This window comes from Bos grunniens, chromosome 5, assembly GCF_055505025.1.
Source record: "Bos grunniens cultivar Pamir isolate PY7600 chromosome 5, Bosgru_T2T1.0, whole genome shotgun sequence".
NCBI classification, from domain to species: domain Eukaryota; kingdom Metazoa; phylum Chordata; class Mammalia; order Artiodactyla; family Bovidae; genus Bos; species Bos grunniens.
Window position 1 is genome coordinate 58,446,468 of NC_141169.1, and position 70,145 is coordinate 58,516,612.

At 47.0% G+C, this 70,145-nt stretch overlaps 3 protein-coding genes across 10 annotated transcripts; 2 read left to right on the forward strand and 1 right to left on the reverse strand.

Annotated features, from left to right (window-relative positions):
* The first annotated feature begins 939 nt into the window (after positions 1 to 939).
* Positions 940 to 24,004, forward strand: ITGA7 (integrin subunit alpha 7). 8 transcript variants are annotated; one of them, XM_086400767.1, is made up of 27 exons: positions 940 to 1,343; positions 5,847 to 5,974; positions 6,075 to 6,154; positions 7,216 to 7,471; positions 7,974 to 8,105; positions 8,330 to 8,449; positions 9,282 to 9,489; positions 9,590 to 9,783; positions 10,157 to 10,245; positions 10,367 to 10,494; positions 10,627 to 10,722; positions 10,863 to 10,924; positions 11,051 to 11,220; positions 11,627 to 11,776; positions 12,591 to 12,706; positions 13,789 to 13,981; positions 14,848 to 14,928; positions 15,035 to 15,114; positions 15,254 to 15,328; positions 15,488 to 15,590; positions 17,793 to 17,969; positions 18,160 to 18,291; positions 20,664 to 20,777; positions 20,981 to 21,079; positions 21,178 to 21,303; positions 22,283 to 22,395; positions 23,291 to 24,004. In XM_086400767.1, exons 1-27 carry the CDS (start codon positions 1,138 to 1,140, stop codon positions 23,349 to 23,351), a joined length of 3,489 nt encoding a protein of 1,162 aa, XP_086256893.1. In that variant the 5' UTR covers positions 940 to 1,137; the 3' UTR covers positions 23,352 to 24,004. The 8 variants fall into 8 exon arrangements, 6 of the variants coding, with proteins under 6 accessions (XP_086256893.1, XP_086256892.1, XP_086256896.1 ...); XM_086400766.1 differs by lacking the exon at positions 22,283 to 22,395; XM_086400770.1 differs by lacking the exon at positions 8,330 to 8,449.
* TMT1B (thiol methyltransferase 1B) lies at positions 23,289 to 26,958 on the reverse strand. Its single transcript, XM_086400772.1, has 2 exons — positions 26,048 to 26,958; positions 23,289 to 24,731 (listed from the first exon to the last, which is right to left on the reverse strand). Exons 1-2 carry the CDS (start codon positions 26,543 to 26,545, stop codon positions 24,495 to 24,497), a joined length of 735 nt encoding a protein of 244 aa, XP_086256898.1. The 5' UTR covers positions 26,546 to 26,958; the 3' UTR covers positions 23,289 to 24,494.
* A 33,946-nt stretch (positions 26,959 to 60,904) lies between these two features.
* LOC147372091 (olfactory receptor 10P22-like) lies at positions 60,905 to 61,834 on the forward strand. Its single transcript, XM_086403956.1, has one exon. The coding sequence runs from the start codon at positions 61,070 to 61,072 to the stop codon at positions 61,832 to 61,834; it is 765 nt and encodes a 254-aa protein (XP_086260082.1). The 5' UTR covers positions 60,905 to 61,069.
* The last annotated feature ends 8,311 nt before the right edge of the window (positions 61,835 to 70,145 follow it).

The following is a 70,145-nucleotide window of genomic DNA, read 5'->3' on the forward strand; positions in this document are numbered from 1 at the left end:
CTGGGAAGCCCCACCTCGATTCTGTGAGGACCAGTCCAGGACGCTGCTCCCTCCAGTCCCTTCCTCTGTGGAGGGTAGGAAATTTACGGTTCTGGGAAGGATCTGGAAGGTGGAGACATCGTTCCCATCCCTTTGCCTCTTGGGTGCAATCTCTCTCATCTTGGCCTTCTCTGACAGTCGATCCTTCCCCAGCTCACTTTCCTCTTCTGCTGCCACCCTATTTCCCCTCTGTTTTTTCCATTCTTTCCTTGTTGATCAAACTCTTACCCTTCTTTCTCCAGCTCTATTTTCTTTCTACCCGCCTCCTTTGCTCCCCTCCCCCAGGCCTGCTGAGTTTTTCTTTCTTCTTGCCTGTCTTTTCCTTATTTCCCCGAACGCTGACGATGTATGTGTCTAGCAGAGCCTTTGCCACTGCTGGGCTCGGAGGGATGGGATGGGATGGGATGGGATGGGATGGGATGTGGTGGGAATTGGTTTGATTCAGAGAGCAGGAGAGGTGTTCTGTGTCCTTGGGTAAAGAAGGGAGCATTAAGGCACCACACCGGACTCATCTGCATCTCTTTCTCTGTCTCTCTCTTTCCAGACTGTCTTTTAGCCTCATCCACTTCTCATTCCTGGCTCACCCACCTCGCCCCTTCTCTTTTCGACCCCTTTCTATCTGTAATTCTCCTACCCCATTACCAGGCGCCGCCTCCATCACTCGCTGGTTAGGGCAGGAGTTAGGGGGAAAGGGGAGAGCACTGGCAGGGGCGGCGCCGGCGCTGGGGTGGGGCTGGGGGTACGTGGGGAGCAAGGCCTGCTCCTACCCGGAGCCGCCCTCCTGGGCATCCCTCCGCTACTCCCGGCGGCCTCCACCTGCCGCGGGCCGGGGGGCGGGGCGAGGGCGGGGCCGGGGCGGCGCCCTTGGGAGCGGAGGCGGGAGCCGCTGGGGGACTAGGGGCTGCGGCCGCTGCAGTCGTCCTGGCCGGTGCTGGGGCGGCGGGAGAGAGGTAAAGGGGCAGCGAGGTGGAAGACTGGGAGGACCCCCTGAAGGACCAGCGAGACTCGGAGACCAGAGATCCTCCTCGGGAGATCTGAGATTCGGGGCGCCAGCGTATTTCCTTGCCTTCGCCGGGAGCGCGAGCAGGGGGTTGCCCCATGGCGGGAACTCCGGGCCGCGATCCTTGGGGGACCCCTGGGATTTGTTACCTTTTTGGCTCCCTGCTCGCCGGACTGCTCTTCCCAGGGGCTGCCGCCTTCAATCTGGACGTGATGGGCGCCCTCCGCAAGGAGGGCGAGCCGGGGAGCCTCTTTGGCTTTTCGGTGGCTCTGCACCGGCAGTTGCAGCCCCGACCCCAGAGCTGGTGAGTCACCGCACCCGCCCAGAATCCCAGCGCCCGAGCCACAGATGCCCATCCCGCTGTTCCGCCCCATCTCTCAATCTTCCAACCTTATCAAGACTCAGGCTGCCCCCAGATATCCCACGCCCCAGCCTGAAGCCTTGTCTGCCTTGAATCTGAGACCCAGGCGATCTCGCTTTGGGGATGAGTTGGAGAGCAAGAGTCTTGTCTTGGCTGGGAGCTATCCCTTTCGCTTTTCACCCCAACTTGCTCATTGTTCCAGTCCCAGGGCCTGTGGCTCCCCTCCTTCTTTAGGAGGCTGAACTCCCTCAGAGAGGGAGCAATTTGCCTCTGCTTAGGACAGGTGAAGAAGGAGAGGACAGAGAGACTGAGGGTACCATGGGAGGGATAGAGGATAGATTCCAGAAATAACTTCCTGCGAGGGCATTGCCATGGGGGGTTATGAGAACAGCAGGGCTCTGGGAGGCCAGGAGAGACCTGAGCTTCTGTGGCTCAAGACTACAGGGAGGCTGGGAGGGAACCTGGGAGGGTTTGGCACTCTGCACTAGGGAGTTTGGAGATAGAGGGTGGCAGAAATCAGAGCCCCCCAGAATTGTAGCAGCAGCAGCAGTGAGAGATCTAGAGGGGATGCTGGCCAGGCTGTTCCCCTTCCTCCTCCTCAGGAAATTTCCAGCTCCAAGAATCTCATCAGTAGGGGGAGACAGGGAGGGGTGAGGGGCAGAGGACAATTCTGGTTATTTTCTAATCAGTTCAGGACCCGTGGGAGAAAGACAGACTCGTGTGTGGGGACTGTGACTGTCACGATTCCTGTACTATTGGCCCCATCTCTGTGTGCGATTTTAAAAAGACAGGCAGGAAAGAGAAAGCGTCCCACCCCTTCCTGCCAGGGGACTTTTCTCTCCTTGGCTAGTGCCTAAGCCACAGTCAGTGTCCATTACTGGGATCAGTGCTGTCCACTGGGACCATCTCCTCCCCTCTGCTATTGGCCTAGGGGCAGAGGGAAGGGACAAGAGCTCATTTCTCTTCCCTGGCTCGGGGACTAGAGGCTAGCTCTGATCTTCTTTTTCCATTATCTCTGTCATCAGGGAGCAGGGTCAGAGATCCCCTACACTTTGGGAGCAATGGAAAGCTATTGACTTCATCTCTTCTTCAGTCTACTATCCTCTTCCTCCCTCATTTCTGTCTCTCTTCCTCCCCCCCTCTCCCCATCTGCCAGAGTTCCAGGACTGGAGGCCTTTTTAGGACATGCTGAAGTCTCTGAGCTATTTCCAGACAAATTCTAGGTTATTTTTAATGGCTTGGTCTCTTGTCATTTCCCCCTTGTCTCTGAAGGTGGCCCCTGATTCTGTCTCCCAGAGCCAAGCTGGGGGCATTCCCAGAAGGGCCTGCTCACCCCCTCACCCTGCTCTTGCTCCAGCAGGGGGTGCTTTGCTGTCTGGTGGCACGTGAAGGGTGGGATACCCTGGCTAAGTCCCTGGCTTTGGGGTTGCAGGTTGTTGTCCCCACCACTCTCTGATCAAAAAAACCTCACCAGTTTGGATGTCTTTCCGTGTGGCCCAGGGATGAGACTTTGAAGTTCAACCTTCTGAGGTTTCAGCCTCATCTGTTTCCATCAACTGTAATACCATCAACGGTACTACCAAACAGACTGTGTGTGTGTGTGCTCAGTCGCTCAGTTATGTCCGACTCTTTGCGGCCCCATGGACTGTAGCTCACCAGCTTCACTGTCCATGAGATTTCCCAAGCAAGGATACTGGAGTGGGTTGCCATTTCCTCCTCCAGGGGATCTTCCCGACTCAGGCATCGAACCCATGTCTCTTGCACCTCCTGCGTTGGCAGACGGATTCTTTATCACCAATGCCATCTGGGAAGCCACCAGATAGAGTAATTGTGGATATTGAGAGGTTTGTTAACATATGTAAAATTCTGAGCATAGCACAAGGCCCAGTGTGGGTGGTATGAAAGTGTTGGTACCTTTTTTCTTATATGGTGATCCACAGAGCTGGAGCATAGCTTTAGTGCCTTACAGTGAGCCTGGATCCAAAGGCTTGGCCGGAGCACCCCCAGGGCTGAGCCAACCTTCCAGGCCAAGCACCCTCCCCAGAGGGCCACCCAGATTGAGAGAGTCAGAGAGGGCTGGACTTGGGTCAGAGCCTGGAGTGAGTGGGAAATTAAGAGGTGCAGAGGTAGTGGGCTACTCCTTCACTTCCACTTAGCCAGCCTCCCAGATAGTCCCTTGCTCCTAGCTGCCTTTCTCTCTACAGTGGCTGCAACTGTGGCTACTGTTTGTTCAGAGGTCTGGGGTGGCTGGGGATCGTGGGATGAAGCCAAGAAAGAGTGTGTGGCTGGGGCAGAGGTGGAGGGAATGTAGAGGCTGTGTGTGGGAAATTTTGTTCCAGGCAGGATGGTCTGGTCTGTTCTCCATCAAGAGAGGGGCTGGGCATAGCTATGCACTCAGCTTCTTTCCTCCGTATGGACCCCTCCCCCTCTTTCAACTCCCTACTTGTGACCTCCAGGCGAGATGTGAGCATTGAACATGGACTGTTAGCCTCTCTTGGTACTTAGTTCTGCGCTGACCAACTGAGACACTGTGTGTCTCTGTGCATCTGCATGACATGTGGGTCCAGCAAACACATCTTGACGCCTCCTATGGGGCAAATGCAGATGAATGAAGCCGCCTGGGTCCTCCAAAGGCTCACCATCTCTGTGTTTACAGGTGGGGGCACCACAGACTTGTCTGGAGGTTAGCCAGGCCACCTAGTTTCTTTTTCTGCTCGGAGTATCTTCCTCTCCCCATCTCCCTCTTCCTTTTCTGAAGGTGGTCAGTCATAGTCATCAGGTGGAAAAGGTAGGGATATTGGAATTAAGCAGATGTGGGTTTGAATTCCTTTGTGCTACCAATGTCTCTGAGTGAGTTTCCTCATCTGAAAGACAGCAAAGAACCCTTACATAGGACTGTCATGAAGATTAAATGAGATAATGCAGGTAACATGCCTAGCCTGGTACCTGGCACCTAGTAGAGTCATAAATCTTAGTTCCTCACATCCCTGGCATCTAGCCTAGGACCTGAGTCATAGTAGGTGATGAATAAATATTACTTCCTTGTCTCACCAGTGCCTGACACAGGGCTTGGCAGATAATGTGTGTGCTGTGCTAAGTCACTTTGTTCGTGTCTGACTCTTGCGACCCCATGGACTGTAGCCCATTAGGCTCCTCTGTACATGGGATTCTCCAGGCAAGAATACTGGAGTGGGTTGCCATGCCCTCCTCTTTCAGATGATAGAGTCTCAATAAATAGTTGTTAACATACGCCCGGTGTATGCCGTCTCCCCTTCTACTCCCCATCCTCCTCTCGTGACATTGGCTCTGACGCAGGATGACAGCTGCTTGGAGACGAGGAGGAGTTGTGGGAAGGGAGAGTGGCTCTGTGCCCATCAGAACTGGCACAGCGCCCCACAGATGCCTGTCTGCCATATCGCCCCATGCCCCAGTGGGGGAAATGGAGAAAATAAGTTGGGGAGAGAGGCCTCAAGGTTCGTCTTGCTGACACTTTTGAGTCTCCTTCTGTGAAGAGAGGATCCTTGTAGCCAGCCGGGTGCCCATCACCTTGCCTCGTCCTCTCCTTCACTCCTGGCCTGAGGGTCTGCCCCCCAGGGGACCCAGGCAGCCTCCATTCCCAGCACAGTCCTCCCTGGGGAAGAAGCCTTGGCTGTGATCATGGAAAATTGTCCTGCCAAGAACGTTGTAGCTGGGAAAGAGTCTGAGGGGGAGGTAGGAGAGAAGGCTGGGCAGGGGCAGGGTGGGGAGGAATGGGGAAAATCGTGGACATGGGGAGCCGCAGGAAGGATGAAAGGGGATTCAGGATGTAGGGGGCGAACGGGGCTGGGACTGGAGACAGAATGAGAAACTGGCCTCCACCTCTATGCCAGTTCAAGTGACTGACAGAATCTTGGGCTGGCAGGGTTGCTGAGTGGTGGGTTTTGATGGATCCCCTATAGGGAGTGAGGGAGTGGGACCCACATCTAGTCTCTCTCTTGGCCCCGGAAGCTGATCTCCGGGCCACCTCATGGTGCTGTTACTTTTGCTCCCAGCATTCTTGGCATTTCTGGGAAGGTTTCAACTGAACTGGGGTTGGGGAGGAGGGCAGAGCTCGGAGATGGGGCCAGGGAGTGGGGGTGGGGGGGTAGGAAGGCTTGGTCAGGAACAGGTGCTGGGAACAGGCGGTTCTTTCAAATCCGCAGCATGGGCCAGGCTGCTCGGGTTGCCAATGTGTGTGTGTGTATCTACTATTATGCGGTCCCTCACCCAGATAGTATGCGCATACGTAATGTGATGATTGCGTGGCCAAGTGTATGAATTTGCCCATAACTGGACGTGGGAAAGCTGACTTTTGGCCCTTTGCCTTGGTCCTTCAACACTTTGCCTGGTACTGCGGGGCTGGGCCTGGGTGGCTCTGGGAGGTGGAGGGCGCTGGCCACTAGTTCCTGCCCCTCCTCCATCATGCAGGCTGCTGGTGGGCGCTCCTCAGGCTCTGGCCCTGCCAGGGCAGCAGGCAAATCGCACTGGAGGTCTCTTCGCTTGCCCCCTGAGCCTGGAAGAGACTGACTGCTACAGAGTGGACATCGACCAGGGAGGTGAGGGCTCTGTGGGGCTGGGATGGGGGGACATGTGAGGAGGGGAGGGGAGGACTTGGCCTCCTCTTTCCTCCCCTAATTCCCAGTGTCCTGCCACCAGCTGATGTGCAGAAGGAGAGTAAGGAGAACCAGTGGTTGGGAGTCAGTGTTCGGAGCCAGGGGCCTGGGGGCAAGATTGTTGTGAGTACCATATCTTTTTTTTTTGACTTTTGATATTTACCATTTTTATAGAAAAAGACATGAAATTTTGTTTTTAAAAAGAGGGAAAAACAGTTTGACTCTGTAACAGTAATATCATGGTGATGGGTACCACTTCTTGTGATGCTTTGCAAGAGTGTTGAGGGTGTATTTGTGTGTATGTATGGTGTGTGCATACACACAGATGTGCTTACAGAACTCAGGTTGGCAGTATGATATGATTGTCTGCTTCCAAGAACTTCTGAGAGATGTAAACAGGTGTGAGGCATGGTTCCGTCCTTACAAATTTAAAAATATCTAACAGTTCATCCACCCATCCATGTGTTAAACTTACTGAGAACCTTTTAAGTATCGGGCATTGAACTGAGAGAAGACATGTAAACACAGGGAAAAGCCTGGTCCATGCCTCAGAGAGCCTCCTGCATAGTTACAGAGATTCTCATCACTGACATGCACAAACACGATAATACAGGTCCCTTTGGGGCAGAATATGGTTAAGGCTAGGTGAGTGACATGGTCCCCAGTCTATACCATTTCAAGGGAGGGGCGGAGAGTGAAGACTACTGCAGGTGGGGGTGATTTGAGTCTGGATTTCCAGAATAAGCAATACTTTGGAGAGTGGAGAGGGAGGGAATTGTTTTCAGACGAGGCGGTGGCTCTCAGGTTCAGGAACAGGACCAAGCTGGGCATGCTGTGGACAGTCCCATCTGGCGGGATCAAGGAGGCATGAGTTCTGTGACCGAGTCATGCTGTGGGCGCCAGGGGAGAATGTGGAGCAAGGACTTCTTGCTGCCAGGGCAAAGAAGTGGGTGCAGAGAAGACAGGGATGGGGGTAATGTATTCTATATACCTGCCTAATGCTAGGCTGGGAGGTGGCGCCCAAGTGACGCTGGCAGAGGTGTGTGTGTGTGTGTGCACGTGCATGCATGCGTGTGTATATGCACTCGAAGCAGCATCTGCCAAATTCCTGCACATGGGCAGCGTGGCTCAAGCAGGGTCCTGGCCCTCACGGTGGAGTGACCAAATCTGCTTTCCTCCCACAGACCTGTGCACACCGATACGAGGCGCGGCAGCGTGTAGACCAGATCCTGGAGACGAGGGATGTGATCGGCCGCTGCTTTGTTCTCAGCCAGGACCTGGCCATCCGAGATGAGCTGGATGGTGGGGAGTGGAAGTTCTGTGAGGGACGCCCCCAGGGCCACGAACAGTTCGGCTTCTGCCAGCAGGGCACGGCGGCTGCCTTCTCCCCTGACAGCCACTATCTCCTCTTTGGGGCCCCAGGAACCTATAACTGGAAGGGTGAGTCACTCCCCGGAGAGGGGAGAAGGGAACCAAAATGTCCCAGTACCTCAGAGAGGGGGTTGGGGGCAGCATGTGGCCAAGCATGCCTGCGTGTTCACCACCACGGAGCCCCGGGGCCCCGCCACGCCTCCCACCGCGTCTCGCCGGCACGCACACGACTGGGGCCATCCATCTCCTGTCCTCCGCATGGCCGAGAGTTCTGCAACATGCTGGCATGAGCCCCCACATGCCCAACCGGGGCCTGCATGCTCCAACACACCAGCCCACACCTCATCACTCCCATTCCCATCTCCGCACGCTGCCGCTGGCCGGGCTGACACGTGGTGAGTGTGATGCCACGCCCAGGGGTAGAGAGAGACCCCAGGCAGCTTGGACTGGGAAGAGGGTGGAGATGGGGCTGGAGAGGAGAGGAGGGGCTTCCCTGGGTGCCTAATGAGCACCTAGGCCTGTGGGTGGTCTTCACGCCCCATCCTGGGCACTAATGGGTCTGTCCTTGCAGGCACGGCCAGGGTGGAGCTCTGTGTGCAGGGCTCAGCGGACCTGGCACACCTGGACGACGGGCCCTACGAGGCGGGGGGTGAGAAGGAGCAGGACCCCCGCCTCATCCCGGTCCCTGCCAACAGCTACTTTGGTAGGGACCCCTCCCCGGCCCGGAGCCACTCTAACCCTCTGCTCCTCTCTCTTGTCCCCCCCTCCACACTCCCATCCTTCTGTCTCTGTCTCTCTGTCTCTCTTGTCCTCTTTCTCCCTCTCCCTCTTCTGCCTTCTTGCTGTTCTGTCTGCCTCTGTCTCCGCACTCTGTGGCCCGTCCTCTGGATGTCCCTGCCCTGGTGTCTCCCCGCCCCGCCCCCGCAGGGTTGCTCTTTGTGACCAACATTGATAGCTCAGACCCTGACCAGCTGGTGTATAAAACTTTGGACCCTGCTGACCGGCTCCCAGGACTGGCCGGCGACTTGGCCCTGAATAGCTACTTAGGTTTGTAAGCTCCCCTCCATGTACCCCTGGGCCCTGGGGGCTTGGCCTGGCCTCCCTGCCTCTCCTGCCCTGCCCCCCAGCACCTACCCAGAGAAACACCCATTGGGACCAAATTGCAGAGAAGAGCTGAGCCCGGTGGCCAGGCCCAAGGTGAAGAGGCCCCGGGGGTGATAGCCTAGAGGGCTGTAAACAGGGGTCTCCATGGAGGAAGATCCAGGTGGGCTGAGGCTGTAGTGGGAAGGAAGGAGGCTGGAGCTCTGAGGGGTGGATGGCGGGCATGTGTGGAGAAAGGTCAAGCTGTATTGGTAAGTTCCTCTTCTTGTCTCATCTGCATTGTTCTGCCGAAGGGGAGGAAACCAGGCCTGGGGGATGTTTGCTGACTCCAGCTCTTCCCCATTTCCCCCTTGTTTCCTCCCCTCCTGTCCATGTGGAGACTTCCTCTCCCTGCCAGGAGTGGCGTGCATTGGAGGGATGGGGGGCTCCTGGGCATGCCGAGGGGAGAGCAGTTTCAGGGAATCATATGGGGGGCTGCCCTGGCCCAGCTCCTGCTGCTGCCCAGCCGCCTGGGCCTCCCAGCCATTGCCTTCCTCCTTCCTTCCCAGTCCCCAAGGCTACCCCATCCACGGCTCGTGCCCAGCTCCAGTCTCTGGATGGGGAGGACCACCGGGTGTCTGGAGGGGCAGAGGAGTGGTCCAGCTGTGATAGAGATACCCCGGGGGGCACCTCCACCTTTAGGCTCTCACCTGTGTGGTGGGGCGGGGTGGGGGAACTTAGACCCACTCTGGCTGGGAGTCTGGTGGGGAGAACTCACCGGTGAGTCTCCCCTATCCAGGTTTCTCCATCGACTCGGGGAAGGGACTGGTGCGAGCTGAGGAGCTGAGCTTTGTGGCAGGGGCCCCCCGTGCCAACCACAAGGGTGCCGTGGTCATTCTACGCAAAGACAGTGCCAGTCGCCTGGTGCCTGAAGTGACGCTGTCCGGGGAGCGCCTGACCTCCGGCTTTGGCTACTCGCTGGCCGTGGCTGATCTCAACAATGATGGGTCAGAGTGAGGGAGGCGAGGGCAGCCGGGGGAGGCTGGGGCTGGGAGGGGCCTCTGGCCTCTCCTCTTGACTCCTTCTCCTGCCTCCCTGTCTCCATAGCTGGACAGACCTGGTAGTGGGTGCCCCCTACTTCTTCGAGCGTCAAGAAGAACTGGGGGGTGCCGTGTATGTGTACATGAACGAGGGGGGTCACTGGGCCGGGGTCGCCCCTCTCCGGCTCTGCGGCTCCCTTGACTCCATGTTTGGGATCAGCCTGGCAGTCCTGGGGGATCTCAATCAAGATGGCTTCCCAGGTGTGACTGGGAATGGGAAAGGCTGGGGGACGAGGAGAGAGGGGGTGGGGAGGTAGGTGGGGAAAGGCCTCTAAGGTCAAGGGCAAGGTTCCCTGAGGGCTCAGGGAGAGGAGCAACCTGGGCTCCTGTGTGAGCTTTACTATTTACCAGCTTTGTGGCCCTGGGCAAGTACACCCTTTCTGAGCTAGTGATACCTGTCGAAAGTAGTTGAGAGATTAACGATGACACATGCAAGGTGTCCAGGACTTAGTAGCCTCTCAATAAAATAGAAAACAGGGTTTGGAGCTGAGTGACTGAAGGACAGCTGGGGCCTGGACCTCGCGCCTCCTCACCCCCACCCTCAGGTCTGATTGCTTTTCTCCCATGCCTGCAGACCTTGCTGTGGGGGCTCCCTTCGATGGGGACGGGAAGGTCTTTATCTACCATGGGAGCAGTCTGGGGGTTGTCACCAAGCCTTCTCAGGTGAGGGGAGGGGTTGGGGTGAGGGAATGGGTGTGGGTGGATCCAGGGGGCCTGGCAGCAGAGGGTGGAGGAGGCAGAGGCTGGGGATGATGGGTCGGGGGCTGACGTAATGGTCCCACAGGTGCTGGAAGGTGAGGCCGTGGGCATAAAGAGCTTTGGCTACTCCCTGTCGGGCGGCCTGGACGTGGATGGGAACCACTACCCGGACCTGCTGGTGGGTTCCCTGGACGACACTGCTGTGCTTTTCAGGTGAGTCCTCCATCCCCATTGCCCTCACCCTCCCGAGGCCAGAGCCCCTCTGCAGAGCGAGATCTTCGGCCTTCCTCCTTTCCTAGCCTGACGTTCTCATGTCTCCTGTGCTCTGGACTCCCTGTTCTCCAGGGCCAGGCCCGTCCTCCATGTCTCCCACGAGGTCTCTATTCTTCCACGAGCCATCGACCTAGAACAGCCCAACTGTGCCAATGGCCACTTGGTCTGGTGAGACGGGATCCGATGGGAGGGTGGAGGGGAGCCTCCAGGGTCTAGTTCTCCCCTGTCTGCCCAGTTTGGGGCTGGGGCAGGAGTGGGCAGGGTAGGGGAGAGGCCTTGGCCTATCAACCTTACATTTGCTCCCACAGCATGGACCTAAGGGTCTGTTTCAGCTATATTGCATCGCCCAGCAGCTATAGCCCTACTGTGGGTGAGTAAGGCTCCTCCACGCCCACCGCATTGGGTTTCAGGGTGGGTCACTCCAGGGTGCAGAGAAGGGCCCATTGGAGCCGCCCCCACCCCAGCTCACTGGCTCCTCCTCTCCCACCTGCCACAGCCCTGGATTACATGTTAGATGGGGACACAGACCGGAGGCTCCGGGGCCAGGTGCCCCGTGTGACCTTCCTGAGCCGTGGCCCCGATGACCCCAAGCACCAGTCCTCAGGCACCGTGTGGCTGAAACACCAGCATGACCGAGTCTGCGGAGACACCATGCTCCAGCTTCAGGTGGATGCTGACCCCTTGGCCTCTGAGGGTCATTGTCATCGCATCATCTTTTTCTGGATTCCTCTCAGCTTCTTCCCTAACTCACTCACACCTCAGTGTAAAATCTCAACTTTTGGGAGGGTTCCCTTGTGGGCTGACCTCTCCCTTACCTGCTGCCGTCTTGCGTCTCCTGTCAAGTTCTCTTCTCCCTGGAGGTGGTGATGGCAAGTCCATCTTTTTGTGTGATCCTCAAAGCCCTGAGTCCTGGCTCTTCTCCCTTCTCTAGCTTAGTTCTCCACCTCTCTCCTTCATCTCCCAGAGCCTCTTTCCAGGCTTCAGGATCTGTCCTAGGTCTGGCTGGGGCTTTGGGTGGGGCTGGGGCCTGGGGGATGGTTCTTGCATCCACTTCTGTCTTTTCCCTCCCCAGGAGAATGTCAAAGACAAGCTTCGGGCCATCGTCGTGACCCTGTCCTATGGTCTCCAGACCCCTCGGCTCCGACGACAGGCTCCTGGTCAGGGGCTGCCCCCAGTGGCCCCCATCCTCAATGCCCACCAGCCCAGCACCCAGAGGACAGAGGTGAGCATGTGCTCTGATTGAGCCCAGGAAAAGATGGGAGTAATAGACATCATGGCCCCTTGCCAGTGACACTCATTCATAGCCTGCAGAATTCTTTCCCTTGTTACCCTAGTTGTTCCTCATATCTCAAGATGCTGTGACAGGTGGACCCCAGATGTAAAATGGCCTAGATGATCATGTGTTCCTAGTCAGGGGGGTCAGGCAGTCTTTCAGATGTCCATGGAGCTGGGGGTCTGCCATGTTCAAATGTGGCCTCTAAGGTCCTTAGGTCATCTCTAACCTGGTCTGCTGGAGGAGGACAGGGGAGCTCCGTGCATGGTTCTTATGGCCAGTCCAAAAGTGATGCTCTTCCCTTCTCTTTATGTTCTAAGTCTGGGACTTGGTTACACATAAGAAAGGCTGAGGAAATGTGTCCTTGCTGTGGACTAGCCTTCTGGCCTCTGCCACGGCCTGGTAGTCACTTTACTGTGATTCACATCATTTTACTGATGAGGACACAGCTCAGAGTGGTTAAGAGACCAGCTCAATATCACACTGACTGACTCCCAGTCTTCCTTTTTTTAAATGTATTTTTAAATTTTTATTTTTATTTTATATACTGAAGTGCTAACCACTCGGTGCTTTTTTTCTTTAAATTTTACTATTTATTTTTGGCTGTGCTGGGTTGTCATTGCTGCACACAGACTGTTTCTAGCAAGCAGCAGATCTGCAAGTTGAGTCCAGGTTGTTTACTCCTCTGGTCCCCTACCCCGCCACATGCCTTGGCGACACATTCATTCCCTGAGAAGGACCCCCTCTTCAAATCTCCGCTCAGATCCACTTCCTGAAGCAAGGCTGTGGTGAAGACAAGATCTGCCAGAGCAATCTGCAGCTGGTCCAAGCCCGGTTCTGCGCCCGCGTCAGTGACACGGAGTTTCAGCCTCTGCCCATGTGAGGGGGAGTGAGGGAGCAGGTGGGGTGGGAAGGCAAAAGTTCAAAGTATGAGAGGAAGTCCCCTGGGGAGGGCTTGGAGGGGCCTGAACCTGCAGAGGGGAGGGTGGAAGGTGGGGAGGGCCTGCAGACAGCTCGGAAGTTTGCAGGATGAGGAGGGTGACGGGCCCATAGCAGCTCACCTGGCAGGGAAGAATAATCCTTCATCATATTTTTGAAATTATATAGTTCACATACACTTCACTGTTCAGTCTTCACAACCCATGAGGTAGGAATTACTATCAGTTCCACTTGGAAGCCTAGAGAGGTTTAGTTACCTGCCCAAGGTCAGCAAGCGGTAGACCAGGGACCAGAAGGGTGGTTCCCTGATTCCCAGTCTTTCTTTTTTTTTAATGTATTTTTAAATTTTAATTTTTATTTTATATACTGAAGTGCTAACCACTCAGTGCTTTTTTTCTTTAAATTTTACTATTTATTTTTGGCTGTGCTGGGTTGTCATTGCTGCACACAGACTGTTTCTAGTTGGGGTGAGCCCGGGGCTGCTCTCTAGTTGTGGTGTGCAGGTTTCTCATCATGGTGGCTTCTCTTGTTGCAGATCATGAGCTCTAGGGCATGCAGGCTTCAGTAGTTGAGGCTTCCGGGCTCTAGAGCACAGGCTCAATAGTTGTGGCCCACTGCTTAGGTGCTTTGCAGCATGTGGGATCTTCCCAGATCAGGGATTGAACCCATGTCTCCTGCATTGGTGGGTGGATTCCTTACCACTGAGCCACCAGGGAAGCCCCCTAAATTTTTATTTATTTGGCTCTGCTGGATCTCAGTTGCAGCAAGTGGGATCTAGTTCTCTGACCAGGGATTAAACTCAGGCCCCCTGCATTAGGAGCTTGGAGTCTTAGCCACTGGACCACGAGGGAAGTCCCTGACTCCAGTCTTGACTCTTTCTTGAGTGTGTGGAGATTAGGGAGGCCCAGGTGGAGGGAGAGGTTCAGAGGGTGGAGGCGAATCCCATGCATTGGGGGAGGGGGCAGGAGGGAGAGGCTGGGCAGGTGTTCAGGTCTTAGAGCAACTGGGATCTGATCCTGCAGGGATGCAGATGGGACGACAGCCTTGTTTGCTCTGAGTGGGCAGCCAGTCATCGGCCTGGAGCTGAAGGTCACCAATCTACCCTCGGATCCAGCCCAGCCCCAGGCTGATGGGGATGATGCTCATGAAGCCCAGCTCCTGGTCACCCTCCCTGCTGCTCTGCACTACTCCGGAGTCCGGGGCCTGGACCCTGTGGTGAGGACCTGGGGCAGGGTGGCAGTGATAGCTTACAGTGAACGATTGTGTCGGATTCGTGATTTCTGAAGAAGATTTAGCTTCGGGACCAGGGATCAGGCTTGATCACTCAGAGCTTTTGTGTGGCAAAAGTTTTATTACAGTGAGAAAGGACAGAGAAATCTTCTGACATAGACATCAGAAGGGGCATGGGATAGATTGGCCCCCTCCCTAGTCTAATCAAGGCTTTTACCAGACCCATTCCCACAACATACGTCTTAAATTAATAAGATTAGTCAGAAGGTTCTTGTTAAAAAGGAGAAAAATGTCCTCGGACAACATATATTGTTGTTATATAATCACTGGTACAGAGCTTAAGGAAAAACAGACCCTTGAGCAAGATGCATTGTTTTGTTGTGTAATCATTAGCTCTGGGCTTCCCTGGTGGCTCAGAGGGTAAAGCATCTGCCTGTAATGCGGGAGACCTTGGTTCGATCCCTGGGTCAGGAAGATCCCCTGGAGAAGGAAAAGGTGACCCACTCTGGTACTCTTGCCTGGAAAATCCCATGGATGGAGAAGCCTGGTAGGCTACCGTCCTTAGGGTCGCAAAGAGTCAGACACGACTGAGCGACTTCACTTTCACTTTCATGAAAGTTAGTCTTAAAGATTGTTGTCATAACAACTCAGAGTTTAAGTCTTATGTGACTAAGACAAAGCAATTTAGAAAAAAAGTTTGTCTCTTTCTCCTCCTTGAGGGCCCGGATCCCTTTCTCCTCCTCCAGGGCCCCAAACTCCTTATCAACCTACCTAAGGATTTACTTTCTCAGAAGTGCGGTCTTGGGGGCTTCGGTAACCCAGGCTGACTTCTCCTTTTCTCTCCATTCCAGGAGAAGCCGCTGTGCCTGTCTGATGAGAATGCCTCCCATGTCGAGTGTGAGCTGGGGAACCCCATGAAGAGAGGCGCCCAGGTTGCCACAGCTGCCCTTATCCCTGTCCAAGTGGCTCTCTAACCCGTGGCCCCCCTTCAAGCCCCTCACCCTTCCAGACTCTCATCTTGCTCCACTCTTGGTCTAGGTCACCTTCTACCTCATCCTTAGCACCTCGGGGATCACCATTGAAACCACAGAGCTGGAGGTGGAGCTGCTGTTGGCCACGTAAGGCTGGGGGTCCAGGGTGGGTGACGACGGGGACTGTTGGCTAGCAGTCCACCTAGTAGGGGCTCTGCTGTCTGCTTGTGACCCCTTGGGGTGGTGCCTGGGCTCGCTGCCCACACCTGCCCCTACCACTCACCAGCATCAGCGAGCAGGAGCTGCATCCAGTCTTGGCCCGTGCCCGTGTCTTCATTGAGCTGCCGCTGTCCATCACGGGGTAAGCCCTGCCTGGGTGCGCACCTCCACTGCCACTTCCAGACCCAGGCCTGGGCTCTGCCTCACTGGCCTGACCTTCCTGACCCTCTATCAAACCCCAGCCTTCCTCAGCCCCTGTTTTGACCCCTCCTCAGCCCCTGTTTTGACCCCTCCTCGCCAGGGTGGCCATTCCCCAGCAGCTCTTCTTCTCCGGTGTGGTACGGGGCGAGAGTGCAATGCGGTCTGAGCGGGATGTGGGCAGCAAGGTCAAGTACGAGGTCACGGTGAGTGTCCCGGTGAGGTCTCTCCCTTCTTGGCACAGAAAAGATGCTGAGACTTGTTCCAGGGGCTGTGGCTCTTCTCCCGTCTGGTGCCTGGTGGTCCAGCGAGCCTGAGGCCTCCCCTAGCTCCTGGGCCTTGGCTGCGGGCAGGTATTTGTGTTGCAGCCTCAGGTGACCATTTACTGCTCGTTCCTGACTGAATGTCTCATCTCACTGTGAGAGCACAGGGCCATCTGCTGGAGGATGGAGACGTTGGGGGAGGGCTAGTGCCTCTTCTCAGAACCCTCCCCTGCTTGCCTGGGGCCTCCCCACACCTCCTAGGGACATCTCCAGGTTTTCCCAGATTTGGGGTGGGCAGGGAATGGTGTGTGATCTAGGATCCTGAGTCTTTGTGGAAGTTATGCTTCCTGAGCCTTCCATGCAGCCTTGTCCCCTCCATCTCATGGATTTAGAACCCACCCTTTGATTCTGTTGATGTCAAAAAGTACCAGCTCCCAGTGGATCCTCCATGATTCTCTCCTTGCCTGTCCATTAGAATTCAAAGTTCTGTGTATTAGGATTATGTCATTCTGTCCTTCGAACTGTTCTGTTTACCTGTCTTGAATTTTGCAAAATATTAGATTAGAATAAAAATTTGCATTTACTTACATAAGTACATTCAGAATCTTTAGATCTAGAGTTTTGCTCCCTTGTAAGGACAAAGAGATTCTGCTACTTTCTAAGGAAATTTTAGGAGCTTAAAATATTTAAAGCAGGAGTTCTAAACAATTCTAGATTGAATTTACCATGTCTATGAATCCACTAAATCATGTATAAAACATTTTGGGTTTGTGGGTATGGAAATTTTTTGGGGAAAGTATATAAAAACTGGGTTTCCTTAGTGGCTCAGCTGGTAAAGAATCCTCCTGCAATGAGGGAAACCTGGGTTCAATCCCTGGGTTGGGAAGATCCCCTGGAGAAGGGAAAGGCTACCCACTCCAGGATTCTGGCCTAGAGTATTCCATGGACTCTATAGTCCATGGAGTCACAAAGAGTCGGACATGACTGAGCAACTTGCACTTTCACATAAAAACCGTGATCCAGGGTTTTCTAGGAGACTTCACGTTTAAGCGCTTCAAGAGCATTTCAAGTCTCTACTGATCTATGAACTCATGTTATTAAAGAATCACACTATATGAGAGTGTCCTCATTGATTTATTCACGATTTTTTCTATATATTGTCTATAATGCAGCTATTTTCAAGCATCTTTAGAGTATTCTACATTTTATATCATTTTCTAGTAAACATGTATATGTGTTCAGTTGCTCAGTTATGTCCGACTCTTTGTGACCCCATGGACTGTAGCCCTCCAGGCTCCTCTGTCCATGGGGATTCTCCAGGCAAGAATATAGGAGTGGGTTGCCTTGCCCTCCTCCAGGGGATCTTCCCAACCCAGGGATTGAACCCAGGTCTCCTGCATTGCAGGTGGATTCTTTACCATCTGAGCCACCAAGGAAGCCCAAACATGTATATATCTAACATAAATAAAAGTTTTATAGAACAGTCCTTCCTTACTGCATGTGATATAACCAGGTGTTTTTTAAATTTTATTCTATTAATTTTTTTTCAAATGCTGATTGCAACCCGTAAAATTGATTCCGCTAGCTAAATAGTAAACTGCCAGTGGGTTGCAGTTCACAGTAGGAAACAGAGATCAAGTAAAGTTACACCATGCTCTGGATGCCCTTGCCCCCCAGGTTACCAACCTTCAGGGAAAGGTTGAATAGTCACGTCTGTATCGCTTTCAGCCTTCACAATCACAAAGAAGTGAAGTCAATGTAGCAGTAAACAAAGAATATTCTTCCTCACTTGGTAATCCAATTGGCTTATAGTGGGATTTTAGTCTTAGATATTCTTAGAGGTGTGTGAAAATTGTAAGGCTATGTCATTACAAAATGATACAAAATGTATCTCATTTTCTACAGTATCAAGGGACTTCCCTGTAGCTCAGATGGTAAAGAATCTGCCTGCAATGCAGGAGACCAGAGTTTGATCCCTGGGTCAGGAAGATCCTCTGGAGAAGGAAATAGCAATCCACTCCAGTATTCTTGCCTGGAGAATCCCTTGGACTGAGGAGCCTGGCAGGCTGCAGTCCATGGGGTCGCAAAGAGTCTGACATGACTGAGCAACTAACACTACTACTTCACACTCTCTTGTGCCCACAGGTTTCCAACCAAGGCCAGTCGCTCAACACCCTGGGCTCAGCCTTCCTCAACATCATGTGGCCCCATGAGATTGCCAATGGGAAGTGGTTGCTGTACCCCATGAGGGTGGAGCTGGAAGGCGGGCAGGGGCCTGGGCAGAGGGGGCTCTGTTCCCCCAGGCCCAACATCCTCCAGCTGGTGAGGCTCAGGCGAGGTGGGTGGGGCCGCTGAAGCAGAGTGGGGGTGTGGAGGTGGGGGGCGTGGGGTTCAGACTTTGAAAGGGCTGCCGTGGGGCTGGGGGCCTGTGGAGGAAGCTGCTGGGGAAGAGGTGCCATCTCTCCTTGCTGCGTTTGGAGGGACCCTCACTGGGCTCCCTCCCCCGCCTCAGGATGTGGACAGCAGGGACAGGAGGAGGCGGGAGCTGGGGCCTCCGGAGTCGCAGGAACCTCAAGAGCAGCCGGAGCCCAGCACGTCCTGGTGGCCAGTGTCCTCTGCTGAGAAGAAGAAAAACATCACCCTGGTGAGGACAGGGCAAACGCAGTACAGCCAGGATGGTGGGCGAGGGGAGGTGGTATGACAGAGGGTGGGGGCAAAGGGGAGGGCGTGGAGCTTCAGGGTGGAGGTGGCCTGTGGCGAGGTGTGATGGTCAGGCACCTGGGGCAAGTTGATTGGACACGTCTCACCTAGGGGGCAGCCGCCGCCCCAGCTTCCCCAACACCCGTTCACTAGAGACCAGGGCACTTAGCTACAGCTGTTTCCCTGTGCAGATGATTCTCCCTGCCTAAATGGAAGGTCACATTTTAGAGGGGGTGGGATGGTTTTAGCCACCTCTAAGGTCTCTTTGTAGTTCTTTTGAATTCTTTTAGGACAAAAAGTCAGTTTGCATAAGGAAATTTGACATGGTTTTCACCATGTTAAAAACACCATGTCAAAAAGGTTTTTAAAAGTTCTAATAATTAACTTGATAGTATATTTATGTGATTCATTAAGTTTTTTCTTTTCAAGCAGTTTGGCCTCCCCTTTTTGTACTTGTTTCACGTAGTTATGTTCCCGAATGGACTCACTGAGCAGGTTAGCGCAGGCTCTGTGCTGTCCGTTCTAGGATGGCGCTGGCAGTGAGAGTTGGGGGTGGGGGCGGGGGACAGATCAGGGCGGTGCTTGGCTTGGTGGCAAAAAGGTGACTCCTACATACGGAAGGATGGGCAATAGAGGCAAAAACAGGCAAAAGAGACCTTTGCAGGGGGAGGGCAGCATTTGGGCAACTCTGGTGGTATCTGTCTGGGTGAAAGTTCCCCTGCCACAGTCCATCCTTCCTGGGGGCCCTTAGCTTCCCTGGCCCCCTTGAAAGCATGGCAGGAAGCTTCACAAGGATAGTATGATTGTGCTTAGTCGTTCAGTCATGTCCGATTCTTTGTGATCACATGGACGATAGTCCGCCAGACTCCTCTGTCCAAGGGATTCTCCAGGCAAGAATACTGGAGTGGGTTGCCATTCTCTTCTCCAAAGGATCTTCCAGACCCAGTGATCGAACTCGAGTCTCCTGCATTGCAAGTGGATTCTTTATTTCCTGAGCCACCAAAGAAGCCCCCAGGGGGTAGTATGAGCTCGTGTAATTGCTGTTTCCTTGTTACATGGATAGTCTTGCTTTCTCCAGGTACCTGATTTCTACTGAAAGGCTACCTTTTATCTTTTTTCTGGTGCCCTGTGGCATGTGAGATCTTAGTTTCCCAACCAGGGATCGAACTCACGTCCCCTGCATGGGAAGCATGGAGTCTTAACCACTGGACCACCAGGGAAGTCCCAAGGCCACCCTTCTTGATAAATACTTTGAAATGGGGGACTTCCCTGGCAGTCCAGGGGTTCTTTGCCTTCCAATGAAGGAGGTGCGGGTTCAATCACTGGTCTAAGATCCCACATGCCTCTTGGCCAAAAAACCAAAATATAAAGCAGAAACAATATTGTAACAAATTCAGCGAAGACTTCAAAAGTGGTCCACATCAAAAAAAAAAATCTTAAAAACATTTTGAAATGGATTCTTTTACTTAAAATGACTTTTAGACAAATTGACAAAGGATTCTTGAATTATTCTACAGTGGCAAAATACGGGATGACGCAGAGAATTCAAACACTCTCAGAGCCATTCTTCTGTATGGGAAGTGTGATGAATAGAACATTAGTTTTTAGGCAGATGGTTCATTAGGTGAGATTGGACCAAATAGATTTAGGTCAGACCTGGAAGGAGCAGTGTCTCAGTCCCCTGTCCCCTTAGCAGCTCCTGGGGCAGCCACATCTTCCTTCAGTGAGTTTGGGCTTTGCGGAGGAGTGCAACTTTGCCCACTCTGGACCTGGGTTCAAGTATCTGCTCCACCAGCTTTGCTAGCTGTGTGACCTGAGACTGGTCACTGGATTCTTTAAACTTTAATTTCCTAGTTTGAAAAATGGGGATGATAATAATCTGCGCATTGCAGGACAGTTGTGAATTTAAATGAGATAAGTACCTTGCAGATAGTAGGTGCTCAATAAATGAGATCATCATTAGGTAACATATGCATCTACTGGGGAAGCTACTCTGCCTGCCTGCTGCTGTCAAGAGGTCTCCTCCCTGCTCCCCATGCATTTTCAAAGCCAAATAGCCCAGATTTGGGGTAGGCTGCTATTCTAGACCACAGGGTTAGTTTGGGAAGACTTCTTGGAGGAGGAGAGTTTAAAGTCAGGAAAGGAAAACAGGAGAGATGCTGAAGAGCTGGGGTAAAGGGGGGCTCCTAGAGGGATGGAGGGGAGGCTCTGAGCAGACTGTGTCTGGGTGACCACATCTGTGAGGGTTGCTGGGCCCTGGGCAGCTTGGTGGGGCGGGGCCAAGCAGCTCAGAGCCCTGCCTGTTCTGGTCCTCAGGACTGCGCCCGGGGCACGGCCAACTGCGTGGTGTTCAGCTGCCCTCTCTACAGCTTTGACCGCGCAGCTGTGCTGCACGTCTGGGGCCGCCTCTGGAACAGCACCTTCCTGGAGGTGAGCACAGCTGAGCTTCTCTTCCCCAGTAGCCCCTCTGGGACCCACTTGTCCTTCTCCTTCCTTCTGGTCCAAAGGCAGCATGCTCTCAACCCAAGGCAGGCAGAAACACTCTCTGTGTTGGGCGCCATTCCATTTACAGCTTCAGGAGCTGGGGGGAGGTGGAGGCATTAGGAGGAGGTTCTCCTTCCCTGCTCCCTTAGGAGTACTCAGCTGTGAAGTCTCTGGAAGTGATTGTTCGAGCCAACATCACTGTGAAATCCTCCATCAAGAACTTGCTGCTCAGAGATGCTTCCACGGTGGTGAGCTGCCTGGCGCAAGGCTCATGGGGCGGTGCGGCCAGGGGAACTTGTCTCTCCAGTTGCTCCAGCCCTTGCGCCCTTCGCCCCTCCCTCCCCAGATCCCGGTGATGGTGTACCTGGACCCCGCGGCTGTGGCAGCAGAAGGAGTCCCCTGGTGGGTCATCCTGTTGGCTGTACTAGCCGGGCTGCTGGTATTGGCGCTGCTGGTGCTGCTCATGTGGAAGGTGAGGCTTGGGGAGGGTGGTGCCACTGGTGGCGGGGCTCTCCTGTCAGGCTGTGGTGTGGCTCTTGTACCCACTGTCCCATTTATTCAGCAAATCTGTGTTGAGCACTTACCCACGTGTGCCAACATCTCTATCAGGCCCTGGATGTTTCGGGGATAAGTCAGATGTGGATCTTGTTCTCAGGGCTTTTGTAGTCTAGCCAGGGAGGGGAGCCTTGTTGTCCAGGACGAGGTAGCGGACTGAGTCAAGAAAGCACAGTGGGAATTCAGGGGAGGGAAAGCTTGAGAGCAGGTGGCCCTGGAAGGGCCTTAGAAGGTGGGGTAGTAGGATCTGGATGTGGGGAATGGAATGTGGGTCTGGGCCTTTCAAAAGGACCATGGGAGGGGAAAGTCATGAAGGCAGGGAAGTGTGGTCTGATTTAACTAGAGCATGGTGGCTAAGGCTGGGAAGAAAGCCAGGCTCAAGAAAGCCAACCAATGTGGAGAACTGCCTCCAGGGAACTGTCTCCAGGACTGAACTCTGAGCCGCCACATACCAGGCTTTACATGGAACCATTCTTGATCAGAGTGTAGCCAGAATCATGTGTGCATCCGGGGCTCCACATAAGAGCACACACATGTATATGTTAGTACTGAGAATCACGTCCATTATCAGCGGCCATCCCCTGAACCACATGCCACATCTGAGCCATGTGGAACCACAAATGCCCTGGGGGCCCTCCGGAGAGCTGCCTCCCTCCCCAGGACCAGTCACAGACCAGGCACAGCCTCTGGCAAATGTGTATCATCAGGCCTCTGGGTATCCAGACTGTTGGGAACCTTGCCATTCTTCAGGGAGATTGAGGCCCTTGAGAAACTGGATCCAAGATCTCTCCTTCTCACTCCCATGGAAGGGGGACAAAGCAGAGATAGGGGCCACCATCCTTCCTTAGCCTTCCCATCCTCCACCTCCTCTGCTCCCCTCCTCCCTTATATCCCAGTGTGGCTTCTTCCGTCGGAGCAGCCAGAGCTCATCTTTTCCCACCAACTATCACCGGGCCCGGCTGGCTGTGCAGCCCTCAGCTGTGGAAGCTGGGGGTCCAGGGACTGTGGGGTAATTGTTGGGTGTGAGCATGTGTGTGTCCAGATTTGTATGTGTCAGGGAGTACGTATGTGAGTGTAAGTCGAGTTCCCAGCATTCAGGAATATGCAAAGCGAAGAAAGGAGATTGCATGAGGGTGGTGTGAGTTCCAGGAACTGGGGTGGGAGGTAACTGTTAGGGTGAGGTTATAAGGGTGAGCATAACCCAGCCTGAGGCATGTGAAAGGGTTGGGTGGGCTCCTGGAGTGTGAGCATGTGGGGAGTGCTGGGAGGTGCCCTGCATGCCTTTTTTGGGCATGAGAGTGCAGAGACACAAGTGCAAGGAGATGCCATGCAGTCCAGCATGTTGGAGTCCTAGGAAGTCTTGAGTGTGAGTGTGCAAGGGGCACACTTCCATCTTGGTATGTAAGGGCCAGCATGCTCATGACTTAGGGAGGGGCCATAGAGGAGAGGGCCCACCCTAAGGGAGATGCTGCCCAGTAGGCAGGCATTGTGTGTATGAGGCTTGAGAAGAATCATTCTGGAATTCGCAGGAGTCTAGGAAGCCATATTTTCCCTTAGATCTTGTTTGTGTTCTCAGGGATGCTGTTGCATCTCTTAAAAAGCTTAGGGGTGTTGAAATCTTTGGGACAGCGGTCCTGAAGTTCTACCTTCAACCCCTCTTTCAGGCGCCAAGGGAGACGTCCTCGGTCCTGCAGCTCAGGCCCTTCCTGGTCTTTCTCTTGCTGTGCATGAGGACCGGGGGAACCCAGCCATGATGGTTGGCACCTGTGTGGGCTGCTTCTGGCACAGGCTGCTGTTGGTTCTTTCTGTCCCAGGGATGGTGGGACAGCAACTGGGCTGTGCCGGGCCTGTGCTCCAGGGCTGTGCCCCACAGGCTCCTCATGTCTGGCCTGCTGTTCTTCCAGATGGGATTCTTCAAGCGAGCGCGGTACCCCGAAGCCACCGTACCCCAGTACCATGCGGTGAAGATCCCGCGGGAAGACCGGCAGCAGTTCAAGGAGGAGAAGACGGGTACCATCCTGAGGAACAACTGGGGCAGCCCCCGGAGGGAGGGCCCAGACGCCCACCCTATCTTGGCTGGGGATGGGCACCCAGAGCTGGGCTCTGATGGGCACACAGTGCCAGGCACAGCCTAGCCTTCTCCACCTGGCCTGGCCCATAGGCCCCTTGCACCCCTTCCCCAGATATGGCTCCTGGGGATGACGAGGGTAGAATGGGTTACTGGTGTCCCATCCAGATTTGGCAGGATCTCTTTCCTCTGGGGCACAGATCTCTGTCCCCCATGAGGACCACCCCCCTGCCAAACTTCCCCTTATGATGCTGTGAGATGAAAGGGTGTAAATCAGGGATGGGTCGTGGGGGAGGGTGAGAAGGGCAGCGGTGTCCTGATTCAAAAGTGGGGAGAAGGGACCCTAGCCCCTCCCTTTCCCACTCAGTCTGTATAATGGGACCCCAAGGACCTGTCTCCCGAAAGTGCCTTAAGCCCAGAGGGTGGGGAGGAGGTTACATTGCTGACTCAGGGGCTCTTCCCTCCCTAGCTTCCCCTCTCCTCTGACCTTAGTTTGCTGCATCAATATAGTGGATTTTGTCTATTTATTAAAAAATATTTGAGGACACAACCTCTGTCTTTTATGCTGAGTCTTGCTTCCTCATGCCCAGGGTCTCCAGAGAGGCCTGTTCTGTCTGCATCCCCACAGCTCAGGTGGTGGTGGGAGGGGGCGAAGGGGCCTGGCAGGGACTTTGGTGACTTTTGTGATCACATCCAGGGGGCACTTGGGTGTGGTCTTAGAAGCAGGGGAGGGGGAACATGGGAAAGGGATGGGGAGGTGTCCTAGGGGTGGGTGGGAAAAAATTGGGAGACCCAGTGCATGACTTTGCAGTTGAGGAGATGACAGAGTATAACTCTCTTCTTCCTGTGGTAAGGATGGGAATAGAGCTTTTTCACTGAAGAAGGGTTGAAGTTAGATGTCCCCCCAGCAGACATGGGGAAAGGAGAGATGGGGGTGGCGAGGGATGGTTTCTGTCTTCCTGGATCCCTCTTAGGAGAAGGGAGACTTGGGTAGGTGGGATCGTCTGACTGACCGACTAGAGGCAGGATTTGGGGAAGGCTTATTTCACCGCCTTTCCCATGATGTGGGGCCCTACAGGTAACCACTTGATGGGAGGGGGGTGTTGTTCCACTTGGAGTTCAGAGAACTGGGCATTCTCCAGATCTCTCCAGGTCTCTCTGGTGAGGTGGCAGCCATCCCCAATGTGCTTCCAGGTGGGCTCTAAAACTTGCTGCCACAAGAAGGCCCAGCTTCCACGCGGCTCCGCCATATGCTCCCAGAAAAAGAACACTCCTCCCTGTGAGAGAAGAGAGCGCGTCACCTACCTGCTCCACTCTGCAACCTTCCTCTGACCTCATGCCATCCCGCTGACCAAGCCCGATCAGAGCCTCCTGGTGGAGTGGGAGGTGCCAGTCTGCGAGTTTAGGGAGCAGAGAGCATCCTGCTCTTTACTTTCTCTGCATCCCCTGACTCCTACCAGTCTACTCGAAGCCAATGTGAAAAGCCTCCGGTGACCCAGGGGGTTGCCTGGTGAGAGATCTTTAAATGATGACCAGAAGGACAGCTTAGCTGTGGGCAGACAGATGGGGAGGTGGAGAACCAGGGGCACAGACCTCACTGGATGATACAAAGATGCTCCCCCAGAGCCCTCCCAGAGACCCAGATGCCTGCATTCCGGACATCTCAGCCAGCATCCCAGGGACACCTTGTACTTGGGCTCCTTATTAAGCAAGAGCTTCTCCAGCTCTTTCCTTCTCACTATACCCTCCCTCGGTGATCTCACCCCTATGCTTGGAATTTACCAGCTACAAGCTGATGACTTCCAAATCTAAATCTCCAGGCTACATCTTTTGCTGACCTATAGATCTAGACATCCAGCTGCCTCTGTGTCTCTTGCCTGGCTGTCTCCATAGCACCTCAGACCTCATAAGTCCAGAACAGGTTTCTCCTTTCTTGCAGATGGCACCTCCCTCTACCCTCCTTCACTCCCCCCACTAGTCGTTTATGCCAGAAACCTGGAAACCATCCTAAACTCCTTCCTCTCCAAGTCCAGCTCCCAATCTTACGGATTCTGTGTGTTAGTTGCTCAGTCGTGTCCGACTTTTTGTGGCCTCATGGACTGAAGCCTGCCAGGCTCCTCTGTCTATGGAATTCTCCAGGCAAGAATACCTGGGTGGGTAGCCATTCCCTTCTCCAGGGGATCTTCCTGACCCAGAGATCGACCTCAGATCTTCTGGTAGGCCGGTAGATTCTTTACCATCTGAGCCACCATGGAAGTCCTGTTATGGATTCCATGTCTCCTAACATCTTTACCTAGAACACGCTTTTGTTCCCCACACTCTCTTCACCCCCTGCTTAATCCCTCAGGTCTCAATTTAAACACCATGTCCCTAGATGTCCTTCACTGATCTTCCCCCACTTTGTTCGGTGGCTCTGCTGTGTGCTTCCTATCGTGCTCCATCCAGGCCCTGATCATATCTCCTGATCAAAAGCAGTTGGGGATGGGTGACTCATGCTCTAGTACATGCGATACACCATCCTGGGTGCCCTGGACACTGGGGTGGCTGATGCTACATTGCTGCTCCATGCCCAGATCCTTCCCTTTCTGCTCACCGGCCTCAGAACTCTCCGAACTTCCTGCAGGACTCTCTTTGGACTCTCCACTGAGCACAGTACCAAGGTGCTGACCACTGCGTCCATGGAGCCATCGGCCAGCTGTCTCATGTCCTCTCCGAAAGCCACCACAAACCGTTCATACTCGAGATGCCTGTTCTCGGCCATGCTCTTTGTCAGGAACTTCTCGAAGTGAGGATTGGGGTCCAGGCAGGTAATCTTACAGCCAGCTGGGTAGAAGCAGAAGTTGGCACCGGTGCCGCAGCCCAACTCCAGCAGGGCCACCTTCCCTGAGGTACCTGCCAGCCCGTTTATCTGGCTGAAGAGTTCCCGTTTCTTGCTCTCCATCACTCGGTTGTTCTTGACCGTCAGCACAGCCATTAGGTAGGGGAAATAGGTCTTGCACAGGGGCTCCCAGAAACCCAGTAGAGCCATGAGGTGCAGGGGGAGGGTCAGGAGAAACACCAGCAGCTGCAGGAGTCGGACCAGGGCGTCCATGGCAGCCTGGCCCCGAGTGGAGCTTCCCTGGGGAGACTGGCCGGTCTCTGCTTAGCTGCCACTGACCTGTGCTTGTCTCCTTTCACCTTGCAAGAGGACTTTGCTCCATTTCCTAATTGGCAGTTTCCTCTCTGCTGGGGTTGAGTGGATGTTTGAATTCCTCCAGAGAGCAGCAATCTCAAAGTCCCACAGGCTCTTTAACAAATTTTATTACATAGGGGCATATTAGAGTGGGGGAAGTGGGGGCGAAGAAACAGGTGGTGCTGGTGTGTCCTGAGTTCTGGGACGCTCTGCTGGGTTGAAGAGGTTGGTGTGTGTGGTCATCTCAGAGGACTGCAGGGAGGGGGAAGGGAGTTCCATCTCAGATCACAGCTTCGGGGGGCCAAACGCCAAGGCAGAGCTGACTCATAGGCACGTCCTGGCCTCAGGTTCTGCTCAGTTTATGTAAGCTGGGGATTCTGGTTGAGTGCCCCTGGAACACCCCCAGGGCTTTGTAAACTGTAACAGGCCTCTGCCCCAGATAGAAGCACAGAAACGAAAGTGTCTTAACTTTGGGAGGGGGGCGCGTCGGGGTCACAAAACTTCTCTGCTGGGCACTGGCCCAGGGGCTGCCCCAGCTCCACCAACTGCAGCCCTGTGTAAAGGACAGTTTCCTGAAATAGTTCAGCCCTGCTTGACTCAGGAGTTGTCCCCAGACCTTTCCCCTAAGCGCCCCCACTGGACCGGGCAGTGGGTTTGACCAGCAGGGCAGAGGCAATGGACTTTGACAGAGCACCTGCCCCAACCAGGGACCTTGTTTAAACTCATCCTCCCCATCACTGGCCCTGGAAAAGGCTGTTTGTGAGATTTTAGATGATTGTCATTTCTCTCTTGTATAGTCCCCATGCACAGTGGCCAAAGGAAGTTTTCATTTAGAGAAAGAAAATCAACAACTTTTGATAATCAGCAAAACTGATCTGTGGTATTCTCTTTTATGGAAAATAGTTGAGTGGTATTACATTTTATGGATTTACCACAAATTATTTATCCATTCAGTTGTTGATGAACATTTGGGTTGTGTCCAGTTTTTGTCTATTATGAACAGAACTGCTATGAACATTTTATACATGTCTTTGTGTGGATATATGCTTGCATTTCCCATGTGTAAATACCTGCATGTGGAATGGCTATGTATTCATTTATTTAAAATGTGTAATTATTCTTGGACATGAACTTGGGCAAACTCTGGGAGATGGTGAGGGACAGGGAAGCCTGGCGTGCTGTAATCCATGGGGTCATAGAGAGTTGGACTGAAGAGTTGGTAACTGAACAACAGCAGCAACAAATATTCTTTTGTTTCGGCAATGTCATTTAATTTTTTTTTTGGTTGTGGTAAAATACACATAACATAAAACTTACCATCTTCACCATTTTAAGTGTACAGTTCAATGGTGTTAAATCTATTAACACTGTTGTGTAGGCATCACCACATTCCTCCCCATAACCCTTTTTTTCTTGTAAAACTGAAACTCTGCACCCATTAAACAGTAACTTTCCATTCTCTCCTTGCCCTAGCCCCTGGCAAGCACCACTGTACTTTCTGCCTTTGTGATTTTGTGTGACTGCTCTAAGCACCTCACATAAGTGAAGTCATACAGTGTTTATATTCCCGTGACTGGCTTATTGCACTGAGCATAATGTTCTCAAGATTGTCTAGGTTGTAGCATATAGAAGAATTTTTTCCTTTTTAAGGCTGGATAATCTCTCTCTCTTTTTTATGGCTGCATACAACATGTGGGATCTTAGTTCTCTGACCAAAGATCGAACTTGTGCCTCCTGCAGTGGAAGTTCAGAGGCTTAACCCCTGGACTGCCATGGGAGTCTCTTATTTGGCAGTAGTTTATGGTTTCATTGTACATCTTTCACCTCCTTGATTAATTCTGAAATATTTTGTTCTTTTCTATTGTAAATGGATTTTTTCCATATTGTTTATGTTCATGTATAGAGATGCAACTGATTTTTGTGTATTGACTTTGTAACCTTCCAGTTCGCTGAATTTATTTATTAGTTTTAAAAGCTTTTGGGTGTGTGTGTGTGTGTAATCTTTAGGGTTTTTGACATAAAAGATCATATCATATGCAAACAAAGGTAATTTTACTTCTTTCTTTTCAATTTCATTGTTTTAAAATTTATTTTTCTTGCCTAATTGCTCTGACTAGAACTTATAGTGCTGTGTAGAATAGAAGTGGTGAAAACAGTTATCCTTTTGTTGTTCCTTACTTTCAAGGAGATTTCAGTCTTTTGCTATGTGTATCATGTTTGCAGTGGCCATTTTACTAGGATGTGTTAACAATATTTTAGAGGAACCGACATATCTTGTTCAAGAGTGTGTTGCGCGTGCTCTATTCACATCTTCTTTGGTCCTCTCAGCAGTATTTCAGATATGTCAAACGTTTCTTAAGTTTATTTTATTTCTAGTTATTTTAGTTTTTGGTCAATATAAGGCATCTGTTTTTCATTTGTATCTTCTAACTGGTTTCCATTTGCACACATCAGTTCAGTTCAGTTCAGTTGCTCAGTCGTGTCCGACTCTTCGTGCACATATATATATATATATATAATTTTTGATTTCTGTTTATTTATTTTGTACCTAGTCATCTTACTAAATACTCTCATTGTTTATTTTATTTACTTATTTTTAAAAAGTCTTTATTGAATTTGTTACAATATTGCTTCTGTTTTATACTTTGGGTTTTTGGCCACGAGGTCTGTGGGATCTTAGCTCTCTGACCAGGGATTAAACCCACACTCCTTGCATTGGAAGGTGAAGTCTTAACCACTGGACTGTCAGGGAAATCCCTTTCATTATTCATAATAATTGTTTCTATTTAATTATTTGGACTTTCTGGGTCTAAAATGATCTGTGTAAATGATGATGATTTTACTTCTTCCTTTCCAATTTTTATATCTTTTATTTACTTGCTTTAACTATGCCTTCAGAACAATGTTAAATAGTAGTCAGTCAGTCAGTTCAGTCGCTCAAAAGTATGGATACTAAATTCCTGACCTTGTTCTTTTTTTCCCCTTCTATTTGTAGTTTTTTAAAAAAAGATTTAATTGGAGGATAATTGCTTTACAATGTTGTTTTGGTTTCTGCCATACCTTTTTGTTGTTCTTGGAATTAATAGGAATAGTTCTAATACTTTCCCATAGGTTATACGTATTTTTCTCTCAGGCTTTCACCCACCCTTTTATACTTTGCTCTATATTTCTGGGATTAAAAGTCTGCAGGCTACATTTACCTGGCTTCCTTGCTTGTGAGTTCTGCCAATAGTAAGCATTCGAGGAGATCAGACTGTGGGAAGAAGAGGGCACCTCCTGTTTCCAGCTGGACAGTGTGGCTGTTGTTGGCAGTGGCAGTTCTGGAGCCGCAGTGGGGATGGGTGATTCAAGGCTCCATGAGCCTGAGCCAAAAGCTGTACTTTTTTCAGCAACTCTAGCTCTGCCGTCTTTGGCAAGTGGAGAACACGTCGTGACAGTGTGGACAGCAGAACAGCAACAGGAACTGGTGGGATCCAGCGCAGGGGTGTTTGCAGCTTATGATCTCTGGGTACCATCCTTCCTTCTTCTTCTTCAACCTTCCTAACATCTCCATTTAAACCAGTTCTGTACATTACATTGCTTCTGTTTGAAATTGCTAGAGTGAAACTGCCTGACTGGACCTTGACTAATGCATCCATACAGAATCATGTGGACTTTGAGGTTGAGATAAAAGTACTTAATAGTGTTAAGTAAGTATTGAGATGAATATTTCATACCGAGTCCTCTGTCCTCAATCCTATTGTAACTTTTCTTCTATCCTTGCTCCCAGTTGATGAATTTACCTCATACTTTATGGGAGAAATGATCAGATGTAAACTTTATTTTCTATCACAAGACCTACAGATTTTCTGCATCTTCTCCCATCCTTCCTCCTTTATTACAATGGAGGCTGTGTTGTTCTGTCTAGGGTTAATCTCTCTGTTTAGGTCTCTATTATATTCCAACCTTTTTTTATTACTTACATAACAACTTTATTGAGATAATTCACAATTCACATACCATAAAATTTGCCCATTTCAGTTATGCAGTTCAGTGGTTTTAGTATGTTTAGAATTGAGCAAGCATCACAGCAGTCAATTTTAGAACATTTTCATCACCCCTAAAAGAAACTCTAGGCTTTCTAGCGCTCACTCTGTTTTTGCCAACTTTCCCATTACCACCAAACTGCCTTCTGTTTCTATGGATTTACCTCTTCTGGACATTTCATGTAAATGGAATCATTCTATTTGTAGCCTTTTGTGATGGGCTTCTTTCACATTGTATAATGTTTTCAATGTTCACTTATGTTGAAGCATGTATCAATGCTTCACCCTGTTTATGTCCAGACAACATTCCATTGTATGAGGTACTATAATTTGTTTACGCATTCATAGGTGATGTTCATTTGGGTTGTTTAGACTTTTTCTGTGTTATGAGCAATGCTACTATGAATTCTAATCTTAGTTTTATCTCTATCTCTATCACTTTAGGACTCTGTGATCCCATTCATTGTAGCATACCAGGCTCTTCTGTCCATGGAATTTTCCAGACAAGAGTACTAGAGTGGGTTGTCATTTCCTTCTCCAGGGGATCTTCCCTACCCAGGGATCGAACCCAGGTCTCCTGCATTGCAGGCAGATGCTTTACCATCTGAGCCACCAGGGAAGCCCATATCACTATGAATTCTAATGTTAGTTTTATCTCCTCTTTCTCCTAAATCATTTATCTCTATCTCTTCATGGATGTTTCAACATACCAACGTGCTCTAATATATGCCAGGTTAATAAAAACTCAGCTCTCTTGACTCCACACCACCTTTTAGCTACCACCTTGTTTTATAGATCGACTTCACAGTCATAATTCTTGAGTCACTGCTGCTACTGCTGCTGCTAAGTCACTTCAGTTGTGTCGGACTCTGTGCGACCCCATAGATGGCAGCCCACCAGGCTCCCTGGGATTCTCCAGGCAAGAATACTGGAGTGGGTTGCCATTTCCTTCTCCGAATCAAGTGAAAAGTGAAAGTGAAGTCGCTCAGTCGTATCTGACTCTTAGCGACCCCATGGACTGCGGCCTACCAGGCTCCTCCATCCATGGGATTTTCCAGGCAAGAGTACTGGTGTGGGGTGCCATTGCCTTTGAGTCACTGCTAACGTTATCTAAATTTTCTCACCTTTAATTCTTGCTTCCACGCCCTCTCACCCATTGCTCCAATAAAAACTGTTCTTATCATGGCTGTCGATGACCTTCACATTGCAAGATCCAGTGGCTATTCCCTGTTCTTATATTGTTTGACCCCTTAACTGCTTAAGTTGTCAACTACATCCTCCTTGAAATATTATCTTCTGTAGGCTGTCCCAACAACAGTCTTATTCTTCATTTTTTTTGGGCTGCATTTATGTTGACCAAATCTTGGCTCTCTGTGCACCAAAGCCAAACAGAAATACAGAGACAGAGTTATGGAGGAGAAGAAAAGAGTGGCTTTATTAGTTTTCCAGGTAAAGGGGGAAGACGATAGGATAACACCTCAAGAACTGTGCCGCCTGTCCCTGGTGAGTAGGGAAAGGTTATATAGTCAGGCAGGAGTATGTGATAAGCACCAAGGTAGTAACAGTCTTGTATTCTTTCTTCTGTAAAGTGTCAAAAAGGTGGGGTTGCTGACAAGATTAGGGTGTGTGCAGGGTCTTAGGTTAGCAATACAGGAGATAGCAAGAGAGGCAGTTCGATCCCTGGGTCAGGAAGATCCTCTGGAGTAGGAAATGGCAACTCAGTCCAGTATCCTGGCCTGAAAAATTCCATGGACAGGAAGGCCTGACAGATTACAGTCTATGGGGTCACAGAGAGTTGGACATGACTGAGCATGTATGCACTAGGGTCTTAGGTGGTCCAGTCTCCTAATCTTGATGAACCTCTCTGGTCCTTTAATCTTGCCTCAGGTGATTTCATTGCTGTTCCTCCTATGATTAGTGACTGTTCTGCTGTTGGGAACTGAGAAAAGGTCATGGAGGCTGAAGTCTTGCTTATAAGAAATGGGAGACAAAAAAGCCTCCATGCCCAGGAGTCCCACAGGGCTCTGCTCGGCATCACTTGGTTTTCATTTTGGTGCATGGGTGCTCTAGTTGTGGTGGTCAGGCTTAGTTGCCAGGTGGTATGTGGAATTTGAATTCCCCTATCAAGAACTGGACATGGAACAACAGAATGGTTCCAAGTAGGAAAAGGAGTACGTCAAGGCTGTATATTGTCACCCTGCTTATTTAACTTATATGCAGAGTACATCATGAGAAATGCTGGTCTGGAAGAAGCACAAGCTGGAATTAAGATTTCCAGGAGAAATATCAATAACCTCAGATATGCTGATGACACCACCCTTATGGCAGAAAGTGAAGAGGAACTCAAAAGCCTCTTGATGAAAGTGAAAGAGGAGAGTGAAAAAGTTTGCTTAAAGCTCAACATTCAGAAAACTAAGATCATGGCATCTGGTCCCATCACTCCATGGGAAATAAATGGGGAAACAGTGGCTGACTTTATTTTTCTGGGCTCCAAAATCACTGCAGATGGTGATTGCAGCCATGAAAGTAAAAGACACTTACTCCTTGGAAGGAAAGTTATGACCAACCTAGACAGCATGTTCAAAAGCAGAGACATTACTTTGCCAACAAAGGTTCATCTAGTCAAGGCTATGGTTTTTACAGTGGTCATGTACGGATGTGAGAGTTGGACTGTGAAGAAAGCTGAATGCTGAAGAATTGATGCTTTTGAACTGTGGTATTGGAGAAGACTCTTGAGAGTCCCTTGGACTGCAAGGAAATTCAACCAGTCCATTCTAAAGGAGATCAGTTCTGATTGTTCTTTGGAAGGAATGATGCTAAAGCTGAAACTCCAATACTCTGGCTACCTCATGTGAAGAGTTGACTCATTAGAAAAGACTCTGATGCTGGGAGGGATTGGGGGCAGGAGGAGAAGGGGATGACAGAGCTGGATGGCATCACCGACTCGATGGACATGAGTCTGGGTGAACTCCAGGAGTTGGTGATGGACAGGGAGCCCTGGTGTGCTGCAATTCATGGGGTCGCAAAGAGTCCGACACCACTTAGTGACTGAACTGAACTGAACTGATCAGGGACTGGGGCTTCTCTTGTGGCTCAGCTGGTAAATAACCTGCCTGCAATGCAGGAGACCTGGGTTCAGTCCCTGGGTTGAGAAGATCCTTTGAAGAAGAGAAAGGCTACCCACTCCAGAATTCTGGCCTGGAGAATTCCATGGACTGTATAGTCCATGGGGTCACAAAGAGTTGGACATGACTGTGTGACTTTCACTTTCACCAGGGATTGAACAGGTGTACCCTGCATTGGAAGATGGATTCTTAACCACTGGTTCACTAGGGAACGCCCCAATCTTCTTGCTTCTATATCACCCCCTAGGTGTTACTTCTTAGACTCCCCCTCGCCCCTTTTAAGGTCTTTGTCATTTGCTCAGTCTTCTAAATTTTGTTTCCTTGGGTTTGATTTTGGGTCTCCCTTTGTCTATATTCTCTCATTAAGTAATACCATTCATTTTCATGACTTTAAATACCATGTCTATGCTAATTATTCACATATTTATCTCTGGGGCAGTTTTTCCCTCTGAGTTTCATTTGACTTGCATATTCAGTTGTTTACATCTTCCTCAGCATGTTTCTTGGATGTGTCCAAGAACACACAAACTTGATGTGTCCAAAATGGGACTTGTGACACCCCTCAAACCTCTTGTTTAACTCTCTGCCCATTCTCTTCACCAGCTCAATAATGGCACAATCAATTGCTCAATTGCTCAAGCAAAAACCTAGGACTTAATTTATTCTCCTTCTTTTTCCCTTCAATCTCCCCGTCCCCCTCACTTCTTTCTTCTTCTTTTTGTATCTTATCATTTTCTCTCTTTTTTTAAACTTTGTATAATGGAAAAATTTGAACACAAATTAATAAAATAGTATAATGCACCCATGTATACATCATCCAGTCCCAACAACTTTCAAACCATGGCCAGTCTTGCTTCATCTACATGCTCATCCACTTTCCCTTCCCACCCCCACCGAATACTGTTTTGAGGCAAACTTGTCATTGTCAACTTAAAAAAAATGCACAAACTGAGAGTTGCAAATTTTGCTTGGGGCAAAATGAGGACTACAACCTGGGAGACAGCACTTCAGGTATCTCTGAGAAATTGCTCCAAAGAGGTAGAGGAGGAAAGTCAATATATATAATTGCGGTGAAGGGGGAGTTCAGTGCAATCCAGCACTTATTTTACAGAAGGTGTTCTGCTAGTCACAGGGAGCTGATGTCACCTTAAAGGGATTTAACACTTTTCTAGGTATGAGAGGGCTTCCCTGATAGCTCAGTTGGTAAAGAATCCACCTGTAATGCGGAAACCCTGGTTCGATTCCTGGATCAGGAAGATTTGCTGGAGAAGGGACAGGCTACCCATTCCAGTATTCTTGGGCTTCCCTTGTGGCTCAGCTGGTAAAGAATCTGCCTGCAAAGCTGGAGGAGACCTGGGTTCAATTCGTGGGCTGGGAAGATTCCCTGGAGAAGGGAAAGGCTACCTGGAAAATTCAGGCCAGAATACTCTCCATGGGGTCGCAAAGTCCATGGGGTTGCAAGCAGTTGGACACAACTGAGATTTCACTTCACTCAGTTGATGAGAAGATGCAAGGATTGGAATCCTGAAATCAGTTCCTGAAAATGACTAGTTATCTAAAGATCTGTTCCACCAGTTTCCTTGGAGCACAGTGTCTCATTCTCCACCCTGAACTCCCTTTAGGGTGTGTTGAAGGTCAACAGCTGCAGCAGGATGAGATTCAATCTCTTTAGAGACAGATGCCCTTGGCAAGCACCAATTTGTAGCTGACATCATTTTGAAACAAGAGGGAAGGGGACAGGGCACAACCTTTAAAAGAATGACATAGCCATAAGACATGACAAAAACTGGTTAGAACCAACTAGGTCTAAAATGGTAGAAGATTCCACTTCTAATAGAACTTGAGCCTCATTATACCTTCATTGTAGTACATTAGCTAAATGACACACCCATCAGTGCCATGACAGTTCTGAGACCCTCCATCAGTTACTTCATTTCGGTTACTCAGTCATGTTTGACTCTTTGTGACCCCATGGACTGCAGCATACCAGGCTTCCTTGTCCATCACCAACTCCTGGAGTTTACTCAAACTCATGTCCATTAAGTCGGTGATGCCATCCAACCATCTCATACTCTGTTGTCCCCTTCTCCTTCTGCTTTCAATCTTTCCCAGCACCAGGGTCTTTTCAAATGAGTCAGCTCTTCACATAAGATGGCCAAATTATTGGAGTTTTAGCTTCAGCATCAGTCCTTCCAATGAATATTCAGGCCTGATTTTCTTTAGGATGGACTGGTTGGATCTCCTTGCAGTCCAAGGGACTCTTTAGTTCTTCTTTGCTTTCTGCCATAAGAGTGATGCCATCTGCATATCTGAGGTTATTGATATTTCTCCCAGCAATCTTGATTCCAGTTTGTGCTTCATCCAGCCCAGCGTTTCTCATGATGTACTCTGCATATAAGTTAAATAAGCAGGGTGACAATATACAGCCTTGACGTACTCCTTTTCCTATTTGGAACCAGTCTGTTGTTCCATGTCCAGTTTTAACTGTTGCTTCCTGACCTGCATACAGGTTTCTCAAGAGGCAGGTCAGGTGGTCTGGTATTTCCATCTCTTTCAGAATTTTCCATAGTTTATTGAGATCCACACAGTCAAAGGCTTTGGCATAGTCAATAAACCAGAAAGAGATGTTTTTCTGGAACTCTCTTGCTTTTTGGATGATCCAGCGGATGTTGGCAATTTGATCTCTGGTTCCTCTGCCTTTTCTAAAACCAGCTTGAACATCTGGAAGTTTACAGTTCACGTACTGTTGAAGCCTGGCTTGGAGAATCTTCAGCATTACTTTACTAGTGTGTGAAATGAGCGCAATTGTGTGGTAGTTTGAGCATTTTTTGGCATTGCCTTTCTTTGGGAGAGACCCTCCATAAAAGGTCCAAAAGTGGGCAGTGGTGCAATTCCTAGAAATTCACACCCTCTTCTGAAATAATTTTCAATAATTCTCCCACTCATTAGTCTATGAAATTATCCAGTCCATAAAAACTAACCATGCCATATTTCAAGGCTGCTTTTGTAACAGGAATGGACTTGCCTGGTGGCTCAGATGGTAAATCATCTGCCTACAATGCAGGAGACCTGGGTTCAATCCTTGGGTTGGGAAGATCTCCTGGAGAAGGAAATGGCAACCCACTCTAATACTCTTGCCTGGAAAATCCTATGGATGGAGGAACCTGGTAGGCTATAGTCCATGGGGTTGCAAAGAGTCGGACACTACTGAGCAACTTCACTTTCACTTCACTTTCTTGTAACAGGAGGGAAGCGGGCAGGGCACAACTTTTAAAAGAATGACATAGCCCAAGGACATGACATAAACCAACTAGAATCAAATGGGACCAAAATGGCAGACAAGACAAGAACTTGATCCTCAATCAGCAAGCTAAATGACACACCCAGAAGTGCCATGACAGTTCCAAGGCATTCTCAAAAGACCAAGGAGTGGGTGGTGGCCCAATTACAGAAAATCTCAACCCCTTTCCCCAAATAGATGGAATAATCCTCCCACTCATTGGGCTGGCTTAAAATTCAACATTCAGAAAACTAAGATCATGGTATCTGGTCCCATTACTTCATGGCAAATGGGGAAACAATGGAAACAGTGAGAGATTTTATTTTCTCGGGCTCCAAAATCACTGCAGATGGTGACTGAAGCCCTGAAATTAAAAGACACTTGCTTCTTAGAAGAAAAGCTATGACAAATCTAGACAGAATATTAAAAAGCGGAGACATTACTTTGCTGACAATGGTACATCTAGTCAAAGCCATGATTTTTCCAGTAGTCATGTATGGATGTGAGAGTTGAACTATAAAGAAAGCTGAGTGCCGAAGAATTGATAGTTTTGAACTGTGGTGTTGGAGAAGACTCTTGAGAGTCCCTTGGATTGCAAGGAGATCAAGCCAGTCAATCTTAAAGGAAATCATTCCTGAATATTTATTAGAAGTGTTGCAGGAAGGGGGACCCCTTCCAGGGCCCAAAACTGGGCTCTTGTCTAACACTTGGAAGTGAATTGTCTGAGGAGACACATGTGCTGACAAAGCAAGAGATTTTATTGGGAAAGGGCACCCGGGTGGAGAGCAGTAGGGTAAGGGAACCCAGGAGAACAGCTCTGCCGCATGGCTCACAGTTTCAGGTTTTATGGTGATGGGATTAGTTTCTGGGTGGTCTTTGGCCAATCACTCTAATTCACAGTCTTTCCTGGTGGCGCACGCATCGCTCAGCCAAGATGGATGCTAGTGAGAGGGATTCTGGGAAGTGGACGGACCTTTCCCAAACTCTTCTGGTTGGTGGTGGCTTATTGGTTCCGTATTCCTTAGCAGGGTCTCCTGTCATAAAACAACTCATGCAAATGGTTACTATGGTGCCTGGCCAGGCTGGGCGGTTTCAATCAGTGTGCTTCTCCCCTAACAGAAGGACTGATGCTGAAGCGCCAATACTTTGGCCAGCTGATGCAAAGAACCGACTCATTAGAAAAGACCCTGATGCTGGGAAAGATTGAAGGCAGGAGGAGATGGAGACAACAGAGGATGAGATGGTTGGATGGCACCACCGACTCGATGGACATGAGTTTGAGCAGGCTCCAGGAATTGGTGATGGAAGGGGAAGCCTGGCGTACTGCAGTTCATGGGGTCACAAAGAGTCAGACACGACTGAGCAACTGAACAGAACTGAACTGAATAAAAAGTAATCACACCACATTTCACAGCTGTCAGACTCACCTTCTGTGATGGCCCACACTCAGCCTTTGGCATTTGCTTCTCTCTGAATCTGAATAAATCCACTTTTTCCTAACACTTTGTCTCTCACGGAATTCTTTCTGTGATAAGACCTTAAGAACCTGAGCTCCATTAGGTCCTGAAACCCAGTGTTTCACTACCACGTGGGTTCAAGTGTCAAGCAGGGTTTTGGCTGGATTCAAGTCTTGGCCATGTGGGTTCGAGTCCTAAATTGACAAAATGTGGTCCTGGAGAAGGGAATGGCAAACCACTTCAGTATTTCTGTCTTGAGAACCCCATGAACAGTATGAAAAGGCATAAAGATAGGACACTGAAAGATGAACTCCCTAGGTTTGTAGGTGCCCAATATGCTACTGGAGATCAGTGGAGAACTAACTCCAGAAAGAATGAAGAGACAGAGCCAAAGCAAAAACAACACCCAGTTGTGGATGTGATTGGTGATGGAAGCAAGGTCTGATGTTGTAAAGAGCAATATTGCATAGGAACCTAGAATGTCAGGTCCATGAATCAAGGCAAATTGGAAGTGATCCAACAGGAGATGGCAAGAGTGAATGTCAACATTTTAGGAATCAGCGATCTAAAATGGACTAGAATGGGTGAATTTAACTCAGATGACCATTATATCTACTACTGTGGGCAAGAATCCCTTAGAAGAAATGGAGTAGCCATCATAGTCAACAAGAGAGTTTGAATTGCAGTATTTGGATGCAATCTCAAAAATGACAGAATGATCTCTGTTTGTTTCCAAGGCAAACCATTCAATATCATGGCAATCCAAGTCTATGCCCTGACCAGTAATGCCGAAGAAGCTGAAGCTGAATGGTTCTACGAAGACCTACAAGACCTTTTAGAATTAACACCCCCAAAAGTTGTCCTTTTCATTATCGGGGACTGGGATGCAAAAGTAGTAAGAAGAAACACCTGGAGTAACAGGCAAATTTGGCCTTGGAGTACAGAATGAAGCAGGGCAAAGGCTAATGAGTTCTGCCAAGAGAACGCACTGGTCATAGCAAATACCCTCTTCCAACAACACAAGAGAAGACTCTACACATGGACATCACCAGATGCTCAATACTGAAATCAGAATGATTATATTCTTTGCAGCCAAAGATGGAGAAGCTCTATACAGTCAGCTAAAACAAGACTGGGAGCTGACTGTGGCTCAGATCATGAACTCCTTATTGCCAAATTCAGACTTAAATTGAAGAAAATGGGGAAAACTACTAGACCATTCAGGTATGACCTAAATCAAATCCCTTATGATTATACAGTGGAAATGAGAACTAGATTTAAGGGACTAGATCTGATAGACAGAGTGCCTGATGAACTATGGTCTGAGGTTCATGACATTGTACAAGAGACAAGGAGCAAGACCATCCTCCAAAAAAAGAAATGCAAAAAAGAAAAATGGCTGTCTGAGGAGGCCTTACAAATAGCTGTGAAAAGAAGAGAAGCCAAAAGCAAAGGAGAAAAGGAAAGATATATGTATTTGAATGCAGAGTTCCAGAGTATAGCAAGCAGAGATAAGAAAGCCTTCCTCAGTGATCAGTGCAAAGAAATAGAGGAAAACAATAGAATGGGACAGACTGAGACATTACTTTGTCAACAAAGGTCCATCTAGTCAAGGCTATGGTTTTTCCAGTAGTCATGTATGGAGGTGAGAGTTGGACTATAAAGAAAGCTGAGTGCCTAAGAATTGATGCTTTTGAATTGTGGTGTTGGGGAAGACTCCTGAGAGACCCTTGGACAGCAAGGAGATCCAACCAGTTCATCCTAAAGCAGATCAGTCCTGGGTATTCATTGGAAGGACTGATGTTGAAGCTGCAACTCCAATACTTTGGCCACCTGATGCGAAGAGGTGAAGATTGAAAGCAGGAGGAGAAGGGGACAGCAGAGGATGAGATGGTTGGATGGCATCACCAACTCAATGGACATGGGTTTGTGTAAACTCCAGGAGTTGGTGATGGTCAGGGAGGCTTTTCATGCTGCAGTCCATAGGGTCGCAAAGAGTTGGACATGACTGAGCGACTGAACTGAGCGACTGAAAGTCTTGGCCATGAGGGTTCAAGTCCTAAACTGGGTTTCAGCTGGGTTTGAGTCCCAGCACATGGGTTCAAAGTCCCATTCTGAGGTAAATGTTTTCACTCTGTTTTCTGAGATGGCCCATAGTTTGTCTGTGGAGTGTGTATCTGTCTAAATAAATCCACTTACCTATTGTGGCAGAGGAGAGACGATTCTGACTCCATGATGGATCTGTTTCTTTAACTTTAATCTTTGTTTTTCATCGCTTTTGTTATTATAATCATACATAACGACCTGCCTCAGGGAACCCTGTCTCTCTGCCTAAAGAGATTAACACTTCCCCTCTGACATTGGCCATTCCAGGAGATATTTGCAAGATAATGGTCTTTATTTCAACTCCCCCCCCCCCCCCCCCGCCCCCTCCTATAAAAGAACTTGGCATCCAGATCCATCCAGATAGTTATTTTGAAACATTAGTCTGCAATATTCTCAGTCAGTCAGCCTTCTGAATAAAATTGTTGTTTAGCTGCTAAATTGTGTCCTACTCTTTTCAACCCCAAGGACTGCAGCATACCAGGCTTCCCTGTCCTTCACTATTTTCCGAAGTTTGCTCAAACTCATGTCCATTGAGTTGGTGATGTCATCCAGCCATCTCATCCTCTGTCACCTCCTTCTCCTGCCCACAAACTTTCACAGCATCAGGGTCTTTTCCAAAGGTTCTTCAAATCAGGTGGCCAAAGTATTGAAGTTTCAGCTTCAGCATCTGTCCTGCCAATGAATATTCAGGGTTGGTTTCCTTTAGAATTTACTGGTTTGATCTCCTTGCAGTCCAAGGGACTCTCAAGAGTCTTCTCCAGTGCCACAGTTTGAAAGCATTAATTCTTTTTTAAAAAATGTATTTTATTTTATATATTTAGGCCACACCACATGGCATGTGGGGTCTTAGTTCTCGGACCAGGAATTGAACCTGTGCCCCCTGAAGTGGAAGCACAGAGTCTTAACCATTGAACCACCAGGGAAGTCCCTGAAAGCATCAATTTTTTGGTGCTCAGCCTTCTTTATGGTCCAGCTTTCATATAAGTATATGAAAAACTACTGGAAAAACCATCCCTTTGATGATATGGACCTTTGTCAGCAAAGTGATGTCTCTGTTTTCTAATACTGTGTCTAGATTTGTCATAGCTTTTCTTCCAAGGAACAAGTATCTTTTAATTTCATGGCTGCAGTTACTGTCTGCAGTGATTTTGGAGTCCAAGAAAATAAAATCTGTCACTGTTTCCACTTTATCCCCATCTATTTGCCGTGAAGTGATGGGACTGGATGTGATGATCTTTTTTTTTTTTTTTAAAGGTTGAGTTTTAAGCTAGCTTTTTCATTTTCCTCTCTCACCTTCATCAAGAGGCTCTTTAGTTCCTCTTTGCTTTCTGCCATTAGAGTGGTATTATCTGCTTATCTGAGATTGTTATTTTTCCCAGCAATCTTGATTCCAGCTTGTGATTCATCCAGCCCAGCATTTCACATGATATACTCTGCATATATTGATGCTTTTGAACTGTGGAACTGTGGTGTTGGCGAAGACTCTTGAGAGTCCCTTGGACTGCGAGGAGATCAAACCAGTCAATCCCAAAGGAAATCAGCCCTGAATATTCATTGGAAGGACTGATGCTGAAACTGAAACTCCAATACTTTGGCCACCTGATGCAAAGAACTGACTCATTTGAAAAAGACCCTGATGCTGGGAAAGATTGAAGGCGGGAGGAGAAGGGGACAACAGAGGATGAGATGGATGGATGGCATTACTGACTCAAAGGACATGAGTGTGAGTAAGCTCCGGGAATTGGTGATGGAGAGGGAAGCCTGGTGTGCTGCAGTCTATGGGGTCACAAAGAGTCAGACGTGACTGAGTGACTGAACTGAACTGAACTCTGCATATAAATTAAATAAGCAGGGTAACAATATACAGCCTTGACATATTCTTTTCCCAATTATGAACCAGTCCATTATTCCATGTCTGATTCTAACTGTTGCTTCTTGACCTGCATGCAGGTTTTGCAGGAGGCAGGTAAGGTGGTCTGGTATTCCCATCTCTTTAAGAATTTTCCACAGTTTGTTATGATCCACATAGTTAAAGGCTTTAGCATAGTCAATGAAGCAGAAGTAGAAGTTTTTCTGGAATTCCCTTACTTTTTCTATGATCCATCAGATGTTATCAATTTTATCTCTGGTTCCTCTGCTTTTTCTAAATCCAGCTTGTACATCTGAAAGTTCTCTGTTCACATACTGTTGAAGCCTAGCTTGAAGAATTTTGGTCATTACCTTGCTAACATGTGAAATAAGCATAATTGTGCTGTAGTTTGAACACTCTTTGGTATTGAAATGAAAACTGACTTTTTCCAGTCCTGTGACCATTGCTGAGTTTTCCAAATTTGCTGGCATATTGAGTGCAGCACTTTAACAGCATCATCTTTTAGGATTTGAAATAACTTAGCTGGAATTTCATCACCTTTACTAGCTTTGTTCATAGTAATGCTTCCTAAAGCCCACTTGACTTTGCACTCTAGGATGTATGGCTCTAGGTGAGGGACAACACCATCATGGTTATCTGGGTCATTAAAGCCTCTTTTGTATAGTTCTCTGTGTATTCTTACTACTATCTAATTAGTCTCTGTTAATACATTCCATAAGAACAAGAACTGTGTCTTTTTTCCCTCATCACATTTCCAGCCTGGCAAGTAGTAAATACTGAAAACATGTATGTCAAAAAATGACCAATAGGGAATTCCCTGGTGGTCCAGTGGTTAGGATTCTGCTGCCACTGCAGGGAGCAGAGAGTTCATGGGTTCTATCCCTGGTTGGCTGGTTAGGGAAATAAGATCCCACATGCCAAGACCAAAACAATAATAACAACAACATCATCCACTACCAATAGATTAATCACAATTTATAATTTAAAAAAATTTGTCTATATTTTAAAATCTGGGAATTCCCTGGTGGTCCAGTGGTTAAGAATCTGCCCGCCAATGCAGGGGACATAGATTCAATCCCTGGTCCTGGAAAAAATCCCACATGCCATGGGGCCACTAAGTCCATTCGCTACAACCTCTGAACCCCTGTGCAGCAACAAGAGAAGCCACCCCAGTGACAAGCACACGCATCGCAACTAGAGAAAAGTCTGAGGCAGTGACGAAGATCCAGTGCAACCAAACATAAATAAAATAAAAAAAATTTATAAGAAAAAAAATCTGCTGTTTTCTCTGTTGAGATAGCTCTACAGAGTCAGAGAGCATATTTTCCTCTTCATGGTGATGTCCTTGGGGCCATTTCCAGTGCCTATCTCAGGGACCACTCAACCGTATGATCTATCATATGGATGAATAAAGGGTCTATATCATTGAGAAAAGGTTCATGCCATTGAGAGCTTTCTCTGCCAATCAAAGGGGTTTAGATCTTATTCTATAGGTAATGGGAATCAGTCATATGATCTGATTGACTTGTTGGAAACATCTCTCTGATGACTGATTTAAGGAAAAAAGATTGGAGGCAGGGAGACCAGTTCAGAGAGGATTTGCTATGGTCCAGTGAAGGGATAATATTTGGAACAACAGTGGTGGGGGCAGAGAGGAGGAGATCTATAAGAAGGTATTTAATTCCCTTTTTCATTTTAAAAGTTTTGGTAAACTAAGTATAACACAAAAGTAACTGTTTAAACCATTTTAAAGTGTATAGTTCAGTGGCATTAAGTTCTTTTCCATTATTGCGCCACTATCACCTAACACCCACCTCCAGAACTTTTTGATCTTCCCAACTGAAACTCTGTACCTATTAAACATTAACTCTCCAAGAGCCCTTGGCAGCCACTAAGCATTTGTAATTCTTAGTGGATTACTTTGAGGGCTCTGACTCGGGTCACTGGATTCAATTTATCAGAATAAGGAGATGTTGTCTTTTGAAGATGGTGAATTTGGTTTTAGCATGCTGATTTTAAATATATGAATCTAGAACTTTGAAGAACATTTTAAGCTGGAGATAAATATTTGAAACCCATTAGCATAGAGGTTGGATCTGGTCCTGAACTCCAGACAAGCAAGCCTTCTTGTGCTCTTGGATTTGGTTGGATGCAGTGAAACTGCCCCAGGCCAACCACTGGGAGTCATTCTTCACCCTCCTGTTCACTGCCCCCATCCGCATTCAATAAACCACAAAATCTTGCCATGTATTTCCAAATACCTTCTAAACATATCTTGAATCTGTCTTCTGTTTCTTATTCCAACCACCAGGGCTTTTGTTCAAGCCCCCATCATTGGTTTCTAGACCATGAAAACTGTTTCCTAATGGGTTCCCCCTCCTTCTTTTTAAAAAAAATTTTAATTGGAGGATAATTGCTTTACAACATTGTATTGGCTTCTGCTATATAACAATGTGAATCAGGTGTAAGTATACGAATATCCCCTACTTCTTGAGCCTCCCTCCCTTTAGGTTTTTAGTTTGGCATCTTGAAATCCATTCTCCACACTGTTACCAAATATGCTTTACCAAAAACACATACATGACCATGTCACACCCTTATTTAAAAATCTGAATAGTTTTTTCATTGTCTGCTGGATAAGGTCCAAGTGCCTTAACGTGGTAGACAAGGCCCTCTGTGATCGGCCCTTGATGGAAAGAAACCGCAGCCTCTTCTCTGAGGCTTCCTCCCAGCCCACCCCCATCCCCCACTTCTGGGCTGTTTCTCCCTCTGCCAGACAGGTCCCTTGCACCACACTGGGGTTGCTCCTTTCTTTGGTTAGATTTCACCTCAGGCTCTTCATTGCCTAGTATGGCTTTCCTGATGAGTCCCTGACCTGATGTGATTCTAGGCCTCTTTTTCCTTATACTATATACAGATATTAATACTATTATTATACTCATCACATTGCACCGAAGATACCAGTTTACAGATCTGTCTACCTGTAAAGGCCTGTTGAACACAGGGATGGTCTTACAATTTCCTGTAGCACCAACACAGTTTGCAGAATGGATGAGCGCTGTAAAGGAACTGATGCATGAGTAGGAAACAAAACACACTTATAGGAAACTTTTAAGTGAAAGATAAAGCAGTGCTGCACGTGATTAGTGCAAAAACAAAATACGCAGTGACACACTCCAGATTCTGTGAACTGTTTGTTTTTGTTGTTGCTGTTGCTGTGGTTGTTGTTTGTTTGTTTTTAATTTTGCAATACCACAGTAATCAGTATTCTAGAACCCTGGAATCCCTGGTGGCTCAGTGGTAAAATGTCTGCCTGCAATGCAGGACACCCAGGTTTGATCCCTAGGTTGGGAAGCTGCCCTGGAGAAGGAAATGGCAACCCACTCCAGTGGGTTCTGCTATATATTCTTGCCTGGGAAATCCCAAGGACAGAGGAGCCTGGCGGGCCACAGACCATGGGGACAGAAAAGAATCAGACACGACTTAGTGTGTCTAACCCTGGTCCTCAAAGTGCCCCTAGCTCTGAAAGCCAACATTATTGGTTTCACTGGGGCATTTGTTAGAAATGAAGAGTTTTAGGTTCCACCCCAGACCTACTGAATATGCATTTAGAACAAGATCCCCAGGTCATTCACATACGTATCTGTGTCTGTATGTACATTGAAAAGCTCTGTCTTAAGAGACCACTTTATTGGCTGAAAAGGGAGATGGAGCTTGTGAGTTCAGGGTCCTTGGTCCCCTTGGTTCCTCCAAGAGGCAGTGCTCTCTGGGGAGGCCTGGACATTCCAGAGGTTGATTTCAGGAAGGAGTGGCGGCAAGGCCTCCATTTAAGGGGTACCTAGATGGGCAGATGTACAGACTTAGCACCTCACAGCAGGGTCAAACAAGAGCTGCCTGGGGCCTGGGCCTGGGCATGGCTAATTAAGCCCAAATGGAGTCCAGCAAGGATCAAACCGAGTCAGTGAGGCATGAGGTGAACCTGGATGGAACTGGTAGGCGAGATAGACAGAGGCCTGGTCAGTGAGTATGAGTCAAGGCCAGAGGATCAGATGAGACAATTCCTGGTGTTAGGGCAGGGACTGGGGCTGGGCCCTTAGCTTCAGGAATGAGGCGAGGCTCAGAGTTAGAGTAGGGGTTAGAATGTCTAGTGCAAACATCATTCTTGGCAACTCTGAGCAGTATTTTCACCTTTAGAAGGTGTGGCTCTGCTAGAATGCCCAGCTTTATAGTGCAGTTGGCAGACTTTCCCTTAGATGTCCTCTGGTCACAAGGAACTCTCAAGAAGCACAGGGAGAGTGACAAGAAGAGTGTGTGCCCTCCAGCAACCCAGTGTGCTCTTCTCATTACACATATTTGTTGCACAACTTCTGTGTGCACTCTCTCATGTTCCAATATGATGCTTTAGTATTTCACAGCAAAAGTACTGGAAGCCATCAGATATGACTTAGCATGCCAACTATATTTGTTAAGAAGTACTGAGCTCTCCTTTTTTTTCCTTTTGCTGTTGTCCTCATCTTCAGATAACATCGTTATTTATTTATTTTAAATTAAATTTAATTTTTCTGGCCAGACCTTGTGGCATGCAGGATCTTAGTTCCCCAACCAGGGATTGATCCCTTGACCCCCATGGTGGAAGTGCAGTGTCTTAACCACTAGACCACCAGGGAAGTCCCAAGATAGTAACATATATTCTTATTTTTAACAATTTGCATAAGAAGATGAAGGCACACATCCAAAACAGACACAACAATATTGAAGAAGTAACACTTTATAAGCAACTGACATGTTATATAAAAAGCACTGAACTGTGAGGCTGAAATTCTGCATTTAGTTACCATTCTACCGTGTGCAGGCTACGTAGCCTGTCATTTATCTGAGCCTTAGTTTCTTCATTTGTTCCATGGGAAAAACATGTCATGCCTACCTCTCAGATGAGGCTCAAATGAAGAAATGCAAGCGAGAGTGCATTGTAAACCACTTGCATCACCCCGAGTTACAATATTACCGTGTGGCTGTTATTATTCTGCCTAGTAAATATCAAGATGTGGAAGATTAGAGTAAAGCTGCAGTCAAAGCCAGATTGTTTGTTTTTGACCATGCCGTGAGCACTGCAGGATCCTAGTTCTCTGACGAGGGATTGAACTAGTGCCCCCTGCACTGTCAGCACAGAGACCTAACCACTGAACTGCCAGGGAATTTCCCCAGGTAGTTCTTTTTACTGAGTTCTCCCTTTTTCTTCTCTCAGAGGAGAGTGTTGAGGATGGGAACTTGAAGCTGGCCCCTGACCTAGGAGGGCTGTGTGACCCAGCAGAGCTCATTAAGGCTTGTTAAGAAGTCCTGTGTCCCTAGCATAGATTAGCATTTTGCTAGGAATAGAATCCAAATCTGAACCTTAGGGGGAATATATGCCTTCTTAATATGGAATCAGATTTTATTGACTTGAGAGAAAAATTAATCCTTGTTATAGTGAGGTGTTGGCACCCCACTCCAGTACTCTTGCCTGGAAAACCCCATGGACGGAGGAGCCTGGTAGGCTGCAGTCCATGGGGTCTTGAAGAGTCGGAAACAACTGAGCGACTTCACTTTCACTTTTCACTTTCATGCACTGGAGAAGGTAATGGCAACCCACTCCAGTGTTCTTGCCTGGAGAATCCCAGGGACCCGGAAGCCTGGTGGGCTGCTGTCTATGGGGTCGCACAGAGTCGGACACGACTGAAGCGACTTAGCAGCAGTATAGTGAGGTGTGCTTACTTTTTAGGTAACTTGTGAAAAAATTGCCTACAGCATACTCCATTCATGAAATCAGAGAACTCCTCCCCACTTTGGATCTGGTAAAATCTGGTAGGGGAAAACTTTTATTAACATTTGGCTAAAAGGCTAAAATCTGAAGCTTGAACATGGGTGGAGAAAGAGGAAATCTCCACAAGAAACTTTTTCTGCTTAAGTCTTGGGTTTTAAGGGCTCCTTATTCAAGGAATGAGTTAAGGCAGCACATCAAGTCTTCTTATTCTATACTGCTCTGTGCAGAGTGCCCAGGCCAGACAGAAAAGGAATGGTGTAAATCTCCGTTATAGCAATAGGAGTGACTTTTTTCCCCTAGGGAAGCCTGGAGAGGTGGGAGAATGCTGGCAGGGGCTGAGACATGGTCATGGATGGGGGAGGATGACCTTCTTCTGACCTCCTTGGATTTGCTTGGAGGAGGCATCACTTTAATCTACTGAGATGCTGCTGCTTTCCTGGTAAGAGAGAACTTGAGGTTGACTTATCTGAATTTTCACTCCCTTACTCCCACAGGGAGCAGAGAAATCCACAGTAGGACAGAAAGGAAGAGTCTTATTATCACTCAGGGAACCAGGGAAGTTACATGGCCTGGGGCTTGTGTTCATGAAAGACCTCCGGTAAAGGACTTTGCTATTATTGCCTAATAAGGTCACACTGTCTTTGCATTTATTGATGATATTCAAAGTTTAGGTTGGTTAAAAATAAACATAAAAAATGCACCAATGTTTCAGTAACTCTGTTCTGGCATTTCTTCGTTTTCTGATACACCCACAGTCTGAGAAATGGAAGACTAGTCCTCTCTCACCCTTTGGGTGGCCTTGCCTGCCACACGTGGGTTGTAGATAGTTGCAGTCAGTTATGACATTTCTAGAAAGTTAATTCATGGTTCCGAATGTTTCAAAACTGTGAAAACTGCATTTCCCCTTTCAAGAAAGGCACTAAAAACAATGGGGAATCATGAATGTCAGTCTAATGGACCATTTTACTAATATCACAAAAACCTGTGACCTCACTCCTCACCCAAGCAACTCCAGTCCTGCCTGGCTCCTGAAGCACTCCCCAAAGAGCTGTCACTATTTGACCTTTCTGGAAGATCCCCGAGAAGCCCCGCTCACCAGGCTTGTCTTTATTGTCAGTGAGGAAAGCCCTTATCATCAGGGCATTGATCAAATAATCAGCGACAATATTTTAAGATTGTAGCCACCCAATATGGATGGACCTTGGAGACCATCATACTAAGCGAAGTAAGTCAGAGAAAAGCAAATATCATGTTATCACTTATACATAGGATCTAAAAAAATGAATATAAACAAATACATCTTCCTTTTTAAAATAACAGCAATAACAAAACAACAAAGAGCTCCGTATCAACCATTCATTCCTATGTATATACCAAAGAGAAATGGAAACATATATCCTCTCAAAACATTGTACACCAGGGAACTATACTCAGTATTTTATAATAACATAAAAGGGAAAAGAATCTGAAAAAAATAGATATGTATGTATAACTGAATCACTTTGTTCTACACCTGAACCTAACAATGTAAATCATCTATAATTAAAAAAGTTTTTTGTACGTGAGAGTTTGTAGCAAAGTTATTCATAGTAGCCCCAAAGTGTAAAGAACCCAAGTACTCTTAAACTGATACATGGATAAATAAAATATGACATATCCATACAATGGAATATTATTTGGCCACAAAAAGATATCAGTAATGATTCATGCTACAACATGGATGAACCTTGAAAACATGCTAAGTGAAAGAGGCCAGACACAAAACACCGCCTGCTCCATGGTTCTATTTATATGAAATATCTAAAAGAGGCAAATCTGTCCAGGAGATACTGGGAGGAGGGAAGAAAGGGAAGCAATGGCTAAGGGGTACAGAGTAACTTTTTGAAGTGATGTGTGTGGTGGTTAAATGATGCTGTGAGTATACTAAAACCCATGGGATTGTGTACTTTATTTTTTAAAACTATATATTTTAAATTATTTATTTATTTATTTTATTTGGCTGTGCTGCGTAGCATTCGGGCTCTTACTTCCCTGACCAGGGATCAAACCTGGGCCCCCTGAATTGGGCAGGCTCCCAGCATTGGGAAATCCCCCCATCAGGGAAGTCCCAGAACTTTGTATTTTATATGAGTGGATTTTATGGTCCATAAATTAGACCTCAATAAAACTGTAAAAAATAATAAAAATAAAAGTAGTTTCCTCTTGGCCTCCCTTATATGTGAATCTAAAAAGATATGATACAAATGAACTTACAAAACAGAAATGGACTGACTCACAGATTTAGACTTACAGACTTAGAAAGGTTGCTTGGGGGAAGGAAGAGGGGAAGGAAGGGATGGTTAGGGAGTTCCTGATGGATATGTATACACTGCTATATTTAAAATGGGTAACCAACAAAGAGCTACTATATAGCACAGGGAACTCTGCTCACTGTTATGTGGCAGCCTGGATGGGAGGGGAGTTTGGGGGAGAATGGATACATGTATACCTATGGCTGAGTCCCTTGGCTGTTCACCTGAAACTGTCATAGCATTGTTTATCAGTTATACCCCAATACAAAATAAAAAGTTTTAAAAGACATATATATATATATATATATGTATGCATATATTTGGCATATATATTACAAAAATAATGTGATTAAATCAACTTAAGCATCTCATAAGTTTGGTTTACACCCAATGTAAAAATATTTAATTCAAAAATTAAAAATGCCAAAGATTATCTAGGTAAGCAATTACCTCCAATGGGGGAAAAAAAAAAAAAGCAGGGGAAAAAAAACCAGGTTCCTCTTTGTTCCCCCACACTAAAAAGAAAATAGAAGGGACTTCTCTGGTGGTCCAGTGGTTAAGAATCTGCCTTGCGATGCAGGGGTCCACAGGTTCAATTCCTGGTTGGGGAACTAAAATCCCACATGCTGCAGAATGACTAAACCCAAGCCACAACTAGAGTCCAAATGCCACAATGGAAGGTCCTGTGTGTTGCAACTAAGACATAGCAAAATAGACAAACAAAAAAAAAAGAAAACAGAAGCAGTGATTTCTACCCTTGGATCAGTGGTTCTCAACTGGGGCCAGTCGATATTTGCCTACCTCTGGAGACACTGTTTGTCACAGCTGGGGGAAGGGTGCTACTGGCATCTAGTGGACAGAGGCCAAGGCTGTAAGGCAACGGCAGTCATTCACAGCAAAGAATGACCTGGCCCCAAATGTCAGGCACATCAAGATTGAGAAATCCTGCCCTACATCGAGCTCCATGGGGACAGAGCAGGGTACGTGGTGTACCCAGTCCCTCTCACCATGGCCAGTGTCCTTTGGTGTCATGGTATTCCCTGTACTGAGCTGTTAGAAGCCATACCAACAAACTCACTTTTAAAGAAACTGTGGGGATGCGAACCACAGTCATCTGTCTAGGGATATGCTTCGGAGAAGCTTCTGTCTGGTCTTAGCTCCAGGAATAGTTGTGGTGCCCCAAGCAGTCTGTCTCTGTTTTATCTCACGGACATTGTAGACTCTGGAACTAACCAGACTTTCCTTTTTGGGTTGACAGCTAAACAGTTTTGAGCCAAACTTGTGACCCACCCTTAGGAAGGGCATGAGTCTTATAGTTGGCATTTTTTAGTTTCATTCCTGACTCTATTTTATATCCCTACCTCTTTTTCTGTTTTAAAATTTTATTTTTTTCTCTTTATTTCTATTGCTCCTACTTTTAATTTTAGCTTTTTTTGAGGGGGGTTTGTTTGATATGTCTTAGTAAGCTATTTATGCTGTGCAACAAGAAACAAAACACAAAATTAATAAATGTAAACAGCAAGTCTCCCCTTAGCTCTGGAAGTTCTTAGGCAGAGTGGTGAATGAAGTTATAGAAGCATAGTAAGGACTGTGGGCAGGGACTAATGCCCACCCCCCCACCCCCAAAGGATGCCTGTGTTCTTGTCCCAGATGCCAGCTGAGTGGTGAGGGGGTAGGATGTGAGAAGATAAGGGGATTCTTAGAGGAGGTCAGCTATTCCTCGGTTGCTGTGTAGGACACTGTGGCCTCTTGATGTTGGAAGGAGCTGGACTTTCAGAGGACAACTCACAGATGTGGGGACAGAGCTGGTAGGAGGTGGGGTGGTCTTCAAGATAGGCAGGACTGGATGGTGTATTAGGATGTCCTGGACTGGGAACCTGGGGTGTGACTTCTAGGTTTCAAGTCTCAGCTCCACCCTTGTTGGCCAAGTGACTTTGCAGTCACATGGCTCCTTAGTTTTCCTGTCATTAAAACACAGCAGTAATACATGCGAGGCCTATCTCTAGGTTTGAGGTGAGGACCAAATGAGATCGTGAAATTGCTGAAGTGCTCTGTTCATTGCTAGGCTGCAAACTATTAATTTTCTTTTTACTTATTTATTTTAAAAAATGAATTATAGTTGATTTACAATATCATGTTAGTTTCAGGTGTACAGCACAGTGATGAAATTATATATATAGGTGGTTAGTGCTTAGTTCGGAGAAGGCAATGGCACCCTACTCCAGTAGTCTTGCCTGGAAAATCCCATGGACGGCAGAGCCTGGTGGGCTGCAGTCCATGGGGTCACAGAGTGGGACACGACTGAAGCGACTTAGCAGCAGCAGCAGCAGTGCTTAGTTGCTCAGTCATGTCCGACTCTTTGTGACCCCATGGACTGTAGCCCTCCAGGCTCGTCTGTCCATAGAATTCTCTAGGCAGGAATACTGGAGTGGGTAGCCATTCCTTTCTCCAGAGGGTCTACCCTACCAGAGTTTGAATCCAGGTCTCCTGCATTGTGGGTGGATTCTTTACCACCCGAACCACCAGGGAAGCCCAAATATTCGGGTGGTAAAGAATTCACCCACAATGCAGGAGACCTGGATTCAAACTCTGGTAGGGTCGGAGAAGGCGATGGCACCCCACTCCAGTACTCTTGCCTGGAAAATCCCATGGACAGAGGAGCCTGGTAGGCTGCAGTCCATGGGGTCACAAAGAGTCAGACACGACTGAGTGACTTCACTTTCACTTTTTACTTTCATGCATTGGAGGAGGAAATGGCAACCCACTCCAGTGTTCTTGCCTGGAGAATCCCAGGAACAAGGCAGCCTGGTGGGCTGCCGTCTATGGGGTCACACAGAGTCGGACACGACTGAAGTGACTTAGCAGTAGCAGCAGTATACACACACACACACACACACACACATCTTTTTGAGATTCTCTTCCCTTATAGGGTATTACAAAATACTGGGTATATTTCCCTGTGTTCTTTCTTTTTTTTAATGTTGAGGGACAAAAACAATTGTGGCATTATTGCGGATGTGATTACCATTGTACCTGTGGAGAAGTTCTCATTTTCTCATTTAAGGTCATTATTGTTGTTGAGGCTCTGGGTGTTGCGGGACTGGGGACCCAGCCTGAGGGAGCTTTGGCTGACCCTGGGGAACTAGTTAAAACTTACACAGCAACCCAGAGGAGAAAGTACCTATTAATCATTAAGCTGCATGTGGATGTATGCAAGACACTGCTTAGACTTGTAGAGCCGAAGAGGATCTCAGGGGGTTGAAGAGCCTTCTCCTGCCCCAAGCTGTCTCTCAGGAGCTCTTAGTTCTGTGAGATCTTCCCTTCCCCATTTCCCCTACAAAGTCAAAGTTCAGCCCTAGAAATTCAGGAAGGTCTGGGCTTCAGGGTACATGGATTTCCTACACTTAGGTGTTTTTTCATGATCTCTAGGGTGGAGGCCACTATAGTTCTAGTTTCCAGGGTCTAGACCAGTGCGTTAAGTCGCTCAGTCATGTCTGACTCTTTGCGACCCCATGTACTGTAGCCCACCAGGCTCCTCTGTCCATGGGATTCTCCAGGCAAGAATACTGGAGTGGGTTGTCATTCCCTTCTCCAGGGGATCTTCCCTACCCAGGGATCGAACTGGGGTCTCCTGCATTGCAGGTGCCTTCTTTACCTTCTGACATAGCAGGGAAGCCTCTTTCTGGGTCTAACCTAATGTTTTCAGCTGCAACTTGAGACCAGTTTCATTTTCTAATCTTTGTGGGGTTGACTGACAGTCATGGATCCCATTTCTCTTTTTCATATTCTTCTTCAGTTCTTTTTCTCTCTCCTTGACTCTCCTCATGTCCTTCCATCCACACACACTCCAGATACTGCAATCAAACTATTTCTATTTTCACCTGAATAAAAAAATGTTGTTCTGAGAAAGGCCACAGGGCATGATGAAGAAAGCCTGCTTCCTGTCTTCCAGGCTGGAGCAGAGGTCCTCCCGCACCTCTCCACTCAAAGCGGAAACTTCCAAGGCACGTTTCCTTCAGGCCCATACTTTCTTCCATCTCGGTATCTTTTGGGCAGCTTTTTTTGTTTTGATTTTATTGTCTTTCCAGAGTAGGGTGGAAATGGAGGTGGTGAACTCACTCACTGTCTCTATCTCCCCTGATTCATGTGGCCAAATGCTGACTTGTATTATACACCAGACACCGTGTATTGTTATTTAATTCTCCCGACAATCCTGTGAGGTAGGGACTGTCTTTGTTCTATGGATGAGAAAACCTAGTCTCTGAGAGGTCAGAGTCGCACAGCTTGTGAGTGGTGAAGCCGAGAGTCTGACTTGGAGGGTGGTCAGGGCAGGCAGCTAAGGTAGAAAAGACATTGCATTTGGGGTCAGAGGCTTGGGTTTGGATCCTGGCTCCACCACTGACTAATGGGACCTTGGCAAGTCATACCTATTGTGTGTCTCAGCCTCAGCCTTCTCAAGTGCAAAGAATTAATCACGATGCCTGGTTCCCTAGGCAGATGATGGGATTTAAGTAAAGTGATTACTTAACCCAGGGCTGGACTCCGCATTGCTCAGGCAATGTCTACTGTAGCAGAGCAGTATGCACGTGAAAGGCTGCCCTGCGGCTGGCCCCCAGCCAGCCCACCTCCTGCTGCCCAGGCCCTTGTGTCATCATTTCCCCTCCTCTTGAGTAAATGGACGCATCAGGTCCTTGCTACATGGGGCTCACAACAGGGCAGATGCCTTTCCTCTGAGTGAGTGAGGGAGGGAGAGTGTGAGCAAGATCACTGTCACAGTCTTTTTGTAACCCTGACGTGTTAGAGCTAAAATTAAGGGCTCAACTTCTAACTGATTGTGCACAGCAAAAGTAATCGGTGTCACTTTTGAGATTAGATTACAAAAAGCCGCTGACTTTCCTCTTGTTCACTTTCTCCCTCTCTCCATCACTCTCTGACTCAGTCACTCAGAGGGGAGGTAGCTCCCATGGAGTAAGCTGGCATCGATGGTGAGGAACTGGTGTTCCCAGCCAGTGAGCCCCTGATGCTTGCCAACAGCTCAGGCGTGAGCTGGGAGCAGCCCCTCTCCCAGGGCAGCCTTGGGACAAGGGGAGCCTGGTTGCCATCTTGACCGCAGGCTTGTGGGAGCCCCAGACACCTAGCTAAGTTGCACTCGGGTTTCTGACTCAGAAACCATGAGTTATAAAATGTTTCTTGTTTTAAGTCACTACGTTCTGAGATGACACAGCATGGAAGGCTGTTGAGGGGTATAGTTTTTCTGGGAGAAGCAGCAGAGACTTCTCAGAGAAGCTGTGTCTGTGCTTGGTTTGGAAGGGCGGACAGGACATAAACTTCAGAAGTGGAGAAAGGTTCTCAGGCAGGGGAACAGCAAGCAGGTGTATTTCAGGAGTGGGAATCTGGTCTGGCAGAAATCACCTGACCTACCTGTGGGCCTAGATGGAGACGTCCTACCTGGGACATGAGTGGGCTCCTCCCTGTCAGGTGCGCTCAGCTCCACTCTCAACTGAACGATCTTGGGTGAACTGAACGAGCTTTTCTAGATCTCAGTTTTCTCCTCTGTGGACTGCAGTTTGAACAAGTATAAGATCTTCAAGGCACCTTCCTTCCACCATCTCCTCACCCGTACAGCTCAGAGAAGGGACCATGTATAATGCCGTTATTTGGAGATTGACCACACGGAGGCGATGTGATCTCATTTCAACAGCTTCCATATTTAAACTGCTACTCAAAAACAAAACAAAACAAACCCTGCCTTTTTGGGTCCATTGATGGGACTCTATAACACCTGCTTCCTGCTTTTTATTGGTAACTTTTTAAAATTGGAAATTTCAGACATGCTCAACATCGTAAATCTGAAAACAGCCTAAGTGTTCTATTCACAGCCTTTCTATGACCCACGTGTGAAAAATGTGCACTGACAATCAGAAACATTGATTTGTTGACTAAAAAAATTAAACTATTGATAAAAAGAAACATTTACAAAGGCATAAATAGGCATAAATGGTTGAAAATAAATCAGATACTTAATAATACCAAAACATGTTAAAACAAATTCCATCTTTTTCAATGTTTCATATATGATTTTTATTATTGTGTCATCAGTGGGTCAACAACATACTTAAAAAAATCACAAGCAAAAGTTATGTAACTTATGCACTCCAAGAGCATTTCATCCAAAGCGTATCATTGTTAATACTTTGGTGTATGTCTACCTTAATTATCTCTCTATTTATTTACCTGAATATGTGTTTTATATGGACACTTTGCTGTTTTTATTTTGCTTTTTATCAGCTAATAATACATTGTGAATATTTTTCCATGTCAATAAATCAACTTATAAAAATAAAAAATTTCTTTTAGAATAGTTTTAGGTTGATAGAAAAATTACAAAGATAATTGACAGAAAAATTGCAAAGTTTTAGATTGACAGAAAAATTGCAATCTCATACACCCTACTTCTGGTTTCCTGTATTAGTAACATGAAATTAAAAGACGCTTACTCCTTGGAAGGAAAGTTATGACCAACCTAGATAGCATATTCAAAAGCAGAGACATTACTTTGCCAACAAAGGTTTGTCTAGTCAAGGCTATGGTTTTTCCTGTGGTCATGTATGGATGTGAGAGTTGGACTGTGAAGAAGGCTGAGCACCGAAGAATTGATGCTTTTGAACTGTGGTGTTGGAGAAGACTCTTGAGAGTCCCTTGGACTGCAAGGAGATCCAACCAGTCCATTGTGAAGGAGATCAGCCCTGGGATTTCTTTGGAAGGAATGATGCTAAAGCTGAAACTCCAGTACTTTGGCCACCTCATGCGAAGAGCTGACTCATTGGAAAAGACCCTGATGCTGGGAGGGATTGGGGGCAGGAGGAGAAGGGGATGACAGAGGATGAGATGTCTGGATGGCATCACTGATTCGATGGACGTGAGTCTGAGTGAACTCCGGGAATTGGTGATGGACAGGGAGGCCTGGCGTGCTGTGATTCATGGGGTTGCAAAGAATCAGACACGACTGAGCAACTGATCTGATCTGATCTGATCTGAAATTAGTATGATACATTTGTCACAATTGGTAAACTAACTGTGATACATTATTACCTACGATCCATGTTTTATTTAGATTTCTTTAGTTTTTGCCTAATGTCCTTTTATCTCTTCCAGGATACCACAGTACATTTAGTTATGTACTCCTTAGTTTCTCAGAGGTTCCTTGTTTTGGATGACCTTGACAGCTTTAAGGAGTACTGGTGAGATATTTTGTAGTCTGCTCCTGTATTGAAATTTTCTGATGAAGAGACTGGAATTATGGGTTTTAGGAGGAAAGCCAAGAGGTGATGTGCCTTTCACATCAGATCAAAGGTGCACGCTATTACCTGATTTCATGCTACTGATGTTGACCTTGACCATGAAATGGTGTTTTTCAGGCTACTCTGTAAAGTTACTGTTTTTACTGCTTCTTTCCAGAAAGCTCTATGTACAGCCCACACTTAAAGAGTGGGGATTATTCTCCCCTTCCTTGAGGGTGGACTATCTACTTAAGTTGTTTGAATTTTTTTTTTTTTTAATATATTTTGGCTTCACTGCGTGGCATGTGGGACCTTAGTTCCCCTACCAGGTACTGAGTTTTCAGCATTGCAAGGCAGACTCTTAGCCCTAGGACCACCAAGGAAGTCTTGAATTTTTTTTTAAACAAATAATTATCTTTTATTTATTTTTTACAAAAATTATTTTTAATTTATTATTATTATTTTTTGGCTGCCCTGGGTCTTTGTTGGTTTGCTCAGCTTTTGCTAGTTGCGGCAACAGGGGCTACTCTTCGTTTTGGTGTGAGGGCTTCTTTTTGCAGTGGCTTCTCCTGTTGAGGAGCACAGGCTCTAGGCACAATGACTTCAGTAGCTGGAATACACTCAGGCTCAGTATTTGTGGGGCACAGGTTTAGTTGCTCCACAGCATGTGGGATCTTCCCAGACCTATTGAACCTATATCGCCTGCATTGGCAGGTGATTCTTATCTCCTGTGCCACTAGGGAAACCCTGAATTTTTAATAAATAAATGTATTACAACCTAAAATAGAAAAAACCCAAATAAACAAGAGACTGCCTTGAATTAGGAGGATTTCATAGAACTCTGCTGTGCTGTGCTGAGTCCCTCAGTTGTGTCCGATTCTTTGTGACCCTATGGACTGCAGCCCACCAGGCGCCTGTGTCCATGGGGATTCTCCAGGCAAGAATACTAGAGTGGGTTGCCATTTCCTTCTCCAGGGGATCTTCCTGACCCAGGAATTGAACTGGGGTCTCCTGCATTGCAGGGGGATTCTTTACCCGGCTGAACTACCATTGAGAGAATCAATTCTTAGGTAGGTTGATAAGACGTCTGGGGTCCCCGAGGAGGAGAAAGTGGTCTGGGGCTCTTGAGGAGGAGGAAAAGACACAATTTTTTTCTACATTCCTTAGTCTTAGTCATATAAAATATTTTTTTTTTTCTTTAAGCCCAGAGTTAAAGATTACACAACAACTCAGTTTAAAGTCTGTACTAAGGATTATATAACAACAATGTATCCTGCTGGAGGACATGTTTCTTTTTCTTGAGAACCTTCTGAATAATCCTGTTACCTTAAAATGTATATTGTGGGGGTGGGTCTGGTAAGACCTTTACAACCTTGAGACATTCTTCTGATTTGCGTAATAACCAACTGAAAAATTATATAACTCTCTTGCTAAGACTAGCAAGAGGGGCACTCTCTGTCCCCTTTCTCATGTCTGTCAGAAGCTTTCTCTGTCCCTTTTTATACTTTAATAAAACTCTGCTGCACAAAAGCTCCTGAGTGATCAAGTCTGGTCCCTGGTCCCGAAGCTAAATCTTCTTTGGAGATCACCAGTCCGACATTGGTCACTGTGAGCTATCACCATGGAAGAGGAGATCACAAGCCAGTCCAGAATTCTTGCCTGGAAAATACCCTGGACAGAGCAGCCTGGAAGTCCATAGTCCATGGAGATATAAAAGTCAGTCACGACCGAATAACTGAGCGCGCACGCACACACACAAACACAACTCTAAACAGGAGATGAACCAGTGGCAAAGAAAGCTTCTTTCTTGGTTGTGTGATACATATCTTTCCAAGGACTGGAATTTCTCTCTGGTCCTTACTATTTGAGCCCTTAGGGTTTGAGGCATCCTCTCTGGTCACTTGTGTTACCCCCCTCCCCCACTGTTGGTGACATTATTCCAGCTGAGATCTGTTTCCTCTTTCTAACATCTTCCTCAGTAGCTGGGGAGCAAGTTGATGCCTGGCGTGGGTTGGGAAGTTCAAGCAGAAGTCAGACCTGTTACTATTTTAGTAGTTTCTTTTCTTTGAATGATTAGCACTGTCTTACAAAAGGATTTTGAGAAAGTGCTGTCCCTGGTTTCTAGACACTGGAAAGAGGAAGCCTAGGGACTCATTGTGGCAGTGGGCAGAGGGCAGCCTCCGGGGCAGTGAGCTGGGCAGTTCAGCAGGTAGACTCTGGCTGGGGAGCTGGAACACAAGATTTCTGAACCCGGTTTCATTCAGGCCTGCCTGAGGGACCCTGGATACATCCCAGACTCTTGCCTTGTGGTATCTGTTTTGTCCTTGAGGTGTGGACTCCAGCCCCCAGGCCCGACTGTAGGGAATTAGAGAGGCTTAGCTGCTGCTTCCTCGTTCCCCGTCATCAGACAGATCCGTCTCCCCCTCTTCAGCCTCCCCTGATAGTTTCCATCCCCACCTCTCCTCTGGGAATCAGGCTCTGGGGGACTGAGCTTCACTCCTGGGCTGCAGGGAGGGCCGACCTAGGGCCATGCGGACTCAGGAGCAAGTAAAAGCCCCACCTGCCTTCTCTCTGAAACCTTGATCTTGTGTCTTGTCTTTCTCTCTCCCGCTCTTGCTCTCACTCCAGCCCTGCCTCCTGCTGGATTCATTTTTCTGCCAGTCTCCTTCTGCCAGCTTTATTTATTCTGTCTGTGCACCCTGCTTTCTGCCCATATCCTCCACTGCTTTCCCAAAGGGGAGATGTTCTCTCTGTCCCATCTCTTTGCTCCCAGAACCCAGAACTTGGTAAGTGGAGCCAATCCTCTGTGTCTTTCCAGTTCCAGCCTCAAGGAGGGACTGCTATCACCCTCAACTCCCCTGGTTTCTGTCCTTCTGTCCTGAGGGCAATGTCAGCCATCCAGGTGCTGATATATCCACTCCTGACCCCTGGAAGGGTCTTGTGGACCTATCCACATGCCTTCCCTGCTGCAGCTGGAGCCTCTGTTGTTGCCAGGCTGCCCCCTTCACTCCCCCTTCCAGTCTGGCCTTGGGGACACGAGAGGTGGCAATGGCACAGCAGTGACTGAATTTGTTTTGCTGGGGTTCTCAGGTTACGGTTCCCTCTGGGGCCCTCTGTTCTGGGGGGTGCTTCTGGTCTACCTGGTCACCCTGCTGGGCAACTTGCTGATCATCCTCCTCACCCTGGCCGACGCTGCCCTGCACGTGCCCATGTACTTCTTCCTGCGCCACTTCTCCGGGTTGGAGATACTCTACACCATGACTGTGGTCCCCAGGATGCTGGCCGACCTCCTCTCCTCCTGCCCCACCATCCTGCGAGCCAGCTGCTTTACCCAGATGTATTTCTTCTCACTGTTTGGCATCACTGAATGTGGCCTGCTCACTGCCATGGCCTATGACCGCTATGCTGCCATCTGCCGGCCGCTGCATTATAGCACCCTGCTGAACCCGGGAGCCTGTGTGTGTCTGGTGGGTGCCTGCTACCTCACGGGCATCATCACCAGCACCACTTACTCCATCCTCGTCTTTACTTTGCCCTTCCACGGTACCAACATCATCCATCACTTCCTGTGTGACATCCTTCCTGTGCTGAGTCTGGCCAGCGCCAGCACCTTTTGGGGTGAAGTGGGCAATCTTGTCGTCACCGTAGCCTTTATCCTGACACCCTTCTCACTGATCATAGTGTCCTATGCCTGTATTCTTGTCACCATCCTGGGGGTCGCGACATCCCAGGGACGTCGAAAAGTCTTCTCTACCTGTTCCTCCCACCTATTTGTGGTCATGCTCTTTTTTGGGACGGGGATCGTTGCCTACATGAGGCTGGGGGCAGGCTCCTCCCAGACCAGGGACCAGATCCTTGCCCTCTTCTACGCGGTTGTCACTCCCATGTTCAACCCTTTCGTCTACACTCTGAGGAACAAGGAGGTCACAGGGGCAATGAGGCGGCTCGTGAAGAAATACCTCTGGAGTCCTTGACCCTCTTCCATTGTTGGAGGGCCTGATCCTTGGAGACTTTCAAGGAAGAGTGAGGACGAAGCCCCGGCTCTGAGTGGTGTGTCGGGGTCCCTAGCCTGCCCAGCTCGAGTGCAATGTTGCTCAGAGCTTGGCTTCTGCAGCCTGTTCTTTTGGCCCTAATCTGACTTTTTCTTAGGTACAAAGCTGGAGAGACATGCATTGGGTGGAGGCTGAGGAGTGAAGGTGACTGTGCCCATCTCGTGCCATGTTTGAGCACTTTTGGTCTTTCCCGAGGCTTAGGGCCCCCTCCTGGGGCTACGATTTCTGGAGACAGTGCTTTTCTTCCTCTCAGACTCCTCACTGCAAACCTTTCTCTTTCTTGTCAGTTGCCTCTGCTTCTACATGAACGCCTTTACTCCAGGTGGGAGGTCTGACTTGGGTGGAAACAGGGCAGAGAATAGTTTTAATATTTTTGTTATAAAGAAAGCTCATCACTGAAGAATTGATGCTTTTGAACTGTGGTGTTGGAGAAGACTCTTGAGAGTCCCTTGGACTGCAAGGAGATCCAACCAGTTCATCCTAAAGGAAATCAGTCCTGAATATTCACTGGAAGGACTGATGTTGAAGCTGAAACTCCAATACTTTGGCCGCCTGATGCGAAGAGCTGACTCATTTGAAAAGACCCTGATGCTGTGAAAAATTGAAGGCGAGAGGAGAAGGGGATGACAGAGGATGAGATGATTGGATGGCATCATTGACTCAACGGACATGAGTTTGAGTAAACTCCGGGAGTTAGTGATGGACAGGGAAGCCTGGCGTGCCGCAGTCCATGGGGCCGCTAAGAGCCGGACACGACTGAGCAACTGAACTGAACTGAACTGAACTGATTGCTGAATAGATGTCATTATACTTGTGTACTTTTATATTCTTCTGATCATAAACTTCTAGAAATAGAATTTCTAAGTCAAAATATAGGCACATTTTTTGAGTTTTCAAAACTTATTGCCAAATGCCCTCTAAGAGAGTTTTTGTTGTTTTATGGTCCAGTTGAGAGCAGTCGAATTTCCAGGGCAAGGAAATGGACTAAGAGTCAGGATGGAGCTAAATAATATACATGATTCTCATATACTCCAAATCTGGTTACCTGTATTTTCAACATCTTAAATTAGTATGATATATTTGTCAGAATTAGTGAACCAATACTGATACATTATTATTACCTAAGATTGACATTTTATTCAGATTTCTCTAGTTTTTGCCTAATATACTTTTATCTCTTTCAAGATACCACAGTACATTTAGCTGTTTTGTCTAAGTTTCTGAGAGGTTCCTTGTCTTGGATGACAATTACATCCAATCTATTCTGAGCATGCAGTTCAATAGTCACTTGTTGATCAGTGGTCAGGTGTTTAGTATATACTTTTGCCTATAAGGAGCCTGAGAACTATTTTGCAATAAGATAATTCTTTGCTCCAAAGGGCAAGCCTTGGTTCTCAAAACCTGGATTTAGTTCTCAAATGTGGGTTTGCCTCTTGGACTTACCACAGGATCCAGTGCCACTGCCACGGAGCTTCTTAGGGTCTGCTGAGTAGTTCAGAAGGTCCAAATGGCAGAACTGAGGCCTGGACCAGCTAGAGAGCCTTTTCATGCTCTGATTGTAAGATATCTGCTAAGTAGTTTGAAGCAGCACATCCGTATGAATTATGTGTTTTTTCCCCAATCCAAGATCCTCAGGAGGTCTTTTTCTTACTGTAGAGAGAAAAAGGTAAGGCAGCTTGTGCTTAATATTTGAGGAGATGTCTTGACATTCCCACAGTGGCTTCCCTGGTGGCTCAGACAGTAAAGAATCAGGAAGACCTGGGTTCAGTCCCTGGATTGGGAAGACCCCCTGGAGGAAGAAATGGCAACCCACCCCAGTATTCTTGCCTGAAGAAGCCCCATGGACAGAAGAGACTGGTGGGCTATGCTCCATGGGGTCACAAAGAGTCAGACACGACCAAGGGACTAACACTTGACATCCCCAGACAATCTTCATTGAGTGACACGTCTCTGCATTTGGTGGGACTTATCTCCTGCCCTCTGATGTGAATGTATATCTACCATGCCTACCATCTGCTTCTTTCCAGGTGCTGTCAGCATAGTCTCATGAATATAATGGGTCATGTGGTGTCCTATAGGATGGTGGGATGATCAAGATGCCTGGGGATTAAGTGATGGCACACTGCTAGAGTTGGTATAACTCTGAGGCAAGACAAGAAAGGTGAATTTCTATCCCTGCCCAGAGAAAACATACTAAATCTGGATCGAACCAGTGCCAGGGCAGTGAAAACACAGAATCCTAACCACTGGACTGCCAGAGAGCTCCCTTCCTTGTCTGTTCCCATCTTCCTACTTTCTCTAAACTCACATTATCAGAGGGAGAATTAATCCTGTACAGAATAAAAATACGGGCTCTAGTGTTGAAAGCTCAAGTGTGTTATTCTGTAGCTGTGTTACCTAGGGAAAGTTGTTCAACATCTCTGAGTTTTATTTCCTTATCTTGTGCAACTAGTATAACTACAGTGTCTACTTAGAGGAAGATACCTGTGAAGCTTAAACTTGGAGGTAGATTTACTGTGATGCTTACCATTCACTTGCATGGACTCCTTAAAAGGGCCAGAAAATTCTAGCAATTGTGTTCCTCTGGTCATATATTTTTACAAAAATTGCATAGTGATATATTTTAACTGCAATCTGTTGTAACTTCTTTTCTTAATATTTACTGATTTGGCTGTACCCTGTCTTAGTTGCAGCATGTGGGATCTAGTTCTCTGACCAGAGATTGAACCCGGGTCTGCATTGGAAATGCAGAGTCTTAGCCATTGGACCACCAGGAAAGTTCCGTAACTTCTTCTTCTTTTTTTTTTTTAATTTTATTTTATTTAATCTGTTGTGACTTCTGTCTCTCTCCTCTATGACTTCCTCAGCTCAATTTCCCCTTGTGATGTGTACTGTTGAAATGTCAGTGGATAATTTTAGATCTAAGGCAAAGTTGAGTTGGGGATAGACTGAGTTTGGTAGGATGATAGTGTTTGGATTTATGTTGTTCACAGTTGCTTTTGAGTATAGTTAAGTTATTGGTAGTTGTCCTGATGCAGGAATGACTTCCAGGAATGTGCCTTCTATCCACAGTGTCATATCACTCAGCATTTCAACCCAGAGTGAAGTACCAGATGTTGTGTTATGGTAAAAATGTGTCTGAAGGTGCTTGGCACTGAAAATATACAGGAAATGGAGGAGAAAAAAGATTAGAAATATATGGATAAAGGAGTTAGCATATGGCAAAGAACACTCAAGTCATCACATGTGTAATGTTATAAGCAGGATTTGATTTTCATCCTCTAAGTGAAAAAAGTTCTCTTCTATCAGAAATGTTTTGATAATGCAGGAACATATATAGTTATAAACCCACCATTTATTTAAAAAATAGGAATGGGGGATTTGATTCAATTCAAATATTTCATTTTAATAGAAATTCGAAGACATGTTTTGAGTGTTTCAATGAAAAAGTAAGAAATCAAAACCACTTTTCATTGATTTATTTTTTTTTTAAATTTTATTTTATTTTTAAACTTTACATAATTGTATTAGTTTTGCTAAATATCAAAATGAATCCATCACAGGTATACATGTGCTCCCCTTCCTGAACCCTTCTCCCTCCTCCCTCCCCATACCATCCCTCTGGGTCGTCCCAGTGCACTAGCCCCAAGCATCCAGTATCGTGCATTGAACCTGGACTGGCATCTCATTTCATACATGACATTTTGCATGTTTCAATGCCATTCTCCCAAATCTTCCCACCCTCTCCCTCTCCCACAGAGTCCATAAGACTGTTCCATACATCAGTGTCTCTTTTGCTGTCTTGTACACAGGGTTATTGTTATCATCTTTCTAAATTCCATATATATGCGTTAGTATACTGTATTGGTGTTTTTCCTTCTGGCTTACTTCACTCTGTATAACAGGCTCCAGTTTCATCCACCTCATTAGAACTGATTCAAATGTATTCTTTTTAATGGCTGAGTAATACTCCATTGTGTATATGTACCACAGCTTTCTTATCCATTCATCTGCTGATGGACATCTAGGTTGCTTCCATGTCCTGGCTATTATAAACAGTGCTGCGATGAACATTGGGGTACACGTGTCTCTTTCCCTTCTGGTTTCCTCAGTGTGTATGCCCAGCAGTGGGATTGCTGGATCATAAGGCAGTTTTATTTCCAGTTTTTTAAGGAATCTCCACACTGTTCTCCATAGTGGCTGTACTAGTTTGCATTCCCACCAACAGTGTAAGAGGGTTCCCTTTTCTCCACATCCTCTCCAGCATTTATTATTTGTAGACTTTTGGATCGCAGCCATTCTGACTGGGGTGAAATGGTACCTCAGAGTGGTCTTGATTTGCATTTCTCTGATAATGAGTGATGTTGAGCATCTTTTCATGTGTTTGTTAGCCATCTGTATGTCTTTTTGGAGAAATGTCTATTTAGTTCTTTGGCCCATTTTTTGATTGGGTCATTTATTTTTCTGGAGTTGAGCTGTAGGAGTTGCTTGTATATTTTTGAGATTAGTTGTTTGTCGGTTGCTTCATTTGCTATTATTTTCTCCCATTCTGAAGGCTGTCTTTTCACTTTGCTGATAGTTTCCTTTGATGTGCAGAAGCTTTCAAGGTTAATTAGGTCCCATTTGTTTATTTTTGCTTTTATTTCCGATATTCTGGGAGGTGGGTCATAGAGGATCCTGCTGTGATGTATGTCAGAGAATGTTTTGCCTATGTTCTCCTCTAGGAGTTTTATAGTTTCTGGTCTTATGTTTAGATCTTTAATCCATTTTGAGTTTATTTTTGTGTATGGTGTTAGAAAGTGTTCTAGTTTCATTCTTTTACAAGTGGTTGACCAGTTTTCCCAGCACCACTTGTTAAAGAGATTGTCTTTAATCCATTGTATATTCTTGCCTCCTTTGTCAAAGATAAGGTGTCCATATGTGCGTGGATTTATCTCTGGGCTTTCTATTTTGTTCCATTGATCTATATTTCTGTCTTTGTGCCAGTACCATACTGTCTTGATGACTGTGGCTTTGTAGTAGAGCCTGAAGTCAGGTAGGTTGATTCCTCCAGTTGCATTCTTCTTTCTCAAGATCGCTTTGGCTATTCGAGGTTTTTTGTATTTCCATACAAATTGTGAAATTATTTGTTCTAGCTCTGTGAAGAATACCGTTGGTAGCTTGATAGGGATTGCATTGAATCTATAAATTGCTTTGGGTAGTATACTCATTTTCACTCTATTGATTCTTCCAATCCATGAACATGGTATATTTCTCCATCTATTAGTGTCCTCTTTGATTTCTTTCACCAGTGTTTTATAGTTTTCTATATATAGGTCTTTAGTTTCTTTAGGTAGATATATTCCTAAGTATTTTTATTCTTTCCATTGCAATGGTGAATGGAATTGTTTCCTTAATTTCTCCTTCTGTTTTCTCATTATTAGTGTATAGGAATGCAAGGGATTTCTGTGTGTTGATTTTATATCCTGCAACTTTACTATAGTCATTGATTAGTTCTAGTAATTTTCTGGTGGAGTCTTTAGGGTTTTCTATGTAGAGGATCATGTCATCTGCAAATAGTGAGAGTTTTACTTCTTCTTTTCCAATTTGGATTCCTTTTATTTCTTTTTCTGCTCTGATTGCTGTGGCCAAAACTTCCAAAACTATGTTGAATAGTAATGGTGAAAGTGGGCACCCTTGTCTTGTTCCTGACTTTAGAGGAAATGCTTTCAATTTTTCACCATTGAGGAAAATGTTTGCTGTGGGTTTGTCATATATAGCTTTTATTATGTTGAGGTATGTTCCTTCTATTCCTGCTTTCTGGAGAGTTTTTATCATAAATGGGTGTTGAATTTTGTCAAAGGCTTTCTCTGCATCTATTGAGATAGTCATATGGTTTTTATTTTTCAATTTGTTAATGTGGTGTATTACATTGATTGATTTGTGGATATTGAAGAATCCCTGCATCCCTGGGATAAAGCCCACTTGGTCATGGTGTATGATCTTTTTAATGTGTTGTTGGATTCTGATTGCTAGAATTTTGTTAAGGATTTTTGCATCTATGTTCATCAGTGATATTGGCCTGTAGTTTTCCTTTATTGTGGGATCTTTGTCAGGTTTTGGTATTAGGGTGATGGTGGCCTCATAGAATGAGTTTGGAAGTTTACCTTCCTCTGCAATTTTCTGGAAGAGTTTGAGCAGGATAGGCGTTAGCTCTTCTCTAAATTTTTGGTAGAATTCAGCTGTGAAGCCATCTGGACCTGGGCTTTTGTTTGCTGGAAATTTTTGATTACAATTTCAATTTCCGTGCTTGTGATGGGTCTGTTAAGATTTTCTATTTCTTCCTGGTCCAGCTTTGGAAAGTTGTACTTTTCTAAGAATTTGTCCATTTCTTCCACGTTGTCCATTTTATTGGCATATAATTGTTGATAGTAGTCTCTTATGATCCTTTGTATTTCTGTGTTGTCTGTTGTGATCTCTCCATTTTCGTTTCTAATTTTATTGATTTGAATTTTCTCCCTTTGTTTCTTGATGAGTCTGGCTAATGGTTTGTCAATTTTATTTATCCTTTCAAAGAACCAGCTTTTGGTTTTGTTGATTTTTGCTATGGTCTCTTTTGTTTCTTTTGCATTTATTTCTGCTCTAATTTTTAAGATTTCTTTCCTTCTACTAACCCTGGGGTTCTTAATTTCTTCCTTTTCTAGTTGCTTTAGGTGTAGGGTTAGGTTATTTATTTGACTTTTTTCTTGTTTCTTGAGGTGTGCCTGTATTGCTATGAACTTTCCCCTTAGGACTGCTTTTACCGTGTCCCACAGGTTTTGGGTTGTTGTGTTTTCATTTTCATTCGTTTCTATGCAAATTTTGATTTCTTTTTTGATTTCTTCTGTGATGTGTTGGTTATTCAGCAGCGTGTTGTTCAGCCTCCATATGTTGGAATTTTTAATCGTTTTTCTCCTGTAATTGAGATCTAATCTTACTGCATTATGGTCAGAAAAGATGCTTGGAATGATTTCTATTTTTTTAAATTTACCAAGGCTAGCTTTATGGCCCAGGATGTGATCTATCCTGGAGAAGGTTCCATGTGCGCTTGAGAAAAAGGTGAAATTCATTGTTTTGGGATGAAATGTCCTATAGATATCAATTAGGTCTAACTGGTCTATTGTATCATTTAAAGTTTGTGTTTCCTTGTTAATTTTCTGGTTAGTTGATCTATCCATAGGTGTGAGTGGGGTATTAAAGTCTCCCACTATTATTGTGTTATTGTTAATTTCTCCTTTCATACTTGTTAGCATTTGTCTTACATACTGCGGTGCTCCCGTGTTGGGTGCATATATATTTATTATTGTTATATCTTCTTCTTGGATTGATCCTTTGATCACTATGTAGTGACCATCTTTGTCTCTTTTCACAGCCTTTGTTTTAAAGTCTATTTTATCTGATATGAGTATTGCTACTCCTGCTTTCTTTTGGTCCCTATTTGCATGTAAAATCTTTTTCCAGCCCTTCACTTTCAGTCTGTATGTGTCCCCTGTTTTGAGGTGGGTCTCTTGTAGACAACATATGTAGGGGTCTTGTTTTTGTATCCATTCAGCCAGTCTTTGTCTTTCGGTTTGGGCATTCAACCCATTTACATTTAAGGTAATTACTGATAAGTATGATCCCGTTGCCATTTACTTTATTGTTTTGGGTTCGAACTTATACACCGTTTTTGTGTTTCCTGTCTAGAGAATATCCTTTAGTATTTGTTGGAGAGCTGGTTTGGTGATGCAGAATTCTCTCAGCTTTTGCTTGTCTGAAAAGCTTTTGATTTCTTCTTCATACTTGAATGAAATCCTTGCTGGGTACAATAATCTGGGCTGTAGGTTATTTTCTTTCATCATTTTAAGTATGTCTTGCCATTCCCTCCTGGCTTGAAGAGTTTCTATTGAAAGATCAGCTGTTATCCTTATGGGAATTCCCTTCTGTGTTATTTGTTGTTTTTCCCTTGCTGCTTTTAATATTTGTTCTTTGTGTTTGATCTTTGTTAATTTGATTAATATGTGTCTTGGGGTGTTTCACCTTGGGTTTATCCTGTTTGGGACTCTCTGGGTTTCTTGGACTTGGGTGATTATTTCCTTCCCCATTTTAGGGAAGTTTTCAACTATTATCTCCTCAAGTATTTTCTCATGGTCTTTCTTTTTGTCTTCTTCTTCTGGAACCCCTATGATTCGAATGTTGTAGTGTTTAATATTGTCCTGGAGGTCTCTGAGATTGT

Excerpts from the sequence above, each read along its gene's own strand:
- ITGA7 (XM_086400766.1), top strand. The coding sequence starts at position 1,138 with ATGGCGGGAACTCCGGGCCGCGATCCTTGGGGGACCCCTGGGATTTGT. Across the intron at positions 11,221-11,626 it reads ACACCATGCTCCAGCTTCAG|GAGAATGTCAAAGACAAGCT; the intron begins GTGGATGCTGAC and ends TTCCCTCCCCAG. Across the intron at positions 21,304-23,290 it reads TGGTGCTGCTCATGTGGAAG|ATGGGATTCTTCAAGCGAGC; the intron begins GTGAGGCTTGGG and ends CTGTTCTTCCAG.
- TMT1B (XM_086400772.1), bottom strand. The coding sequence starts at position 26,545 with ATGGACGCCCTGGTCCGACTCCTGCAGCTGCTGGTGTTTCTCCTGACC. Across the intron at positions 24,732-26,047 it reads TTCGGAGAGTTCTGAGGCCG|GGAGGAGTGTTCTTTTTCTG; the intron begins GTGAGCAGAAAG and ends CTTCTCTCACAG.
- LOC147372091 (XM_086403956.1), top strand. The coding sequence starts at position 61,070 with ATGTACTTCTTCCTGCGCCACTTCTCCGGGTTGGAGATACTCTACACC.